Below are 72,089 nucleotides of genomic sequence, written 5' to 3' on the forward strand. Positions count from 1 at the left end.
TATGCCCATGTATATGTGTTTAACATTTCTTGCAATTTCTGTAACGTATTTGCAACTAGAGCACAGTCATCAGCGTATTGAAGTTCTGTGATGAATTTTGTACGTGTTTTTTTATGTTAAACCGCCGCCGTATCTGTATCTAATGCCCAAACCTCTCTCCTGCAGTTTGCTGTCCACTATAATGGGGAGCGCTTCCATGAATAATGAATATATTGAATAGGAGAGGCGCTAAGACCCTGCCTAACAAGTCATAGCACAGTCAAGCAGCATTAAAAGCGATCAACGCAGTACCTATAAATTCGAAGTTGGTCAAAGAATGCCTATGGAGAAGCTGAACAAATTAGTCAAAGAAAATAAAGTCCAACTACTCTAGGTGCAGGTCCACCAGGGGATAGAAGGCAATAAAAAAGTAAATGATCTAGCTAGAAAAGGAGCGAACACTTCACTAACTGGACCCAGGGCCCGAATTCTGTAACTTTGACATAAAAACGATACGCTTTCAAAGCGGTGAGCGCAAGTATTCGATCAGCGAAACGCAAGGCAGTCGATTTTGGTATTCTCGTTGCCATGCGAATCGTGTTCTAGATACGCGTTGAGCACATATTGGCAACATCACAATTTCTAATGTAACTAATAGTCAAAAGTTGATAACTGACGGATGTAACAATGAAAAATGTCAATGTTACGTGAATTTCATAACCTATTGTTGAGTTATGTCAAGCTATTTTTCTATGGATATGTCATTATTCTTATTATACGAGGGAAGTGTTGAAGACTCTTCCCAGCATTTTCGATGTTTTGAACAATATTTATAGCTGCCAAGTAGTAAATTATCAATTACTTATTGAGGAATTTATAGAAGAAGTAGTAATTTTCACTAAAGAGCAAGATAACGCACAAAATCACAATTTTTTCGATTTTCACTGACAGCTCGACAAGCAAAACGATCCTTTAAGGCAACCGTTTTCAAAGCGCTCAGCGCAATCAGTAAAGACGCTAAGCGCGTCAAACGAGAATACCGAAATCGTTAATTAAGTGCGCGCTCAGCGAAAATTAACGTCATATACGCTGAGCGTCTAAAACTGGATTTATAAACTCGGAGGTTGGCGTTCAGTTGAGGTTCAGTTGCAGTTGGATGTTCGCGGTAGTTGAGGTTCAATATTTTTGCATTTATAAACTGTCAGTTTCGGTTGTAGGTTACTTTCGATTTAAAAATACTTTTGGTATTTGTCAAAGTTCAAACATAGTAATCCACGATTACGCAAAATATAAACATCACATTAACAGAAATAATGAAACACCAATAAGGGTCATTTTCCAATGCATCGGCGTACTGTGCTTCACGTGATCGACAGGTGCTTATTCATTGGCTGTCGCCGAACGTCGCTAGCGGTCGCCAACTGCCCGCAACTGCCGACATAAACATTGACCATCTTTGAACTCCGCTGAACGTAAAACGAACTGCCAACTTTTCGAACAACTGACTTTATAAATGCGCGCGTTTATTTCATAGCGTTGAACATTTTGAACGGCAACTGAACCTCAACACCCGAGTTTATAAATCCAGCTTAAAAGCGCTTAGCGTTTTCAAAGTTACAGGATACGGGCCCAGAACCGTTCTGCTTCACTAGTGGAAATCATCTTAAAATGGAAGTCAAGGACCTAGAAGACTCCATCCGTAATCTGGAATGGGAATCCTCCTCGGAATCCTCAAACGGTCTAAGACATTCGAAAAGAATTCTCAGAACTTACAACAGAGAAAAATCAAAGATTTTCCTTAATTTAAGTAAGAACAATCCTCGGATTTTCATGGGGTTTGCCTCCTCATTGCCTCCTCAACGAACACCTCAGTAGAGTGAAGCTCAGAAACAACGACGACTACATATTCTATAGGGAAAATGGGGAAACACTTCATCGCTAAGTGCGCCAAGACGACAACCGTTCGTGCCATACACTTTGGTACTGATGTCGGAGATAGAAAGATGGTCTCTGTGGAGCTGTCTCGGATACTGGCTTTTGGTTTGGTTAGGTTAGGTTGTAAGAATGAAACTGGATGATGAGTTATAACTGAAGAAGATATCGTTATAAATCAAGAAAGGGGAACACACAACAAAAATAATCTATAAGGTCGCGGTGGTTAACGTCCGTCCGTAAACAGAATTCCAGTACCCATACATGAACTAGAGGAAATAAGAAAACCAGATGCAACATCAGATTAAAATCGACAACATAAAAAGTAATAGACATAGATCGATTTAAATTATAATCGATACTATCCGCACTTGGATCTTAAGTCGGTTAAAGAGCTATTTGCATAGTTGCCGGTTATCATAGAATCGCCAATAAGGTTCTTTAAGTCAGTTAGAAGAAAAAAATATGAACATTTTTTTTGTTGAATTTACTGGTATTCTTTTAAAAACTAGAAGTTGATAGATACTGTATTTGATATAAATTAACTTTTAGTTACGTAATGGAGGGCGCGATTTTTAAATTCATTGTTTCCAACGATGGACATATTCGGCGCCGGGCTGACTAACTGGAATTTAAATTTCTCGCTGGGGATTCAGGTGGTAGCTCTGCGGTAAAAAAATGTCAACGAGACATTGTATTACGAGACTTTGACGAGATTAAAGTTGCCGGATTTACCGTGCGGGATCTGCGGGATCGACATATTACTACTGGGTAACCGAATCGATCTCAATCAAGATCAAACCGTTTCGTTCCGGGCCGATGCGTCGACGCTCGGAACCCAGGGGATTCCCCTTACGGCTTGGCCATTAAAAATAAGTGAAACAAACAGGTTAGTTATTAGAATTCTTTCTGGCGTATGTGAAGTGAAGAAAAGCGTTTAACTAGTACTTGTGGACAATTTCGTCAAATAAACCGCCGGACATAATTATCGGGACAAGCAAAATTTGAGGGTAAATTTAAAGTTGAATATCTCTTGAACTAAAAAAGATTTTTGGATGCGGTTTGGACCAGGTTTTAGATGCACCTATTGTGATTAAGAGGCTATGTGGTTTTCGAAAATATATTTAGTAAATTCTCGTATACAGGGTGTTTTATAAGAGTGTGAAAATTTGGTTAAAAATCTTTTTTACCGTAAATTTACAATTTTTAAAAAATTGAAATTTTTACCAAGTACCACTAATCTGTATTGAAATTAGAAAAAAACAATTAGAACGGTTTTTTAATTTTTTTTAAGGAAAATACGACGTTTTTTTGAAAAATATGCAATTTTAGTCATACGTATGGTCCTAAATGGTACAAAAAGCTTTGTACATTCTGCATATGCCAAAAAATTATTCATATAGAGTGTATCTAAAAGCAGATAACTAACACAAGTTAAAAAAAAACTTCAACATCAGAATAATATTTTATTTATAAAATAAGTAGATAAATTATAATAAAATTTAAGCTTATTTAATATTAAATATATTTTTGAACACTCTGTATACATCGGTCCAAATTTCCGTACATCTACTTTAAGATACACGCTATATTAATATATTATGGGCCTATGCAAAATGTACAATGCCTTTTGTACCATTTAGGACCAAATGTATGACTATTGTTTACAGTCCCGCAATTTTGCGGATCCGCGGGATTGATTGCTTTAATCCCGCGGGTTTGCGGGATTGAGATTTTGTGCGGGATTGCATTCCCTAATTGGTGTTGTGATACCTTAAAGCTTAACATTTTTATTAGCTACCGTGCAGCCGAACATTGTTCTTTTTAGAACCTCTTTTAGTGCTTTAAGTGTACAAAATAGCTTAATAGCCGTAAAAAACTCATCGCTAATTTATTAGAATATTTTGAACGGGAAGGCAGTGGTAATGGCCCTTTATATCCCTTATGTGCTGTTAAGGGGGTGAGTTTTGTTGATATAAATAATAACTGTTTATATATTTATAATTAATTTATTTTTGTTTCCTAAAATATTTTGATTAAAAGAAAATATATAAAAGTGGGCAACGCTGTGCCGGTCAAGCTTAATCACGTGACTAAAAGCTTATTTGATAAGAACTATATTATGTTTATATTCATGAATTAGAGACCGAATCTACATCACTAAATACCATTTTTGAGAGGTTTTTTTTGACACATTTGAATTTAATTAGAATTTTGCAGATTTCTTGAGATTATTTTATATTATTTTTGTTTATTTTATAACCGCTTTGATGCAAAATGTACAAAGTTGGAAAAGCATTGTGTCACGACTTTAATTAGAGAAAGATTATTACGAATCTCTTAGAAAAAAGCTTTATTAGATATAGTTATTGTGCAGCGTACCTACGATCTTTTCAGGCAATGTATTTTAGTTATGACAAAATCATATATTGATAAACTATTGGCAACGTTGGGAGAATATAGTAGCGGTAAAAGAAATTCAAAAATAAAGACGTCTTACTGAATAGAAGCCATAGAAATCAAGACTGCGTTCTAGATATGCATATATGGATGTGTTGATTTATTTGATATGTGGATGTGTTCTATTTATACAACAAAAAAGATCTAGGTATTTCACTAGGTAATAATAAAATATCTTAATTAAACCATTTGTTATAATACTTGAGTTTACCGTAAAGATATGTAGTAATATGATACCACAGAGTACAACATAAAGAAATGTATAATATATAAATAAAAAAAAGTAATAGACATAGATCAAAATGTAATTGTCGGTATGATATTATGACAATAGTCACCTAAGCCGTGATCAAGGGCCGTGATATTGAAAAATAATATTAAAAAGTAACGATAATTGAAAAATTTGCAAATAGTTAGTGGCAAGTTCATTTCACTCTTAAAAATTAACCAGGAGATTTTGTTGACCTGTACCAAAAAATTATACTGATCGAAAAATAATGTTTTATGAAAATTTGCTAACGAAATTATTGTACAGGGTGTTTAAAGTTAGGGTAAAAAATAACTCATCGATACTACTATAGTCTGTCCAACGAGAAGATCCTTGACGGTGATAGATGTGTCTGTCATTTTAATTTCAAAGTAGTTTATTTTATTTTACAAAGAAATAAGTTGGTATAACTGGAACGCATAGCAGGAAATTAATATATGTATTTAAAATTTGACTGACAAGTAACTTCAAAATATTGTGAAAAAAACTGTATAAAACTGAAAAAATATAATCGAGTTATTTTATTTAATAAAAAACGGTATGTGTTAATACAAAACGCAGGGTATTTGACAAAAGTTGTCACAAAATTATAACCTATAATTTGGCAAGACTTTGACAAACGTCAAAAATCTAAAGGCGAGTTCATGCGCATCGGCGTCCGTTTGTCGTTCATCGTTCCGTCAAACCAATAAAATTGAAATACGATCTGTCATTTTTGAAATAAACCAATAAAACTGATTAAAAACAACAAGTGACGACGTATGACGAATTTATATTTAAACCCATCCATAGTTAACTTAAAAATTATTAGAAACTTTTTTTAGTAAAATAAATAGATTGGTATGGGACGTCATCTGCTTTTCTTCTGTCATCGTCTGTCGAAATCTTACCTGAGAAAAAAAACAGAGTACATATACACACACCGGAAAAATCTAGGGATATCATTTTATTAAAGTTAAAAATAAATGTTTTGAATAAACAACCACATATTTGTAGGCCGATTCTTTCTACTTCGATTGAAACGAAGTAGTCACACTAGTTATTTTTAAATTTGGGATATTTGCAGAAGTGTTTGTGCATTTTTTGTCAAATGTATAAAAAGCACCTAGCATCAATTGTTCAAATTTAACCTGTACTGGCTATGTTTTTATGACAAACAAAAAACTTGATCATCAATCAACTGACCAAAATTCATTCAAATGACTCTGTTTAGTATTAAACGACATTATGGAGCGTAGACATCTTAACAGAGACGAAATGCTAAGAGCCATGGGTATGCTCGAAGCTGGAATGCGCCAAATCGACGTAGCTAGAGCATTAAATACAACGCAAAGTGTAATATCGCGATTAAGTGCACGCTACCGTGAAAGTGGTGATGTTGCTGAAAGGCACACAGGGCGACATCGCATTACTACCCCTCAGCAAGATCATTTTTTACAATTAAATGCTTGACGCCGACCGACTCTTACAGCACCAGAGCTTAGTTTAATCTCCAGGTAACACATAATGTAACCGTTAGTCCTGATACTGTTCGCAATAGATTAAGAGAGGTCAACTTAAGAAGCAGACGCCCCTGGGGAGCTCAACCCTTAACGAGAGGAAATCGAGAGGTACGATGATGAGTCACGCTTTGGAATTCATCGGGATTCGAGAAGGCTTAGGGTATGGAGAGAACCGGGAAATCTTATTCGGTTGGATCATGTTCAGGAAGTGCACCCTTATCAAGGTGGAACAGTTATGGTCTGGGGAGGAGTCCAGTTAGGCCGAAAAACCGATCTCGTTTTTCTTGAAAGGCTTCTAACAGGAATCACATATCGTGATTTAATTCTTGAGCTTGTCGTGTTACCATATGCCAATAATTTTGGGAGAAACTTCATTCTCATGCATGACAATGCACGGCCTCATACAGCCAGAGTGGTTAGTGAGTTTATCAATGCTCATCAATTAAACATCTTACCCTGGCCGGCACAATTTCCTGACCTCAACCCCATCGAGCACGTACGGGACGCGGTCCAAAGAAGAATTTTGAGAATGGGTATGCCTCGTGAAACTCGTAGAGATCTGGTTTGGGCCGTGAATGCAGCGTGGCAGGCTGTACCTCAAGAAGAGATCGACAACCTGATCAGGAGCATGGAGAGACGACGTAGGGCTGTAATGAACAGTAGAGGAGGCCATTTTTTAAGTAAAAATGGTTTTATCTTTTTTTTTAATTCACAGTTTAGAATTTAAAAAAATGTGTGTATTTTTTTCAAATCAATAAAAATCAAGGTAAATTTGAAAAATTCGGTAAATTTCGCATTTTTATTTTCAATACGTCCTGTAAACTATTTGTTTATTTTAATTTTATTATATCAGAAATGCAAATAATAAAATTACTGACGATGGCTGCATAAAATTGTAATATTCCTAGACTTTTCCGGTGTGTGTATAATACTACTATAAGCTAAATAATAAAGTTTATAAGTTTCCTCAATAGCCCGCAAATTTTGTGAAATACCAACCAAAATACACACTTTTATGCAAATGCCTAATAATGTTAACGCTTAAATTTAGTTAAGAAGAGAAAACATTTTGAACCTAACCAACAATTTATATTTATAGTGGTTTCCAGTAATTTTGTTAAATTATACGAATATTCTAGTTGATTATTGGTTTGAAATAAATATGACGATGTCCTTCAATGAAAATGTGAGTTGCTTAACTCTAATAATTCTAATTCTGGGCTAGCAAATGAACTAAATGCTTTACATAGACCGTTATTCAGAAGCTACAAACCTATCGATGAAAATGTGCATGAAAATTTACTTCCTAACACACAACCAGAGGATATTGGGATCCAGGTACAGCATGAAGTTTATTATAATGCTTTTCTTAGCTTTAAATCAAATGTTCTTTGGTGTTTGCGCGACCTTTACCACTTTTTTTCTCGCTAGCTCGTGCGTTAAGGCATGGTCAAGGCCGTAGTGTGTAACGGCCTTGAAGTTTTACTACCAGCGCGCGTAAAAAAGTTTCACTTCAAAAAACTGAATTTATATAAATTAAAGTAGATATATTTATATACAGTTTGATAAAAAAAAATCTTAAAAATAGGACTAAAAATAAAGAAAATATGATACTTTAAATTTGACGAAAAAATTCTCCGTTGCGTTTTTTTTGCATCTCAGGCTATATGAAATAACGACTCTTCCTGAAATATTTCAGTCACATTTCTCATACCCGGATATTTTTCAGATAAACTAATTAATAATCCAGCGATCTAAGCTGGTCATTAGCGAATATATTCGCTAATAAACTGAAATATTAAATATTAATGAAAAGAAATCAATCAACCGCGCTATCCTAAGCATGCGTTCCTATATAACATCGCCTAGGTTCATCTTCACACGGGTAAAATGACGCGATGGTTTTTTTTTACTTTACGTCACCGCACGTAAACCCATATTAAGGAATTTGGATCGATTAATGATTAATAATTTTCGTGACTTTTACATATTGCACCTAACTGTACATGCGGAGAGGAGTTTTTTTACGGAAGACGATGTAAATGTTTGATAAAAATTGGTTTTTAATTCTATGCTATAGAGATTGAAAAGTTTAATAAATGTAATGTAACGGATGTTCTTGCGTAATTTTTATACTTTAGTGCAGTACAAAAAAAAACGGTAGTACACTTGCCGGCACCATAACATTTTTATGTACAGGGTGTCCCATTTTAGTTGAAGTCAAACTGTATCTCCGTTGTTAGTAAAGATAGAAGGATGCGGTTAGCACAAACCTGTCCCACAGGCCAAACTTTTTGCCAAACGGAAGATGGTGCAAACAAAATTTTCATAGCCCTTTTCGTTTTTGAGCTACAGGGTCTTTTCGAAAATTATGCAATTTGGGACACCCCCCAGTGGCGGATACAGAGGGGAGGCCATGGAGCCCGGGCCCCCTCTTAAATCTGTAAATTGTGTTAAATATTTGGCTTTTGGGTTAAAAACGGCGCCCTAAAAAGCATATTCTACATTACTTTTTATTTTGGCCCCCCCCCTAAAATAAATTCCTGTATCCGCCCCTGACACCCCCTGTATCTTTACTATTGTTAAACGTATCGAGAAGATGAAAACTGTTTATTGTAGAACTTTGTACGTATAATACAGTGGCGTAGTCTGTTTTTCTAGGAAAAATATATTTTTGAAAATATGAACTAACGTTATGTTTTTCAATCATTTTCTTATTAGTAGGCCGTGATAAATAACAAAAAAATCAAAATGGTATTTACTAAAATAGTCATTTTTTTAACAAATCAGTTCATAATGTCCTTCGCCGTCTTCTGATTTCCAGTCTCCATTGGTCTCTGTCTGTCCAGAGGTTTTCGCCTATTCCTCTTGTTCTGATGTCCCCGTCTATTCCTTCTCTCCAACTCCGTCTATATCTCCCTCTCTTTCTTTTGCCTTGTGATGTCCAATTGAGTATTTTCTTTGGGATTCTGCTCTCTTCCATTCTTTGTGCGTGCCCATACCACCTGAGCTGGTTAATTTTGATGTCTTCTATTATTCTGTGTTTAACGCCCATTATGTTCCGAATTTTTTCATTTCTTGCTCTATCCAGTTTCCCGGCCGCGCATCTCCAAAAGTCCATTTCTGTAGGTTCGAGTAAAGTTTTTTCTTTCAAAGACCATACTTCACTACCATAGCTAATTATGCTTTTAACTATGCTGTAATAAATTTTGTGTTTGTTTTGTTTTGATGCTGCCTTAGCCCTTAAAATAAATGTTGAGTTGTCTAATTGCTTGTCTTCCGTTGTTGTTTCTGCACTTAATTTCCTCATCAAGGCTACCATCGTTGGTAATGGCATACCAAGATATTTATATTTTGAGCAGTGTTTTATCTCTTGCCGTTGCTGTTCTACGATTAAGTTCTGTTGTTCGCCGTCGATACACATATTCCGTCTTCTTAAGTTTACCTCCAGCCCCCTTGTTATACTCTTCAATTAGTTTGCGGGTCATATATTCCAGGTCCTCGTAGTCTTGAGCCAGTATTATTTGATCATCAGCGAAACAAAGAGTGCAAAGTGTAAAATGTGAGTCGTTTAATGGTATCCCATCTGTGCGCACTTTCTTTACGTTTTCAGTGCTTGTTCTTATAAAGTTCTTAAACAGCCTTAATTAATGTTATGCTGATATTTGTTTTCTCGAGAGCTCCCCACTTAGACTGGGGTACACTATCATTTGCTATCTTGAGGTCTACGTAAAGGAGATGTATTTCTTGATTAAATCAATTTGGACATCACAAGGCAATTTTCTTGTAATATTTTTCCGAATTATCTTTGTCAGTGTGAATAAATGGTCGACCGTGGATCTACCAGCCCTAAATCCAGCCTGTTTTTCAGCCTCCATATCCAGGTATTCTTCCTCAATTCTCCTTTTGACCCATTTTCCATAGACTCTTGAAACAGTGGTCAGCATGGCCATTCCTTGACAGTTATCGCAATCGTCTATACTTCCTTTCTTGTGTATTGTTTTGTTATATATGATATTTTCTATTCTTTCGGTATATTTTTACCATTAGAGCACTTTTGGAAAAGGCTAGCGAGCTACTTATACAGGGTTGTTCACCACATACGACACGGAGTATTGTAGCTAAACGATGAGATTTTTACAAATTGTAAGTTTTGGGTTCGATGAAGGACTATTAGAGGTACAATTTAAAAATAATTTTACAAGATACAGAGTGTCCCAAATAAGTAAAAAATATCAAAGTTGTATTTTTTTAAATGGAACACCCTGTATATTATTACATTTTTAGTTTCTACGATTAAAATAAAGGTAAATTTGATTAAGATTTATTATACTTAAACCTTACCGTTTTTGAAATATTTTCAATTTTGCGAAATTGCAGTATAAATTTTAAGGCTTCATTTCGCCGAGGATATCAAAGTTTTTAATACTAAATATTTACTGAAGTTTATTTATTGATCAGCTATTGTGTTGCAATAATAAAAATTATACTACCTTATACAGAGTGTCTAAAACTTTATTTTAAATAATTACTAGCTTTAAACGGCAATAACTTATTTAATTTAAATAGAACACCCTGTATATTTTATGAGAATCAGATGCACAATTTAATTGTCTATCAAATTGTATTATACCACTTCTTACCTACTCCTTCAAGTTTTCGTAGAATATGCATTTTCTTATAATTTAGACCTCATTTATCAATATACCCATGGAAAATTGACATTTTAGATTGTTTTTAAAACAACAAATGTACAAAATGTACAGGCTAGTAATATTATCGTTTTTAGTAAAACGATAATATTACTAGCCTATTTGTATGCAAAAAGAAAACTATTTAAATCTTTATAAAAGAGTGTACCATTAATTAAATATACCACCAGTATTTCTGCCCATATACTAATTAACTACATACTTAATTGTGTTCGTTAATAAATTATTCTAAATAAATGTGGATTTGAATCAGAAATCAATATAATAATAAGTTATGAAAATGAACGTCTCTGTTGTTATAAATAAGCATTTGTCAAAAAATTAAATATCATTTTTAAGGTGTTACTTTTTACCACACTGTCTAATACACATACATAATTCAGTTTTTTAGTTTTTGGAGCAATTATTATTAATCAACGCAAACAGTCAATTAATGTAGTTTGAATACTGGAATCATATTAATTGGTCCTCTTTAACAAATATTTAAACAGTTTTTTTTTATTTTTTAATGAAATAAACGAACTATATCGACAATATTAGTATTTGTACTCTTTAAAAATTTGGTACATCTTTAAAAATAATCTAAAATGTCAGTATTCCATGGGTATATTGATAAATGAGTTCTAAATTACAAGAAAATGCATTTTCTACGGAAACTTGAAGAGATAGGTAAAAAATGGTATAATACAATGATAGACAATTAAATTGTGCATCTGATTCTCACAAAATATACAGGGTGTTCCATTTAAATTAAACAAGTTATTGTCATTTAAAGCTAGTAATTATTTAAAATAAATTTTTAGAGACCCTGTATAAGGTAGTAAAGTTTTTATTATTGCAACACAATAACTGATCAATAAATAAACTTCAGTAAATAAATTTAGTATTAAAATCTTTGATACTCTCGGAGAAATGAAGCCTTAAAATTTATAATGCAATTTCACAAAATTGAAAATATTTCAAAAACGGTAAGGTTTAAGTGTAATAAACCTTAATCAAATTTACCTTTATTTTAATCGTAGAAACTAAAAATGTAATAATATATCGGGTGTTCCATTTAAAAAAATAAAACTTTGATATTTTTTATTTATTTGGGACACTCTGTATCTTGTAAAATATTTTTAAATTGTAGCTCTAATAATCCTTCAACGAACCAAAATTTACAATTTGTAAAAATCTAGTCGTTTAGCTACAATACTCCGTGTCTTATGTGGTGAACAACCCTGTATAATTATTTTTATTTTCAGAGATACCAACTAATCCCATCTAAGGAAAAATTAAATTTCAAATACTTTCCGTCCTACGAACGATGGTAAAAGTACAATTACTCCGGCCATCATCTTCTTCTTTTTACTTTTTTTTCTTCTTCTTCGATATGATATCCCGGAAAATATTATATAGTATTTATGTTCTTCCCTCTACCAACCGAATACTTCTAGATGGAATTTAAGAAAGTGAATAGAGTCAAAGTGATGTATTTCTTCCTATTTAGCCCGCACCTGTACAGGGCGACGTGGAGAAATGGACTACTTCTTCTGCAAAGTGCCAAAGTGGATATTTTATCCGTCGAAATATGCGTACAGCGAGACCTGAGACATACAGAACAGTTAGAAATGTATTGTAGCTCGGAAACTGTTGTTATCGACACCGTTTTGCCATATTGGTAAAGTGAAAACACGTGTCGATTGTAGTAATAATATACTAGGTGTCCAGAAAGGGTGTTTATAGCCTTTAAATATATCGTTGTTTAGATACAGAGCGACCCACAATGATTGAATTAGTTGGCAATACGTTTTTAGAGGAGTTTAAGGTTGGTGATTGCTATACAGAGCTGCAAGTTCAAAGAAAACTTAAGACTTTTTATTTATTTAAATCGTTTTCCATTAGAAAAAAACAAAACTTTGATGTGTAACTTTTTTTGGGGACACCCTGTATAATTCTATATATTTTTATAAAATGCTTTCAGTTAACCTACACATGCTGCCAAAATTTCACTTCGATATAAACTACCGTTCTCCTTGGAGCTTCCGCGGCGTATGAGAGACGCCACCCTGTACAAATTTTTTAAATTTATTGCCAATCCAATCAGAAAAATCACAGAAGAGCTACACTGCTGCAACCATTTTGGATCACTTTGTATATAGAATGTCTTTATCTTTTTAAATCGGCAATTAAAATTTTCTTAATTATTTCTTTGTTATGTAAATTCCAAAGTAGGTACTTATTCTGTAATCGATACTGATACCTGTCACAACATAAATTTACCTAATTCCTGTTTTTTATTGGGTGCAGTTAACGATCCAATCGATACAATTTTAATATAAAACGTTACAAGTCGATATCAGTTCGATTAGAATCGATGCAATAAAACCCGAAATGGGAAACTTAATAACGTGTAAATATTCAGCTTCCTATTTGGTTTCATCACCGTATCGCAATTATTCTAAATTGGAACAGGCGTTAAAATTTAACGCTACCAGTCGTAAATTTTTAAGGCCATATTTTTTTCAAAATTTTTATTGACTTACAAAACTAATATAACTTACTTATCTCTAAAACCTAATATAATCTACTTCTACAGGGTGTCGCATATAAGAATGCACGCTACAGGGATCTTTTAAACCGGAAGGAATACGATTTAAGGCTAACTAGGCAGTAACCGCCATTAAAAAATAAAGAAGAGTATGGGTCAAGTAAATAAAGTCTAGGGCTTGACCTCGCCAAAATTATTATCGATTGTCATTACCCAGACGTCTTTGACGCCGTTTTTTTTTTCAATGGTATGGTAGTTTATAAAGAAGACCGATCAGGTTATTTATTACAAGATTAAAAAAAAAATTAAAATTTCTGAAAAAAATTTTATTCAAAAATGTCTGGAGTCTAAAACAATGTAAAAGTTCAATTTCATTAAAAAAATATCTACTCGTGTCAGTCGATTTGTTTCTATAATTTTTTTTCTTAAACATCTGTGGTTTTCTAGCACTTAAATACTACCATTATAGGTACTGCATCATCCACAAATTGTACCTATATAAGGTAACTCATTAACTCTTGAACTTTGTAACGATAATGTAACTAGAAATTCTATTGTGTAGGAAACATTAGACATAAAGGCTAGTACATTATCTAAATCAAATATAATTATAGTTAAATATAAGTGAAATTCTTATGTTTTATAAAGATTAAATATCGGAAGATTGATAGATATAAAGTGTTTCAAATTTTAAGTCATCAGATAGATTGGTTCTAATATTTTTATGTTTTAGTTAGAGGCCTATGCCAGATGGCAGTAAAGGAAAACAAAACAAAAGTATTTAAGTGTGGAGGATGTTTGAAGATCATAATTATTGAAACACTTTAACCAACTCTGTAACTCGTTACCCAAGGCAAAAAAGTTAAACGCAAACAACTTTATTGATAAATGTATTGTTTCTACTTTGAAAAATACTAATGGGCCTTAAAATTAAAGAAGTTTTAAAAAAATTCTTGAATTTTTTTTTAGTAGAATGAGAGTAATTTATTCGCAGTCGAAAAAAAATTGTTTCCGCGTGTTGTTTACGGTCAAATATTTCAAGTTAATGTATTCAAAAAGCAGGAATTGCTATTTTAGGAACGAAACATTTTCTTATTCAACAACATGGCGGCTTTCACTTTGTTGTTTTGGAGATTAAGATGGAGTAGTTCGAGTAGTCCCATACTGGACTAATAAAGTCGGAGTTCAGCCTTAACAGATAGTATACTTGTCGCCAGATTGCCTAATACAGTCATCCTAGAGTCTAGCTTCTGCCTCCCTCTATATTCTAAATAAACGAGGGAGTGGATAAAGTATCGGTAATATGTCGATGTATATTTAAATTTAGTTTTATATGTGCCTTTTTTACGTCCCATTTTAATTAATTTTTTTTGATAAAAACAAAAACAGCACTGAACTGTCTGACTGAACAGAACAATGAAGTGAAAATTTAAGATTTAAGGTTATGGTTCAATACAGTTGCAAAAAGGTAGTGGCTCGACGGCTCGACGTCCTACCAACGTAAGAATAAGGAAATCTAAACAACGTTGGAATTAGTAAAACAGACGACGTTTGCATAACGTTGGAATAGGTCCTGAAAGTGACATCGGAAAACTCTTTATTGCCCAACATTGTAACTACGTTGTCCGAATCAACTAAAGATCACTAAGCAAAAAAGGTTACAAGACAACGTTTATTCGACGTCGCAGAAGCGTTTACTTTGTTGTAGTACTAGTTCAACGTCGGCACAACGTTACAACAACGTTTACATTTATTTTAATACCCAAGGTACGGAGCTAACTATTTTTTGTAACTAATCCAACGTTGTTTTTAGTAAACTTGTGGTCGCAAGTCGTGAAAATGCTACTTGGGTAGGTACTTATAATAAAAAAAAATAATTTTAGTTTCCTGTACAGAAATTTATTTGTTATTATAATCTCTATAAGTTTTTATTGTTTTAGGTTATAATGACTACAAATTTTATAATAAAACAATAATACCTAGTTTTGTAAAAATACCTTTATTCAACTTTATACTAACAAAATTCGCACATAATCGAAAGATGAATACATTTAAAATCTACACCTTATCACAAACTGATTAAACCTATACACTAGATTCAAATCAAATCTTGTTCCTATAAAATTAGACATTCTTAAGTATGAATCTGTATTTGAAGGTTAAATAGGTCTTAAATACTCAAATGTTTGAATTGTATTTACAGCAATTTTTTATCAAAGAGGAACTCGCCAAGAGCACCGTGAGAGTCCATGAGTTTCTCCAAGGTTGACAATTTACCGGCAAGGTCTCTTTGTCCTTCGTATTGTTCAGTGAGGAAATCTCCAGTGAGGTAATCAACCAGCTAGAATTATTAGAAAAAATGTGTTAAAAGTAAGTAAACAAAAATAAAAGAAAAAGAAATAAATAAGAAAAAAAGATAAACGAAAAGTAAAAAAAAAAAATCTAAAAATAAGAAACTTACATGATAATCGTTGAAGGTTGGTTCACCTTCACAAGTTTTGATAAGTTCTCTGATCTTCTTGGTAACAGAGGCTTCAAGTTGTAGAGCGTCTCTGATAGCAGATGCTCCATCACTCCAAATGATAGTTGAAGGTGCAAGCTATAATAAGAATACAGTATGGTCAAATTAAAATACCGTTATATTAGGCGTAGAAACAGTATTTCTGTCAAAGCTATATCTGTCTGTAAATTCTTGAGAACCAAACAAAATTTAGTAGAAAAAATCAAAATAAATAAAAAGTTTGTCAAAAACTAACCTAAACTAGTATTTTCCAACTCTGAGGTATATCATTATGAATTACTGAGACAGAGAAACCAATAAAAATATTGGTTCTATATTTTGGTTACCTTCGTAAAACAAAATAGTACAGTTAGCTTACAACCTTTGAATTTATTGATAAATAGTATTTTAATTCATTGCCTAAAATACTCACGTTTCTTTTGATCATGTCACTGACTCCAGAGGTCAATTGACCTCTCATCAAAAGGTAATGGATCAGTTTGATGGCGTGTTCTCTTTCCTCACTAGCAGCTTCAAAGAACAGTTTGGCAAACCCGGGTCTGTTGACTACGTCTTTCGAAAAATGGGCTCCCATAGCCATGTACTGCATGGCGGCTTTAAGTTCTTCAGTCACGTGCGACCTGATTCTTTTCACGCAAATGCTGGACATGTCGATCCAGTCATCTGGGATTTTGGGTGTTTTGTGTTCACCTAGAAGGAGAAATATACATCTTTTTTATTTATTGAAATTAGAAGTACCTGTACATATACGATGGAACGAAATATGCTGGGAATAACAAGGAAAGACCTAAAAGAACAGAGTGGATACGACAAAAGACCCAGGTAATAGATGGCATCCAGCGTTGTCAAACAGCGTTGTCAACTTCTTAAATTTGTACCAATCATTTAGAAATCACAGGTCCTAACAGGAGTAAGTTGAAACTTGTTTTGGTTTGGTACATGAAATGTTAACGTTAACATCGAATATCTAGATTCAATATCTATGGTTTATTGGACTTGGTAGAAATAACTAATGTAGATACATTAAATTAATGGTCTCATTACAAGTGAATAGAATTTATGTAAAACTACATATTTAGGACAACGTTGTGTTTACAGATATAGAAAAATCATCTTCTATCAAAAACCCTTTGTTTTTTTGCGTGTTTTAGAAATTAAATAGGTATGTATTTAAACTAAATGAAATATCATCAGAGATTGAAAAATGGAACAAGCTATTTATTTCAAATAAATAGTTATTTAATTTAATCACCTTGGCATAGTTATTTCCAATTGTCTATAAGTAGCTAGTTATGATCTGTACAGGGTGGGTCAAATTCGACGCTTTTAAATGGAAACACCCTTTTCTATAGGAGATAGACGAAAACTAATATCGGTGTCTGGAGCTCAATTTTTGTCAAAAACATGATAGTGAAAACCGCATATCGATATCTGTTACCGTTTCGGAGTTACGGGGTGTTTTTCAAAAATATGCACTTTTAACAAATCGCTGTAACTTTTTTGTTATGGAAAGTTTTGTATTTTTATGAAAACATTTCCAAAGCACCTTTTTACGTAGAATTTAATGGTTTAAGTTTAATTTTTTTAAAATTAATAATTTAAGAATTATCAACAGAAAATTTGATTTTTTATTTGGGACACCTTGTATATTTCTAATTTATTGAAAATAATTTAAAATTACCTTTCAAAAAATATAACACACTTGATATTTTGCTCGATTCCTCTTCGAGATATAGAATATATAAAAATTCGCCCGCTTTAAATGAGTAGGCTTTGAACGGCACCGGCTGTAATGCAAAAAAATCTAGCTGTGAGCATCAATTAAAACGAAAATAATATTTGCTATGAGAGATGCAGAATTTTATAACTATTTAAAATATAATTAATCAACATCAAAACATTTAAACTATATCTAATAACAAGAAAAATAAATAGCAAACCAAGACATGAGATTTTGCTATAGGTGTTCGACATATCGACCGTCTTCTGTTATGGACAGACGGGGCAGTTTTTGAACATTTCTCGCGGAATTCATTAACTCAATGGGGGTGAAAGATACCCTCTCATAACTGCTAAGTATTTCTAATTCTTGTCTAGATTATACGGAAGAATAAGGAACCTTTATTGGATGCATAAAAATTTGCTGATAACTTCAGCGATCATAGGCGGTGCGTCGTCTTGCTGGAAAAATATGTTTTCGAGTTCCATTAAGGGCATATCATCAATAAAGGGCCCAAAGCCTACTAGTTAAAAGTGGCGAACTTTTAAAAATTCTGTATTTCGAAGGGGATTATAACGAAATATCAAGTGTGCTATATTTTTGGAAAGGTAATTTTAAATTCTTTTCAGTTAATTAAAAATATAGAGGGTGTCCCAAATAAAAAATCAATTTTTCTGTTGATAACTCTTAAATTATTAATTTTAAAAAAATTATACTTAAACCATTAAATTCTAGGTAAAAAGGTGCGCTGGAAATGTTTTTATAGAAATACAAAATTTTCGATAGCAAAAAAGTTACAGCGATTTGTTAAAAATGCACATTTTTTAAAAACACCCCGTAACTCCGAAACGGTAACAGATATTGATGTGCGGTTTTCACCATCATATTTTTGATGAAAATTGAGCTCCAGACACCGATATTAGTTTTCGTCTATCTCCTATTTCTATAGGAGATAGACGAAAACTAATATGTTTGTATATACCTAATAGAAGATTCCATTGAAAAAAAAAAAAAGAAAAGGATGTTTCCATTTAAAAGCGTCGAATTTGATCCACCCTGTACCTAAATCACGTATGTCCAAGAAGATAACAATTGAGTTATTGAAAAACGTTCATATAGAAATACTTAGCTATAGTATGCCGAACGAGCCAAGGAAGAGTTCGACGGACATGCACAAAAAGGCAGAAAATACCATTGAAAGTAAATGAAAATGACAGACACAACTGTCACTATCAGGGATCCTCCAGTTAATTGGAAATTGACAAGATTATGCCAAGTCATCTCTATTTTAATAGAACATAAAATTAGATGAAATCAGCAAGGAGATTCCATTTGAAAAAATGATATTTTAATACCTATTAAGTATTTTTTTAAATATTTTGACCATATAGGGAATTAATTTACTGAAATCAATTACAAAAATTATTCGAATTTTTAAGAACACTGACATTGGTCTGTAATTATCAATAATTGAATTAAGAAAAGCACTACTATTTATATCTTTATCCTTACTACGCCTGAAATAAACAAATCAAAGTTTGGGTCAAAAATAAGTACCTACCTACTTATACTAAGTAATGTATTTTTATAAATAGGACAAAATTCACCTCTATCTGTACTTGTGAACAGGTAAAAATTGGCAAAGATATCAGTAATATCAGGAAAAAATCACATGCAACAACATACTAGGTATCCATAAACAAAAACAAAATATTTAGTGCATTGTTGTCAGTAAATCTAAAAATATACCTAATGTATAGCATAGCTTAAAATTCGTTGTATTAATTAGAGAGAGTTCAAGCAAATCATTTAAACAAAAACCCTAATTTAAAATTAATTGTTTACGGAGGTAGACAATTACATTATTCGGTAAAAATTGCCAGAAATATGTCTCTAGCCTAATAGAATTAACTAAGCCAAAAACCTCTCCAAGGTCACATTTTCTTTGTTAGTGTATTAAATTAAGGTCATGAAATAAATTCTACAACATAACAACAAAACTACATGGATGAAATCATAAAAATACACAAACACAACGTACATAACCTAAATACCATGGATCGATTATAAACATGAATATTAATATATGAATTAGGGATTATCTTAATCAATATTATATCATTATATGGTATTAATTGTGTACTTACATGTTAACCGGGCTGAGGCAAAAGCCAAGCAAACCACGACAAAAATTCCGAAAACCTTCATTGTTTCTTCGATTGACAACAAACCTGACAACAAAGAAACGAATACTTGATACACCAAAGTCTACTGGGGTCAATATTTCGGTAGCCTTCCTTTACACGCACTGGTGCAGAAGGTTGACTAAACAATATCGAATATTAACGAAAAAGTTTTTGTTTATTAGAGAAATCTATCTGCACACGACACTATTTCGTTTAATTAAATTACTCATAACCTCTCTTTGAATTCTCTTTAACTTCGATTGAAATTGCACACCACAGACAGCTGTTTCGTAGCTGTGCGCAGTGCAACGTTGTCGCTGGTAGACTATTGTCGGTAAATTATTTTTATTTCTTAAAAAAATGTAAAAAACGTTTATTTTAATTTTTATTCTACAAATTCGGACTTACGGTATGTGACAATTATACAGTAAAATTAAAATAATTTTAATCTCTTTTGTTTTAGAGTTTTTTAAATACAATAAATTATTGTATGTCAGCTCTTGAATTTATTTAACTGATAATTTGAAGTATTGCTTAAAAAATTATGTAAATATAAGTACTTTTATATATTATTCAAATAATAGATAATTGTATAATTAAAAAAAAAACACAAAATTTTACTTTATATCTTATTTAAAAGAGTCTCTACATAATGATCTGTGAATGTTAACATTGATTCTCCAAAAATACATCTTTTAATAGCATTAGGGCAACATAAATTTTAAGGTAAATAAAAAAAATTAAATAAAATAGTTAAACAAAAATTAAATTTATTATTATCATTTTCTCTGACGAGTATTTCAGGAATGATGAAAGTAATAACATTTGTTACTTACTAAAGTTTTAATTTACACAGTAATCTCACAAAAACTCGCACAATATTTCAAAATAACACTTCACCACACAGTAAATAATATTTTTGCGCCCGGCAATTCGAAGAAATCTGGCAACGCTGCCAATGACGTGCGCTCTTTGTACACAAAATCTGGTCGTGTGCGACGTAAAATATTCGTTTTTGTTGATGTCCGTGTGCTATCGCGAAGGTTTTATACCAAATAAAAGCCAAATTTGAGTCTATTGTATTTTAAACCGTCGAATACTTTAGGTCTATTTGTGATTACGCTGGCGAGATACCAGGTAATGATTAATAATTCGTCCTATTTACATTTAATCGAGTGGCTGAGAACATCGTTGTCAAACCACAAAAAAATTGAGTCCGAAATTTTCCTTTTTATTATCTTATTCGTTAATTGTTATTCATTAAGATCATTTCTATTTAATAAATCGTTTGGTCTACATCATTTCAATAGAGATCTAGAGGTTTGTGATTTTGACAACGAAATTTGAGGTTAGGTGTGTTTTTTATTTATTTTTACTATTTTTTTATACTTAGGGATCATGAAGGCCATTATTATCTTCTTTGTTGCTGTTATTGCATTAGGATCCTGCGCAGAGGAGTGTTACAAAGATACTTTGATCGCTTGTAATCCAACTTTGGCAAAACAACGTAAGTATTTATTTATTTATATTATTATTTATAATGCAATGCATAGTTGGGTGATATGTGTGCAAAATAGTTCAAGTTTGGCAATTTTGTGGCAAATTTACAATTACAAATGAAGGGTTCGAGGGAAAAATATTGTAAGCCCCAATTTCGTACAATATATTTGAACGGTACATAAGCTGTTAAATCTGATAACCAAACCAGCCAACCAGGATTCTCCTGTAAAATTTGTAAAATTGGGCTTATCATGTTTTTTTCATGGATCCTTCAAATAAAGTCATTTATTTTGACTAACATTTAGTGCTTTTTGATTGATTAATAATTCTAAAATTCGTAATAATAAATAACTTATCTATTATATTGCTACATGATATGTTTGATTTTGGTATATTGAAGCTCATGTCACTCAACAAAACAATCAATTAACTAATTTGTTCCTTGAAAATACTTTCCACAATTTTGGAGGTAAATATTAGTCTATACAAAGTCAATAATAGTTTGATTAGACTTATTATCTTGTTGAAAATAAGTACTTGTTTACCATAGGTTTATACAATGTATTTTAATTGTTAACACTGCTTGATATCTTTATGACCTATTTAAGATAACTATTCTACTGAATGGTAGTCATGCTGTATTTAATATTTATAATTTTAAATTAAACTATAATAAAGTACCTAGGTATACCGGGTGCGTCTCAAAAGTGGCTCACCCCTATAACTTTTTTATTTTTTCAGATAAAAATACGAGATTTAGTATGTTAGTTAGTATATGACATAAATTTGGATTGATTGACGTATTCAATTGTTTTTGTCACTTACTGTTTCACCGGAAATGACTACAACTTTTGAGTTTTAAATGGCACTCTCGGTATTTTTTTTTACTTTATTCGATAGAAAATGACATTCTGAATAGAATGACATATCATATGTCAACTTTTGACATTCTCGCTTAAAACAAAATTGAATTTTAAATTTCAATCTAGAGTGCCATGGTTATGTTAAAAACACTAATTCTTGGTGGTGAGCCACTTTTGAGACGCATCCGGTATATTACATTACCCTATTAATCAGGGGCGTATATAGGAATTTATTTTAGGGGGGGACCAAATCGAAAAAGTAATATACAGGGTGTTTCAAAACAAATGCGAAAAACTTCAGGGGGTGATTCCTTGTTCAAAATAAAGGGTAGTTTGCTTCATAAACGTTGGGTCAAAAGTCAACCATTAGGGAAATATCGCGGTACAAAGATGGCGGAAAAATATTGTTTTTATTTTTTATCCTGAAAACGAAAAGAGATAGACTAATGAAATTTTATGGAATCATTATTGTTATGAAAACACACTTTCTAGTAATTTTTGCACTTTTTTAAAATGAGTGGAAGGGGTTGAAATAAACTACCCCTATCATTCTTGTTAACGAAATTTAAAGAAAAATGTTATCAAACACATGCAAAAAAAATTAATTTAGATAGTTTAGTTTGTTTAGAAACTTTTTTATCTCTTGTGTTTTTTGATAAAACTCACCGATTTGAAATTAAAAAATAAAATGTAAAGCATTACATGTCAGAACAAAAAACATTTTTAGACAAAGAATCTAGTGATAATAACGATAATATTAATAATAATCTAGTAGTAATCAGTAGAGTAATGTCAAATAAAATAATATTAGGAACATCCTCAAAAGTAACAGCGACCGACTAGATTTTTCCTAAAAAAATTACAGCAGCCCACTAAATTCTTTATCTAAAAATGTTTTTTTTCCTGACATGTAATGCTTTACATTTTATTTTTTAATTTCAAATCGGTGAGTTTTATCAAAAAAAAACAAGAGATAAAAAAGTTTCTAAAAAAACTGAACTATTCAAATTATTTTTTTTTGCAAGTGTTTGATAAGATTTTTCTTGAAATTTCATTAACAAGAATGATAGGGGTAGTTTATTTCAACCCCTTCCACTCATTTTAAAAAAGTGAAAAAATTACCAGAAAGTGTGTTTTCATAACAGTAATGCTTCCAGAAAATTTCATTGGTCTATCGCTTTTCGTTTTCAAGATAAAAAATAAAAACATTATTTTTCCGCTATCTTTCTACCGCGATATCTCCCTAATGGTTGACTTTTGACCCAACGTTTATAAAGCAAAGTACCCTTTATTTTAAACAAGGAATCGCCCCCTGAAGTTTTTCGCATTTGTTTTGAAACACCCTGTATAATCTCGTATATAATTTGCTTTTTAGGCGCAATTTTTAACCCAAAAGTCTAATATTTAACACAATTTACAGTTTTTACAGTTTAACCCCCTCTGTATCCGCCGCTGCCATTAATATAGGAAAGGTTTTTTCAATTGTCATTTTGTATGTCATTTTAAAATATACCTAGTTGGATTTTTTTCTGTCTTAAAAATCAAAACGCGTTTCTATGGTAATAATTTTGTTTTCGTTCTTTGTTAGATTGTTATTGATATATTTTAATTAACGTCATATTTTTTGCTGTTGTAAAATGTTAAAGAATTACAAAATTTATTTAATTCAATGCTATGAAAGGGGTGATTTCGAAAAATTTGATACTTTAGCAACAGCAAAAATATGACGTTGGTCAAAATTACTAATATGCATCTATCAAAGAATGAAATCCAGATATATATTACCAGATTTACCAACTTTTTTTGATTTTTAGGACTTTGAAAAAATTCAACCATACATTATATTTAACTATATTTTAAATTGTTATCACAAGTCTTATTTTGTTCTTTACAGAAAATGTTGTTGCCCACTGTAACGCCAAATACGGAGGTATCAACGAACTTCAAGCAGACCTCCAACGTTTTACCAACCACATCTTCTTCAGATCCTTTGATTTCCTACTGATGGCTACCCACTACGGAAACTACATCAAAAACCGTCCAGGTTTCGAGAAACTTTTCAGAGGTCTGTCTGATTCCCTCTGGAACGACGGCATTGGAAACATCAAGTACATCACCTCGCGTGGTGGTGAAATGAACTTCGAAAACGTTGCCAAGGACTTGAAGGACGAGGAATTGCAATCTGCTAATTTGGAGCTCTATGAACTGCAAGCCATCGCCAAGGCTCTGGATATTGAAAAGAAATTGGCTTTGGAAGCTTTTGAATTGCACAAATCTGCGTCTGGAAAGAAACACGACAACCACGATCCAGAAATCGCTCATCATTTGGAGGAAGAGTTCATGGAGAAACACAGGGATACCATCAGGGAGTTGGCTGGACATAGCCACGACTTGAGCGTGTTGTTGAACGATCAAGACTCGTCACTAGCTTTGTATTTGTTTGATCAACAATTGCAGAAATAAGTTTTTGTACTTTCTATAAAAGTTTGGAAGATTTTGAATAGAGTTAGAAGTTAGAAGTAATTTTACGTAAGAATATTGTTTTCCTATAATGTAATATACAATAAATACAGAGAAAAAATGTGTTTTTTATTTGTGAAACCTCGACATAAAATGATGTTTAAATTATGACCATTTTTAGAATAAAATTTCTACAGATTAACACTCTAAGTTAAAAGTTGTTCTGCACTTGGTTTCCTTTTCAAAACTGATTATACTAAAATGTTGTAATTTTCTCCGGCATTTTTACAGCGTAATTATTGAATTCTCTTCAAAATACTATTAAGGTTGCCTACCTCTCAAACAAAGATTTTCTGAGATATTTGTATTTACACGATTCGATCTGGGTAGATCTTCATTAATTTGATAAAATCCAGGGTGGCTGCGATATATCTGACGTTACTTCAGCATAGCTGTCTAATTATTCCAACTTTAACAACATAGTTATCATTTTGTGTCAGTTAAAACAAAAAAAAGTTCTCAGAAATTTGCCGAAAATGTAAATTTATCCTACACCAGAGAGAATTAATTGATATGATTCTATTAGTTAATGAATGCAGTGTGCATTCACCAGTTAATAGAATGCTTAAATTTAAATGCTCCTGATTTTATCTAGTCTGGGTTTTTATGAGGATATGTTAAAGACAGTGTTTAAAAAACTCGACCAACTATTGTGGACAACATGAAAGAAAATTATTGTAGCTGCTTTTCGAGGTAGAACTCCACATAAATGCCTTTTAAAACGAAAAGATCCTGTTAAAAAGACGATCATAGGTATTTCTTTAATGATATACGAATTTTGTTAATGACAAATGTGATTAATCAAGATAAAATAAAACTATTTTTAGTAAATAAATAAACCAAGCTTATTGTTTAATAATAAAAGTTCAAAAAGCAGTGGCGGATCTAGGGTAAAATACGTCGTGGGTAAAGACAAAATTTGGCGCCCCCACAATTCAAAAAATGTGTAGACACTCCCCCATCCAAAAAATATATCAAACGTTATATTACATTACTTAAAACATAAATAAAAACGAAACAAAAACAAAAGAACATATTTATTACTTATGCCGTCTTAAAAACCCTGCGAAGATCACGAAAATACCTGCTTACTACAAAATATTGCACGAAACTGCGCTTAAAATTTCACTTTTCTAGCCTTTACCGAAACCATTTCATCTATCACTTTATTAAAGTTACTTTTTTCGGCTATTTCATACTCTATACTTAATATTCCCAAGTCAGTCAGTCTCTCCTGTGTTATAGTTGAACGCCTAAAATCTCTAATTAATTTAAGTTTACTAAACGACCGGTCACATGACACTGCCCAAGCAGCATTTGGACGTCGGGACAACGTTGTGTCACGCGACCAAACGTCGGGGCGCAACGTCAGCACAACCTCGTGCCAACCCTAGTCTGCACTAGTTTGGAGAATAATTTTTGGGTCGAAACGACGTTGGATACCGACGTTGGCTAGAAGCCTAATTTAGTACAAACTGCAACGTTGTTAAAAATCCTAATTCACAGAAATACAAAACTAATATGGCGTCTAAGTCGCGTTTTATCCTAAATTGGGATAATTATAGTAAAAATATTATTTTTATGATTTAGTTAGAGACATATGTCAGATGGCAGAGAAGGAAAACAAAACAAAAGTATTTAAGTGTGGAGGATGTTTGAAGATCATAATTATTGAAACACTTTAACCGACTCTGTAACTCGTTACCCAAGGCAAAAAAGTTAAACGCAAACAACTTTATTGATAAATGTATTGTTTCTACTTTGAAAAATACTAATGGGCCTTCAAATTAAAGAAGTTTTAAAAACTTTCTTGGATTTCTTTTTTTTAGTAAAATGGGAATAATTTATTCGCAGTCGAAAAAATTGTTTCCGCGTGTTTTTTAGGGTCAAATATTTTAAGTTAATGTATTCAAAAAGCAGGAATTGCTATTTTAGGAACGAAACATTTTCTTATTTAACAACATGGCGGCTTTCACTTTGTTGTTTTGGAGATTAAGATGGAGTAGTTCGAGTAGTCGCATACTGGACTAATAAAGTCGCAGTTCGGCCTTAACAGGTAGTATACTAGTCGCAAGATTGCCTAATTTAGTCATCCTAGAGTCAGTTTTTGTGCCGCCCTCTATAATCTAAATAAACGAGGGAGTGGATAAACTATCGGTAATATATGTCGATGTATATTTAAATATAATTTTATATGTACCTTTCTTATGTCCCATTTTAATTAAGTTTTTTTTATAAAAACAAAAACAGCACTGAACTGTCTGACTGAACAGAACAATGAAGTGAAAATTTAAGATTTAAGGTTATGGTTCAATACAGTTGCAAAAAGGTAGCTACTCTAGTTGGAATAGGTCCTGAAACTGACGTCGGAAAACTCTATATTGTCCAACGTTGTAACTACGTTGTCCGAATCACCTAAAGATTACTTAAGCAAAAAAGGTTACAAGACAACGTTTATTCGACGTCGCAGAAGCTTCTACTTTGCTGTAGTACTAGTCCAACGTCGGCACAACGTTATAAAAACGTTTAAATTTATTTTAATACCCAAGGTAGGGAGCTAACTATTTTTTGTAACTAATCCAACGTTGTGTTTAGTAAACATGTGGTCGCAAGTCGTGAAAATGCTACTTGGGTGAAGTGACTGGCATGGTCAGAAATATTCGCAGCGCGGTCTGCAAGTTCGGATAATTCGGAATTAAGCAATATTTTTCTAGCATATTAAGAATATCTAAACAGCTAGCTGCTTCCAAATTTGGCAGCAACAAGCTTGCGTGATTCTTGAAATTTTCCAGTTCAATATACAGCTCTGTTGCATCCAAGTCGTTAGCATATTTAATTGCTAAATCTGCAGCATGTTTTTTTTTATTTCTTCTAGTGGTAATGATGCCAGTGACTTTCCAGAAAGGAAATAAAAATCTTCGACAACACCTTCCATAGCATTAAACCTCCAGGAAAATTGCTCATTTATTCTATCCAATGATTCAAAAATTTGAATTTTGAGTTGTTGTTCTTGGGTTAATGTACCAATTTCATCATCAGCGTTTTCATCGAAAAATCTTTTTACTTTTGTTGTCCGTTTTTCTGGGAGAACAGGCTCAATATTGCTTGCCTCTGCAAGGATCTTTGCTTCTTTAAAGCAATCGTCGACTTTATCTCTAAACTCAACTAAAAAACTAAAATTTAGATGCCTCCGCGATCGAAAGCGTTGGCCACTGCAAAGCAGTGTTTACATTTTTGATGTTCCTTAAAAATGCCTGCCGCACGCTCTAGGTAGCGTCTTCTATCTAAATTTTACCATTTTATTGTATGATGTTTGCATGGTGATGAGAGTTTTTACTACTGGTTTCGAACATACTTATATTTTGCCGCCCCTGTACCGAAATTTTACTTGTAGGTATGATGTTTGCAGAAACTACTAACATACCTTATGTATGCATGCGGTTCGTGGTTAGAGTTTTTGCCTATTGATTTCGGACACATTTTGGCGCCCCTGCCGCGATGCCGCCTGGCGTCGTGGGCAGGTGCCCACCTTGCCCACCCCTAGATCCGCCACTGCAAAAAGCAATATATTTTAAAGACCACAGTCATTTCTAGGAAGTCATTTTAAACCTAAAAGAAAATATATCACATTAGTAAAATGTCATTAGCGATTTCTTGTTGTCGGGCAAAAAGAATGACGCATAGACACAATAACGTGCTGCCGGTATGCATTTATCATGTTTTTGTTAAACAATTCTTGTTTATTTATAGCCCTATTAATAAAACAATACGTTTTATATGCAATTAATTCCGAATTGATAATAGGAAAAAGCTATATGGATTATGCAGAAACTGAACTTTAATTTTTATTTTTGTTTCGTGGCTGTAAAAATAAAAGGTGCTATAGGTATTATTTTATATTTTATGCAATTCAACCACCTATTGAATAATAAATAAACTAATTTACTGAAGTATGGTTGATAAAAATGTGATTAAATATCTGATTAAATAATAATAGGTTCCTAATTTAAACAGTTTAACATAAATAATTTTTGTATGAATAAAAAGATAACAATAAAATTGGACAGTTACAGGTTTCTACTTAATATAACTCAAAATATCTTTGTATATATATATACTATATATATATATATATAGTATAGATAGTAGCCTGTTATACCGGGTCGGCATTTCTGGCTTTGGGTGCCGATTTTCGTGTACGAAGATTATACTGTCTCTAATAATAACGTTTAATACAATGAAATTCTAGGTACTGAATAAAGGAGGTCGGTCAAGTTTGCCCCCCGTATTAGGGGAAATTCAAAAAGAGATATACCACTATTTTGCACACATTTTGCACAATTTTGCACACCATAAATTATATTTTGTACACTTACCTAAGAGAAACTAGAGCCGTTTTTTAAACGGGGGGCAAACTTGACCGTTCCCCCCATTTGTTACGAACAATAATTTTTAATCAAGGAGCCTTGGAAAAATAGATTTGATTGTCTAATGTTTTTCGTGTCTTATCCTGGCCGTTTAAAAGATGCCCAAATCGTATTTTTGATCATGTCTCAATTATTTCAAATGGAACAAGTATGGCTCGTTAGCATATTTGGAAAAAGCATTTTTTACGAATAATTTGATACCACACACTTGGTATTTCGAGTCAAGTTGTGGTTATGAACCGCATATTGCCATTTCAAATAAACCATAAATATGCGAAAATGTCAAAAGTGTGTCGTTTTCTATTGAATATATTAGAAAAATACCGAGGATGTCATTTAAAATTAAAAGTTGTAGTCATTTCCGGTGAGACAGGAAGTGACCAAAAACAATTGAATACGTCAATTAATCCTAATTTATGTCATATAACATACCAAATCTCGTTTTTTTATCTGACAAAATAAAAAAATTATAATAAGACGAGTCACTTTTGAGACGCACCCGGTATAACTGAATACTAAAACTTATGAGCAAGGTATTAACCCGTGACGAAACTTGGCATCTATTGAAGATGCCAGTATTGATAAGTTTTATGTCTTTGCCATTATGTGGAAATTCCCATACTTGAATTGTGCTAAAAATTATATTGTTTATTATACAAACGGCGTCTCTACCCAGGAGATTCCTTGTGTAGAATTCGGGCTTCCGACCAGTGTATTTCGTGGTGCTTGGCCGACAGAGATGGCCTACAATGCCTGATTTTATTGTTGCACCAGCACCTTTCTAAGTATATGTTCACTTTTTTTATTTCTCCAATATATTACTCACCGCATTCACAAGATACCATAGATGCCCTTTTACTTTTGTTTTTAATCTTCTCGAGTTTTTTTTAGATACTTCTTAGAATAGTTCCAGCCTTAAAAATAGTTTGAATGTCAAATTTTTGGCTATTCGCCTGATCTATTTTGATTACCTATCTTTCAAATACCAAATACGAAATCATCATGAAAAAAAAGCATCTTTCTTAAGTTTTAAAAAATTTACTATTTTAACATATTATAGATACAAAAATTAAAAGGATTCGACAAAAAAACACAACACATTATTCTAGTAGACTTTATTTAACATCTAGGTATTTTTTATCATAAGTGACATTAAAAAAAATATATGTTCTCTTCAAAATACAATTGACAAAAACTGTTTACAGCAATTCTTTGTCGAACAGGTACTCGCCAAGAACTCCATGTCTATCCATCATTTTCTCCAAGGTGGACAGTTTACCAGCGAGGTCTCTTTGTCCCTTGTATTGCTCAGTTAGGAACTCTGCCGTCAAGTAATCCACCAACTAAAAAAATGTCCTCAATGAATATATATGTAATTTAGACAAATACAGTTATTGAAATAATAATAAGAGGAAAAAATCTTACGTGATAGTCATTGAATTGTTCGTCTTTTTCGCAAACTTCAATGATATTTCTGATCTTCTTCGTTACGGAAGCTTCCAGTTTCAAAGCATCGCTCAAAGCTGCTACACCATTGTCCCAGGTTGTCGTGGCAGGAACGAGCTATAATAGTAATTAATATACAGGATGTGTCAGGCTGAGCGTGCATTAGAAGATTCGAGAGAACTACAGTATCTAGATCGGAGATTTTTTGCACATCATTTGGAAATACCAGAAGTTGACAGCGACTTGCTTGTTTTAAATGAAAGTGAGAAAATTCTCTGAAAAAATTTTATGTGAATTTTGATACCAAATTTGGCTCTCAGCGGTCGGGTAAAGCGGGTGTGTGACCTAAGTAAATATATACAGGATGGGCCACTGAAAACTTACAATGGCTATAATGTTTAAACCGAAAAAGATATCAAAAAAATACCGTTTCTATAATATCGAGGGGGAAAACATATGACGTATTTTTTGAACCACCCCGACCTACCCCTTGGGCGGCACCCCTACTCACTTGAAAATCTTAAATAGCAACACCCCACTTGTGGCGCCTTTTTGGAAAGCCCATGAAAAATGCTAAACGATGATCATAAAGTTTTTAGGGTGAAATTGAAAAACTACCCCTTACACGAAAAATTAGGTGGACATTAATGAAAAAAAGTGATTCTTTCAGCATAAGTTACAAATTAGGACCCAATTAAGCTAAATGAGGCAAATAAGGTATTTTTCAAACCACCCCGACCCACCTCTAGGTGCCACCCCATCACTTCTAATTTTTCTATGTATTTTTTATTTTTTTGATATCTTTTTTGGTTTAAAAATTATAGCCAAGTTTTCAGTGGCCCACCCTGTATTATATTTCAGAAATCTACCGAAGGCTTAGCCCGATCCTGTCGTGTTAAGCCACACCCAAAATTCCAAACACACGTGCTTTGATTAAGGCTTGATTAAGGTTTGCAGAGCTTCAGCATTTGTCATAATCAAGAGCGATTTGTTACAAAACCATATAAATTATATTATCACTGTAATCACAAAACATTCCATATTGTACCGGAATTTTAAATTATGTCTCTATTTTGTTGATGTTTGGCCATCAAAATCTTAAAAAAAATAAGTTGTCTAAAAATGTGCTGCAATACAGATATAGTATAATCCTTTATCTTTAATTTCCTTCCTCATTTATGTAAAAATATAAAGAACAAGCGCTTTTCAACAAATTTTCACCTATAATTTTGTCACAAATTTTTCATTGTGAGACCCTGAGTCGTTCGTCGTTTTTCGATATATTAGTTGAGGTTAGGATAGAATTTTTGCTAGAACAAGGCTAGAACTATGAGTATAAGAAAAAACTAAGTCAAACTCAACCAGTTTTGTTGGTTTCAGTCATTTTTAAGCCCATCCAATATCGACAAACGACCGAATTCACCTCAAATTTCACTAAATCAAAGAACTGAATAATACACGATGCAAAAACAAACAACTGTCGGGATGGATTGTGGGAAATTTTTTTGCGCGGGCGTTTTAAATTCTCTGTATTACTGGGAGTGGCCAAGCTCATAAATATCCAGGTTATCCAGAAGATACCAACAGGATATTTTGTTGCCTTGACGTAATATATATATATATATCTATCTGTATGGTTTATTGCATTTTATGTAATATAAAAAGTAGTACATTATTTATTTTTCCTAAATATCTAGACGATATTGTTAGGATATTTTATTATCCTGAGCATGTTTGGATATCTCAGCTGGATGTACATTAGATATACGACAGAGATATCCATAGTATATTCTATTCTGAGACATCTACAGGATTTCGGGATGTCTGGAGGATATTCTATGAGATGATCTTATAATGGGACATTCCGACATTCTATGAATATCCTGCGGATATTGTGTGTTATATGGGTACCTTGTCAATTTTACATAAAACGTTAAATGCCGAACGCTCATTTTGCAACTTTTTCAGTGAAATGGACTCTTAAAAATTAAATTGTTCCAACGTGATATAATATTGGCCGTAGCTGTCATGGTATTGGGCATCATTTTACAGAGAATTTAAGTATGTAATAAAAATGGAGCTACCCATTTAATATAAGAAAGTTGCTAGCAACTTCCGGTATTTCCGGAAATGCTGCCATATTGAAAATATTTTTAAACGATAGATTTCGTTTTGAAACAATGATGTGAAAAGAAACCTCCGATCTAGATATCGTAGTTCTCTTTCGAATTCGAAGTAAGACAGTGGTATTTGTTTGTCATTTTCTTTTACAGGTATTTGTATTTTCTGTCCTTTTTCGGATGTGGTCTGTCAAAATATTTCCGGACTAGTTAGATAGACTTTATGTGTTTCAACTTACGTTTCTCTTAATGAGATCACTGACGTTCTCAGTCAATTCTCCCCTCATCAGCAGGTACTTGATGAACTCGATGGCGTGTCCTCGTTCTTCACTGGCTGCTTCGAAGAACAATTTTGCGAAGCCGGGCCTGTTGATTTGGTCCCTGGAGAAATGGGCACCCATGGCCATGTATTGCATGGCAGCTTTCAGTTCTTCGGTCACTTGATCGCGGACACTGTCCACGCAAGTTTTGGACATGTCGATCCATTCTTTGGGAACATCCGGAACCTTGTGGTCACCTAAAAAAAAAAAAATATTTTCCTATGAAAAGAAACAAGGATAGTTTCAAAAAAAACAGCACCACACAAGATAATTCGTAAAAAGAATTCTGGGTTATTCTGGGTTCATTACTTTCTAAATTTTTAATTACCAAGTATACCGGGTGCGTCTCAAAAGTGGCTCACCCCTATAACTTTTTTATTTTTTCGGATAAAAAAACGACATTTGGTGTGTTAGTATATGGTATAAATTAGGATCGATTGATGTATTCAATTGTTTTTGGTCACTTTCTGTTTCACCGGAAATGGCTACAACTTTTGATTTTTAAATAGCACCTTCGGTATTTTTTTACTTAATGCGATAAAAAATGATAATCTGAATACAGCGACGTATCATATGTCAACTTTTGGCATTTTCTCATATGGTTTATTTGAAATTATTGTATTGTAACATGCGGTTCAGAACGACAATTTTACTCGAAATATACCAAGTGTGTGGTACCAAATTATTCGTAAAGAAATGCTTTTTCCAAATATGCTAATGAGTTACCCTCGTTCCATTTGAAAAAAATTGAGATATGATTAAAAATACAATTTGGGCATCTTTTAACCGGCCAGAACAAGACACGAAAAACACTAGACGATCAAATCTATTTTCCAAGGCTCCTTGATTAAAAATTAGTGTTTTAATACAGCCATGGTAGTCTAGATTGAAATTTAAAAATTCTAAATACGTATTTAATACCCTTGTTTATATATTCTTAAAGTTGTTCAACCGACAAAATGTGCTGCCAACTGGAGGACAAATCGTGAACCTTTCGGGGCGGAGTCAAAAATATCGATTATTTTCGTTATTTTCCTCAGAGTAATGTAATAATATAGCCCCGGGCTTCTGCGAACTTTAATAGTGATCAGCTGATGAAGAAATTTAAACGAAACTTTTATTTTATTGTAAATTGTGGATTATTTTTGCCTGTTATTTTAAAAATTCTAAACCGTATTAACAAAGAAATTATTATTTCGATATGTTGGTACATTATTTATAATTTATGTTAATGCTAATTGCTGTTAATTAATATTTAAAAAAAAAGTTACATACCTAATTTAATTTGATTTAATGCAGGTTTATAAAAGAATTATTTCATTCTTAGATTATTTTATTCTAAATTGAGTGCTTTACGAATTTTACAATATTTTATTTTGAAAACATAAAACTTTTTACATTTTTGATGCCAACTAATTGGCATGGTATTATTGGTATGGGAATTAGCCAAGAAAGAAAAGAATTGGCTATAACTTGTAATTATTCGAAAAAAAACATGTTATACCTATATCGCTGAAAAGCTTAAAGAATGGCGCTCTTTATGAAGTTATGGCCAACTAGGGTTTCCATTTATAAAAAAACATAATGTTTGTGTCATATGTCAAAAATGACAGGCTTTAGAAAAAAAACAGAAAACACAAAGTCATTAGGTATGTGATTATCTACAACTTTTATCTGAAAACTTTTTGTCTAAAATACCGTATGATCGAATAAAATAATTAACCAAACAAAAAGAAAAAATAACCAAATTATCCCTTCACCTAATACTTAACTACAAAATGATAAACTATAAAAACACTACTAAACTAATTCTGGTATTCTACACTAAACATTATAATTAAACTTAATAAAATTAATCTAATTTTACACTACAACCACTACAACTACAAAGAAATAAGAATATTTTTTAAAACTAGAAGAAACAGAACTTCGATACGTCCGACCAGTATAATAGATCAAGCTGACAAAGAATATAAAAAAATGTGTATTCAGAAAGAAAAAATATCTCGAAAATTATCTGAACAAACAATTTTTTTTCTTATCAGTGAAAAGCATCGGCCTCGTCGGCCTTGCGGAATTTGGGGTATTTACAATGGTCGAATTGAATAATTACCAGCTTTTATAGCATATCTAATAGACAAAAAGTATCTGGTCGATTAGTGACCAATTGGCACAGTCCGAAAATTATCGATTTTTATTTTCTCTGTTTTTATTGGTCGCTTCAAAATTCAGAGTAACAAAAAATATTTTTCTGTAGTAAAAGACTGTGAAATACGCCCCGCCATCTGGTGCTTTACATCCATAAACGTCTTAGGTTGAGCTACTTTAAAAATTCATATACAAGGTTAATACGTATGCAGTCTATTCAGAGCGACATTTTCTATGGAATAAAGTAAAAACATACTGAGGAAAAAGTTGTAGTCATTTTTGGTGAAACAGGAAGTGACCGAAAACCGAATGCCTGAATTTATGTCACACACCAAATCTCGTTTCTTTATCTGAAAAAATAAAAGTTAGAGGGGTGAGCCATTTTTAAGACGCACCCGGTATTCAATTAAATAGTTTTTATTTTATTATTTTTAAATTGCCATTATCAATTAATTTATTAATATATTGTCGACATATTACTAGAAATATTTATACATTAAGATATTCTACAACAAAAATGTTCAACACTTATCTAGATATCATTATCTATATTCTAGAAGATTTTTTTTTCATTTATCTATTGACATAACTTAAGAATACATTGATTAGCATGGCTTTAGTTATTTAAATACGCACTTCAATTATAAACAAATAAGAGTAAATAAGTTGATAATTACATTTTCTGTCATATCATCAGTGACCTCGCTTAGAATTTCTCGATCTGCTTTTCTATGTTATTAATAAATATTACATTGATTCTACTTTTCATTTAAGTTTTTATAGATAAATAATAATTATTTTTTCTGGTACTTTACATGAGGTCAGTTATTTAAAATAAATTTATATGGATAGCATTCAATTAAATTTTTGATGCAATGCCAAGAATTAGAATTAAAAATAAAGCGGGTCAAAGAAACAATGACAGACAAATATTATTATTGTGATCCTGATATACAGGGTGGTCCGAACTATATTCCGGAAACTTTGGCTGCATATTCTGTAGATAAAAATAAGTAAAAAAGTTCCTATAAATGTATGTCCTAAAATGCTTAGTTTCGGAGAAACAGGGTGTAGAAGTTTCATTTTAATTTCGATTTTTTCCAAATAATTTATGAAGCAACATCAATATTTGGATGAAAATTGGAGTCTGGTAGTTTTTTGACAAAGTTTTTTACTTACTACCTGTCGAGGATGCCGCCGAAGTTTCCGGAATACAGTTCTGACCACCCTGTAGATTTTGAAGATGATTATAATATTTTAATACAGAGATATAGAAAGATATAACCTAAAACGCTTTTCTCGGGATCATAAAAACTATAGAAAACTCTTATTATGGTATAGTTTCAACACTATTTTTTCTTTATGTAAACAAGTAATGATAGAAAAAATATATTAAAATTAAAGAAACTGTCAACTTTCCATAAAATTCATGCCTACTGGTGCTTCTATACTATTTTTTTTGCTAATGTTGCTATGTGTATTTATTTGTTAAGTTTAGTATAACAAAAATAGTATTGTTACTAATTTTTTCATTATGATTCATTATTAGTCTCCCTTATACCGTATGATTGAAAAAAAAATGGCGTCCAGTTGGCTTGGAAATGACGATCGATGACATTTCCCATATAATTTTACATATAAAATGACAGCGATCTTCACTTCATAGCCATCGCTGACGCAATTTTTATTTGATCATACGGTATTTACTATGCAAATATAAAGAACGTGCGATATAATATTATTTACAACCAAACTATATCGAAACGATTATGGTTTAAGAAAACAGTCGTGTGCAAAAGTAAAGTGTACAATAGTTATTCAAAAAATTCTAAAAGGAAAAAATCTAATTTTAGTTAAATTGAATTACAAACTATTAATTTATTTACGTACACAAAAATTCATAATTCCATTGAATTATCTCGAGTAAGATCCAAAAAAAAGCTTCGCCATAGTGCCCTTTGAAACGACAGTCTACGATTGTTTCTGACAGCAAATCTCTATATGTTATTTATTAAAAGTTACCTTAAATCTTATTAATTTTAATAAAATCTAGGGCTAATTTTTGAGTAAATTACACAAATTGGCATAGATTAACATTTCGAAGGGTACTCTGACATCTTTTTTTTTCGATTATATTGGCAAATACACACCAATAAAAAACAAAGCTATACATACACTGTAATTCTCCGGAAGTTGACACAAAAAATGATGCGACGACCAAAACAAAGATCTTCATGATTGCAGATGACATGTTTGATGACGTATTATTGGAAAAATAGTAGTTTTTTTCAAAACAAGAATGATTTATTGAGCACGTTGATAAGTCTGCCTTTACACACACTGGCGCAGAAGGTCGACTATTACTGAACTAACTTGGGATTCGATGCAGTACTTATTTGTTGTTTTTTCGGGGTACTACTGATAATTTTGCGCACCTATTTCATGGTGCGGAGCGCAAAGCGGCAGACTAGATGTGGCGATGTTTGTTTAAGTTTGTTATTGGTTATTTTTAATAATATGTTCTACAAGTTGACAAAATTTTGTTGTGTGCAATATTCGGTGTTGCCACACTTGCTCAATTTGTATTCTATTTAATTTATGTTTATTTGGCTCAACTTTCGTTTACCTGAAATCTGTTATATAAAAAGTGACTTTATATATGCGTTCTAGAAGGCGATAGGAGCACAAATATAGAAAAAATTTCCTGCGGAAATGCGTCATTTTCATTTTTCGGACTTTAGTATAGCCGAAATCTTCTTCTTCTTCTTCTTTTAGAAGGCGTATCGCCTGTTTAGTTCGGGTTTCCTCCTCGTCTAAGCAACTCTTGCGAGGTTGACTGCCAACTGTCTTGCCAACGTTTAGGTGGTCGTCCAGTAGGTCTTCTGCCATGGGGTACGTTGTTGCGAATTATTATGACCATTCTGTCGGGGCCCATTCTATTGACATGCTGGTTCCATTCTCTTCTTCTCTGCCTCATTCATCTGACAACGTCGTTTGTTTGGCACTTTTCTCTTATGTCTACATTTCTCTGTCTTTCTCTCAATGTGTATCCAGTTATCATTCTTAAGGTCTTCATTTCAGTAGTTCGTAGGATTCTCTTTGTTACTGATGTTTCAGCCCTGGTTTCCGCACCATATGTCATCACTGGTCGTATGCAGGTTTTGTATATTCTTGACTTACATTCTGTACTCAAATGTTTGTTTTTCCATATGGGATATTTAAGATGTCCTGATATTGCGGCAGCTTTATTGGCTTGTTTCCTTACTTCTTCTTCCAGGAATCCTGAGCTTGTAATTTTGCATCCGAGGTATTCGAATGACATTATCTGATCAATAGTTTTGTTTTTTATTACCAATTTGCACCGTAGAGGCTCCGTTGTAATGGTCATGCATTTGGTCTTATTTGTGGAAATCTGCATGTTAAGTTTTTCTGCCTGTCTGTAAAAAGCTTGTAGCATTCTTTGGAGGTCGTCCTCTGACTCTGCAATAAGTACTGCGTCTTCGGCATAGCATAATATGTTTACTTTATGCATTCCCATTCGATATCCTAATCCAGTATTCTTGACGGTTTTTATTACTTGATCCATGATTGTGTTGAATAACAGAGATCTGAGACTGTCGCCTTGGCGAATACCAGTTGTAGTTCGAAGATGCTGCGTTAAGGTAAAGTTTGTTCTTATTTGGGTTGTTGTGTTTGTGTTTAAGTCCTTGATAAGTTCTGTGAGTTCTTTCGAGACATTACTGCTTTCCAAGATGGTGATGATGTCTTTTAGTTGTACTCTATCAAAGGCCTTTGTTAAATCTATAAAACATAGATAGGCTGGAGAGTTATATTCTAAGGATTTGTCAACTAGTTGCCTGAGTATGAATAGTGCATCGGTAGTTGATCGGTTTCTTCGGAATCCTTGTTGTTCCTCGCTTATTGGCACTATTGAGGAGATTTTGTCCGCAATGATCTTAGTCAGAAGTTTTAGCGAGGTGCTCAGTAATGTTATTCCTCTATAGTTTGCTGGGTCTGTTTTATCTCCCTTTTTAAAAATGGGTATTGTTATACTTTGTTTCCATTCTTCTGGTATTTTCTTATGTTGTAATATAATGTTAAACAGTTTTGTGTATTCCTCTATGATAGCCGTGCCTGGTTTTTTTTCTATTACTGAAATCTGTTACATCAAAACTAGTCTTCGGGGTGTGTTTTAGACATTTTTCTAAACATAAAAACACAAAAAAGTGTCTGCGGAAATTTTTTATTTTTATTTTACGTAAAAAATGCTTTGAGTTTAGAATAGCCGAAATCAGTTACATGAAAAATGAACTTATATTTGTTTTATACGAGCCTTTACGAGCAAAGAAATACAAAAAAATTCCTGCGGAAATGTGTCAATGTCATTTTGTGCAGAATAGATAATATAGGTTCTTGTAAACTATTAGTACCTCGGAATGTTGCACTTATTCTTGTTTTTTTATTAAAGCTTTACGTAAATAGGGCTGATTCAAAACAAAAAATCATTGGATCATGCAGTTTTCTTTTATATTTTAATAGTTAACTGTGATTTTGCAAAAATATTATTAGATTGGTTAAGATTTGAGTTGCTTTGGTTAGCTTTTCTTTTTGGAGGGTGTTAAGCTGTGGTTTTTATATTTTAATAATTAACTGTGATTTTGTAAAAATATTATTAGATTTATTATTAGATTGGTTAGCATTTTAGACACTTTAAAAATTTTTTTTGGTTCAAAAGTGCTTCAAAAGTAATCTACATAATAATCCTGTCATCAGAAGCAAAAAACAAAAAGAATAAAGACTTTGTTTTAAAATTAATTTAAAATTTATACATTAAAAAAAATTTGAGCATTTAAATATATTTTCAGGGAGAATTGTTCAATACTTAATAATAAGTAGGTAGTTATATGACATTCAATTTTAATCAAAGTAACCTTTGGAAAAAAACAGGCTTGTGTTTAGTCATTTGACATACAAAATAATATCAAGGTTTCAAAAATGTATATCTACCTATTTTTAGTCAATTTCATCAATTTATATAAATAAAAATGGAGTAAAGTATTGAGTTTATTTGGTAATTTTTAGGGTTCCGGAGCTCAATACGAAAAAACGGAACCCTTATTAGAATGATATTCAGGTCTACAGTCTCTTGACGCTGTGAAAAAATCAAACTTCCAAGATAATTATGTAACAGATTATTTCCTTTATATTATTATTTATATTGTTAACAGATTATTTTCTATGTCCTTTACGGTTCAAGTCGATGTTTTCGGTTGTTAGTTTCGATAGAGGGTCTTTTTAACAGGAAGTAATAAAACAAACAACTTTCAAACGTGAATATTTTTAAATTCCCAAACTTATAGAAGGACAAAGCAAATAAACTGTAGAACTTAGAAGTAAATAGAAAAATTGTAAAGATAGACCTTAGATAAAGACGTTGGGACGTTGTAAAACCAATAACCACCCTTGATAACATGTTTAACTATCGCCGGATGTTTGTAAAGGATCTGGGAACTTTAGAAAAGCACGTACCTAGATGTAAGTGGCGCTAAACGAGGATTGAATACGTAAAATGGTCATAGTACTGCCATCTAACAACGGGAAGTCGAACCAACTTGGTTTGAAGGGCGGTGTCAAGCTGACCAATCAAACAAAGAACAGTACCTTTAGGGATGATGCATCACCGTTCAACCCTGTAATGTTGGAACCTCGGGGCTGTTTTTAGGCAGAAAAGTTAGTTCGGTTCGAGTTTCGAAAAGGCACGGTTCTCCCTCGGGTTCGCGAAGCTCGGTAACGTTCACGATGTGACCCCCTGTAGTTTTTAAGTCTGGTGTCTGCTAATAGTTATGTTTTTAAGTCCTTTTGTCAAATATTCTTAATTTCTGTTTTATTCTTCTTTAAAATTATTTTAATGTGTTGTAGCAAGATTTAGTAATGAAAGGTTTAATTGATTATATAATTATCATATTTTTCAATAAAAGTAGACGCCAGACAATTTTCTTGTATTTTTTCCATCTTTTTTTTTTATTCTGAGTAATAATAAGTAACTTAATTTTTTACATATATTTTCTTTTTGTTCTTCATTTTTTTCTTTAATATTAAATTTAAATGTTTTCTGAAAACTCGGCAGTTTTATTTCTATAGTAAAAATATTCAAGAGTGTTTTAAGAGTATATTAAGATCCTTATGAACGGGCAGAATATCTCCAGAGCAGTCCAGAAAAGTCTCGAGAAATGAGCTACAGATTTACAGACAGAGGTTGGGCCTCAATTAAGGTAAGTTATAGTAGATTTGTGTAACTAACATCATCAAGACAAGGCATTAAACATACGCCCCAAAGAGTCGGTGTACTTTTTATCCAAGTTTGCCTTCCGCTCAACTTAATTGTTTTTTTATAATTATAAAATAGTCACGCTATCCATAACAAAAAATGATGAATCTGAAAAGATTTGTCACAATTAATCTATTCCCTTTTGTTTCAGTCGAAAAAGTCGATGCTAAGAGAGGAAGAATAGGTACATTTTAGTATTTACCATAATATCCCATATAGACACTCCAAAGACATCATTTGGACACCTGTCAATAAGTAGTAATAGTTAATTTAAAATTTAACTTTAATACAAGAATTTTTATCCAAATTTTTACCATACATTCCTCTAACAGATGGTATATGTAGACAAAGTATTGTATGCTAATTTATTAATGCTTGCGTGTAGAAAAAATAAATATTCATATATTACTGTAAACATTTTTCATTACAGTAACAATAAAAAGTACTAAGTACTTACAGTAACACTAAAGTACTCTAATGACAACTGAAATATATTTTTGATGTTTTTCTATGAATTTTTGGATAGTTGCTTCAATTAAGTAGAATACTCATTTTGATATAATTTAGATAATATATTTTCCATTTCCTATTTCCTATTCGCATCTTTTGCCCCGTCATAATATACAGGGTGGTCGGAACTCGGGACTGTATTCTGGAAACTTCGGCAGCATATTCTGCAGATAAAAATAAGTAAAAAAGTTCGTATAAATGCATATTCAAAAATGCTTAGTTTCGGAGATATAGGAAGTTAGTAGAAGTTTCATTGTATTTCGATTTTTTCCAAATAATTTATGAAGTATCGTCAATATTTGGATAAATATTGGTGTCTGGGAATTTTTTTGACATGAGAAATTTGATTTTGATGCCAATATGACTCCACATACATATTTTAACTGGTTTGAAGAGTAATAACTTTTTGTCCTGTATAAAAATTCTGAGTGAAAAAATCTACATTTCCGTGATTTTTTACGTAAAAAATGTCTCTTGGTAAAAATCGCTACGAGCAATCGTTCTCAAGATATTTAGAATGGAAATAGGGTGAATACATGTCATTATTGACAAAAAATAAACGAAATGTAGAGTAGATAGTTATTTGACTGAAATGATAAATTTGGGAACTTTTTATTTTTTTAATCATAAATTTTTCCTCGAAATCCTTCGAAAAATTTATGATAAAACAGTTTATTTAGGTTAGGTTGCAGTATTGTATTGATAATTTCAATATCAAATATCTCGAGAACCATTAATACTAGCAGTTTTTACCAAGAGACCTTTTTTACGTAAACGTCTTAATGAATATTTTTTTATTCAGTAGTTTTATACAAGTACCGACGAAAAGTTATTACTCCTCAAACCAGTTAAAAAAATATGTAGATGGCGCCCTCTACAAGTTGAGGAGTCATGTTACTTCAGAAATTATTTGAAAAAAAAAATGAAATTTCTACACCCTGTATCTCCGAAGCTAAGCATTTCGGACATACATTAATACTAACTTTTTTACTTGCAGAATATGCCGCCGAAGTTTCCGGAATATAGTTCAGACCACCCTGTAAGGTGTATGGACCAACTCTCATACAAGGCCCATCAATGCCATTCATAGGCCCAGAAACCTTGTGAGTGTTTTTATTTTGCTGTTGTAACACCAAAGGTTCCAACCCCAATAGTACGTTGATATTAGCATATTTAGAAAAAAAAAATTATAAAGTTTTGATATGTTGAGGTTATACGTACTAAAAGGAGAATTTTTAAAATCAAAAGAGTTCCTAACTGTAAAGTGTGAGCTTCACCGCCAAAAACCACCCCCAATACGCACTGCCGTGGTTTTTCTCGTGTTTCTCGAAAACCATTAGTCGCACAGAAAATTGTATTCTTATCAAAACTATTCCTTATAAAATTTGCTACAAAAAAGGTTCTATTCATTATTTATATTTATCCAATGCATTTCGAGCAATAACCGTTTGAAAAATGGAGTACAAAAAAAATTCAGGTCGGCTTTCAAATTATAGACTCCTAAGCTACTTTAACGTGCTAAATATACACGCTACAGATATAATACTGTATAATATAAACAAAAACATTGCCTATCCCATACTAAACTAACATTCCTACTTTCATCTACATATTGTCATCGTCTATAGTTTCTAGAATGTGCTCAGTATTCGAACAATTTTGCCCACGACGGGTTCCGCACATAGTTGTACATTTCATGCAGGCTTTAATGCAACTGCATCTTTTTATACAATCTTGTTTGCTGAAGTTCAAATTATTCGTACTGCCATCAAAATATCTGAGAAAAATTAACAAGTTCTAGTCGTTGGCAAGATGTCAATCTTGTTGTTTTATTATCAGCACTTTCCCCCGACGAAAAAGACATTCTTTTTCTGAAAGAAGCCATAGGTAATGTAAAACAACGAATGTATAGTTCGAGAGACTTGCAATCATTCAGTATTATATATAATTTAAAAAAATCAATTTTATTTATTCACGTTATCACATCAGGATTTTTTGGAAAAGGAAAACAACACGTACAAATATTTAATAAAGAAAAAGACCTTGATAGTATCGTCGATATTTTTAACAACGCAAAGTCAACACCTGAAGAAATTGAAAAAGCTGGAGAGACGTTTATACTGAAATTATACAAACTTCAATCATCTGAAGGGGGCCTTGGTGAGCAAAGATACGCTTGTTTGAATAAGTTAGTTGGTCAAAAAACTATAAAACAGCATGGTATTTTATCAAAATTGCTCCCATCTGTTGCAGCTAGGTAACATTCCCGGAGAATATATCTTCAAGTACAAATATGGTAAGAACAACCTATAAAACTCGACCAGTAGTGGGGCTGGAAGAAAATCAACAATACCCTGTCACCAAGAGCGTAGATAAGGGGGGGGTACTGGGGGACAGTACCCCCCCCTGACGCTTGACGAGATACGAGAATTGAAATAGTCATTGACTATGAAAGGATTTTTTTAAATTAAAATCCGACATATAAGAACACTTTGTATGCTTTTAATTATGTTGATTTATCGTTTATAATATGTTCGACCTAATTAAAAGCATACAAAGTGTTCTTATTGGCCAGGACAGATTAGTGGGGTTAACTCTAATCAATATCCATAAAGATATTGAAATAAATGTTGATGCTGTAATTGATAGGTTTTCCAAACAGCGTACTAGAAAACTTGATTTTGTTTTGTAGTTTTATTTATAGTTTATAGTTTTTATAGTTTTTTTTTCATAGTTTAGAGTTTTTTATTTATAGTTTATAGAAAATTAACTAATAAACGTCGTTGTTTCATTTTTGTTTAATTTATTTACAAATCTATATTTTAATTTTTGTGTTATGTTTTTATATCTTTTTGAAGACAAAAAAATCGCCGTCGTTTTAATTCGACAAAAAAATTCCGACGGTGATTTTTTTTGCGACTTAATCATAGTACCACCCCCATAGCATACACCTATCTACGCCCCTGCCTGTCACCTTTATATACAACAGAATAGTCCGCCCCTGCTTCAATTATGTCATTAATGACGTGCAACTGCAAACAAGATTGTGTAAAAAGATGCAGTTGCATTAAAGCCAGCATGAAATGTACAACTATGTGCGGAACCTGTCGAGGGCAATGTTGTTCGAATGAGCACATTCTAGAAACTATGAATGTTAGTTTAGTGGAATAGGCAATGTTTTTGTTTATATTATCCAGTATTATATCAGTTGCGTGTATATTTACCATGTTAAAATACCTTGGGAGACTATAATTTGACAGGCGACCTCTATTTTTTGTACTCCATTTTTCAAACGGTTATTGCTCGAAATAACGAATAGAACCTTTTTTGTAGCAAATTTTATAAGGAATATTTTCAGTAAGTATAAAAATTTTTGTGGGACCAACGGGTTCTGAGAAAAAAGCAAAAAACCATCAAAGGGCATATTGGGGGTGTTTTTTTGGGGTGAAGCTCACACTTTAAAGTTAAGAACTCTTTTGATTTTGAAAAGTCTCCTTTTGGTGCGTCTAATCTCTACTTATCAAAACTTTATAAATTTTTTCTTCTATTCGGCTATTTTAGGTCTAAAGGACGGTCCACACTTGCTATATAACATTGCTATATAGCAAAGTTATATAACATGTTACATATTTTTTAGTTATATTTAGCAAATTTCGATGCTATATAACTTGCTAGATGTTATCCATTTGTAGTCGGTAAAGATCAAAAGATGTTGTGCAACATTGCTATTGTAACATGAAACAACGCGTCCACACTTGCTAAATTTCTAGTTTAGCCGCTCATATTTTCAGGGACGTGCGCGACAGAATCTTAGTGTGGTGAGCTGATATTGGTTTGTTTATTTACTGGTCCATAATACCGTATGATCGAAAAAAAAACTGCGTCCCGTTGGCCTCCCGTCCAGTCCAGTTGGTTTGGACATGACGACCGATGACATTCCCCATATAATTTTCCATATAAAATGACAGCGATTTTCATTTCATAGTATGTATTTGGAAACAGAAAAAGTTGAGAAAAAATGCGTAATCTAATAGGCCAGTTCCAGCGGGAACAAAAGAAATGCAAATCAGGAACTGCATGGTTTAGATGAAGTGGATAATTCAAAATGGTTTGCTTTTGCTTTTACAGTACCTCTGTCCGTTCTGTGGCTACGGGGTATCCGTGAGAGGGGAAACGATATTCTCTCGATGTTTTTCGTAAAAAATAGACGACGCGTCCCATCAATAAAAATTCGACAAATTTGCAAGTAGCCAATAAAGTGAGTGGGCGGAGCGATTTGCGGTGACGCACTCGTCAAATCGACGTATAGAATATATTGCTGTTTATTTAAATGTTTTTTGTCCGCATTCCTTTCATAGACACAGATCCAGCCAGGGTTCGGAAGTAGTTAATTAAGACGTAATTTACCTGATTAACTACGTGTAGTTTTTCTTCAAAAACTGCGTCTTTTCCCGTTCATTAACTACATGAAAACTACGTAAATAAACTATGTATTGATATTATGGATAATTTTCCTTTGTATGAGGTGTAATAGAGATAATATGATGTAAATATTATATTTAAAGCCATATTTCTTCTGTTTTCTTAAATACATTATGTGTTGAAAACCTCACCTCAAACCTTTGACATTTGAAAGTTACATACATAGGTTACATAAACTACACCCTCTACATAAACTACATGTAATGTAGTTTATGTAGTTTTTAAAAGTATCATGTAGTTTTCCGAACCCTGGATCCAGCAGACGAGACGTACTGTAAATTATTAATGTTTTTAAAAGACAGAAACACACCACGAGAAACAGCCGAGGCAAGTATTGAAAAGATAAGCTAATTGAGTTCAACTGTATCTAGATCTTGCTGGTAGGCTATGGCGGACTGAAGACCGCTTTTTTTCTCGACTTTCTTTCCCTTAGTTCAAAAATAATTACGCACGCCGCTGCTGCGAGCTGAACCTCTTTCTCGCCAAAACGATTCATGACTACGAAAACTATAATGCGGACGGCTCCCGGTTTTTTAACATGTTACATGTAGCTTGTTAAATAGCAATGTTATATAACATGTTACTAAATGTGGACCCTCCTTAATGTAAATATACTACAACAGTAATCTTGTAAGTTAAGAAAGAATGAAAGCATAATATACTCTGTATTTGAGCCAAGTAAACTAAATGGATGGCTGGTTGTAAATCCGGCAACAGGGCAAGGCTTGCGAAAAAAAACGTAAATATTATTATTTGCGTGTGCAAATCCGCGCGGCATACCGAAAACATTGGATGGTACTTCTCGCGTGCGATAATCATCCAAAATAAAAGAAGTACCGCCTTGCTTCGAGGGTCATTCGTGATTACGCTGGCGAGATACCAGGTAAGACAGAACAAATCTAAGTTATTGTTAATTAATGCAAAGTAATTTCAATTTTTTTCCTTGCTTTTGATTCAATTCCATGCTGAATTTTAGTTGTGAATTAATATGTTAATGCGTTGTTGTTTATGATTCATTCAGTTATTTTAATTTTATTTTATAATTTTTGTAATTAGGACGGATACACTAATAGTATTCATGGTTCTAGGTAATTATTTGATGCTTAGTCTTAGAATTTTGCTTCTTTATTGTAGAACTTTCTGACAACTATTGTATAGACTGTTAAGCCATCGTTCACCATTACGTCATCCAGGGGCGTAGATAGGTGTATGCTATGGGGGTGGTACTATGATTAAGTCGCAAAAAAAATCACTGTCGGAATTTTTTTGTCGAATTAAAACGACGGCGATTTTTTTGTCTTCAAAAAGATATAAAAACATAACACAAAAATTAAAATATAGATTTGTAAATAACATAAACAAAAATGAAACAACGACGTTTATTTGTTAATTTTCTATAAACTATAAATAAAAAACTCTAAACTATCAAAAAAAAAACTATAATAAAAACTATAAACTATAAATAAAACTACAAAACAAAATCAAGTTTTCTAGTACGCTGCTTGGAAAACCTATCAATAACAGCATCAACATTTATTTCAATATCTTTATGGATATTGATTAGAGTTAACCCCACTAATCTGTCCTGGCCAATAAGAACACTTTGTGTGCTTTTAATTAGGTCGAACATATTATAAACGATAAATCAACATAATTAAAAGCATACAAATTCTTCTTATATGTCGGATATTAATTAAAAAAAATCCTTTCATAGGCAATGACTATTTCAATTCTCGTATCTCGTCAAGCGTCAGGGGGGGGGGGTACTGTCCCCCAGTATCCCCCCCTTATCTACGCCCTTGACGTCATCATTATTAGTGTCAAAGATGAGTTTTGGGGGGTGTCTGAGATCAATTCATATTGTTTAGAAAATTTTAAGTGCGTTCCTATATTATTGGTTGAGTGAATTCCGTTTCGGCATTTATTCATTTTTTCTTGAACACTTCATCAATTACGATCCCTTTAACTCCAGTCCTTTGGACTGTTGAAATTCATATTTCTTAAGCATCAGCAACTTGCTATATTATGTAAAAACCCTAACAATTTGTATTTTACATAGGAATATTACACCTTTGCAAGAGTTTTCTACCAGCGTCTCTTTCTCGAGAAAATTAATTTATAAGCTTAGCATTGAGCTCTTGTTCACTTTGGTTTACAAAACATCCCCCTTTAGAACTTCATCTGTCATGTTAAGAAATGAAAGTAAATAATAAAGCGCCTCTCGTGTTTCTTCGCACTCTAAAAATTTCAATTAATGCCTGTAGTAATTTTTAATATATTTTTTAAATTTAAATTTTTTGACTGTAAAGTATATACATTTAAAATGGAATATGTCAATTACAGGATTACAGGCTTACAGGCTTGTGTTTTCTAACATTTTTTAAATAAAACGAATTGTTAAATTTCAATATATGTATATTTGTCATATGTGTAGGTATGAAAAAGTAAAATATAAAATGGACAAACGCTTACTTACATTGCAATAAAACTTCCACTTTTAGTTTTGCAATCCAAACGCAATACTTCTATTTCACAAATAAAAATATCCGACAACACTAAAATCACTGAAACTTCCGCGGCTGACAACGAAAACTGAAAAATATAACGGCACTTTTTGTTTTGGACCTGCATATCAACATTACGCCGTACCATTATGAAAATATCTAATTATAACTTGTAAATTTTAATATTTGAACATGATTTTAACTATTTCTGACAATAACTAACTTTTTGTTATTAAGATAACATTTTAGACGGCAACTGACATATATGTCATAATATTTGAATTTTAAATATGTATGTAATATAATTTAAATTAATATAATGCAACAAAGTCTAATAATATAGTTTGAAAACAATGAAGATTGAATTAAAATTAAAAAAGTTAAGCGCGACCCCTTGTGTCAAAATTAGATGATTAAATTTTCGCAATTTTTTCACCATTTGATGACCGGTGGCGCCTCTAGTGTTTGTTCGGGCGGTTGGTCTTTTACTCCCGCTTATGGTCCTTAAAGAAAAAGTTCTAAAGGGGGATGTTTTGTGATTAAATTTTCGCAATTTTTACACCATTTGATGACCGGTTGCGCCTCTAGTGTTTGTTCGGGCGGTTGGTCTTTTACTCCCGCTTATGGCCATTAAAGAAAAAGTTCTAAAAGGGGATGTTTTGTGTTTTGGTTAAATCTTTGGGGCATTTTTGCAATAAAAAAATAAAATATTGTTTTACAGCAGCAATCAAATTTCAATTTTGACATTGCTCGATGGCCGTCAATAAAATTATAACTCCAAATCAAATGATAATGACAAAAACTAAAAATAATATGCAGTAATTTACGAAATGCTGTAATGACGTCACCATTCCGCTAAAGTCACATTCCACTAAATAAAATTCGGGTATAAAATGTGAACACTAGTGTAGCAAGTTAGGCAATAAAGCTTAAAAAAAAAATTTCTTATTTTTAATGACTGTCATTAGTGGTATTTGTCAAACTCCTATATTTTTTCCTGAAGAATTTTTAAAAATATTGCTTCTTAATAATAAATAGTTTGACATCTCCTGTTTAATGTACCGTATGGTACCGAAAAAAAACGGCGTCCAGTTGGCTGGGAAATGACGATCGATGACATTTCCCATATAAATTTACGTATAAAATGACAGCGATCTTCATTTCATAGCCAACGCTGACGCCGTTTTTTCTCGATCATACGGTATTATGTTACTAAGGCTATAATTTTTACAATATTTTTATTATTTCTACTACATTTTTGTATAAAAGAATTCTTACAAATTATTTCGTCTCTTTACTAGGGATCATGAAGACTGTCATTCTATTATTAACTTTCGCTGCTTTGGCACTTTGTGCCGATGACTTCTGTTACAAAGACACCCAAAGAGCTTGCAGCCCTACATCTAGCAAATTAGGTAAGTCACTAAACAATGCAATTTTTATTTTCTTTCATAATAGAATTAAAAAAATATGATGCATGCGCAAGTCAAACTTTTTTGATCTGTGTAAAATTAAAGAAAAATATATGAAGAAGGCTAGAGTTCCGTCTATACATAGTGTTTTACCTGTCAGTCTTACATGTTCAGTCAAAGCGTTTTTTGTAATTTAAAACTTGTTTGAATTAGGTAAAATCCTAATGTGTAGAAAAGACAATTTGACATTCACAAAATTATAGGATGACAACTTACGGTAATCGCAAAACAGTTTTCGATGCACGTGCCAACATACGATGCATCGTATGTTGGCATTTGCCTGGTTTTGCAGTTGCATCTTCTATGATAAACTGTCTTGGCTAATTTTTAATTAATTTTACTTGATTTTTTAGTTACTGGAGTTCCAAACTGCAACGCCAAATATGGTGCCATTGACAAGCTACAATCCAGCCTTCAAAAATACACTAACGAACTATTATACCGTTCATTCGATTTCCTCCTCATGTCTACTTTCTACGGGAACTACATTAAAAACAGACCAGGCTTCGAGAAGCTGTACAGAACCTACTCAGATTCATTATGGAACGACGGTATAGAACTTATAAAGTACATAGAAACTCGCGGAGGTACCATGGACTTCAGTAACATCCCTAACAACATTTTAAACCTCGAAAACGATGGAAGTGAATCAAAACCAAGTCCAAAACCAAACTGGGAACTCAACGAATATACCTCCTTGGCCAAAGCTCTGGATTTGGAAAAAGAACTGGCTGAAGACATCTTTAAAATTCATCTGGACGCTGATAGTCTGAAACCTGGTCAGCATGATGCTGAGGTAGTGCATCATATTGAGGAGGAGTTCGTTAGTAAACACAGAGATGCTATTAGGAAGCTTTCTGGGTACACTTATGATTTGGGAAAGTTGTTGGATACCCCAGATGCTTCTCTGGCTGTGTATATGTTTGATGAGTTTTTGCAAAATGACAAGTATTAAGTATATTTTAGTTTGTCTGCATGTATATTCCATGTTATCTAATTTTTTTCTGCAATACCTTTGTAACATAAAAAAGTAAATATTTAAACAGCAATACACTTTTTTTGTTTAATTTCTATATCCAAAAATTGTTTAATACAGAAATAAAAACGAAAAAAAATCTACATTCTGTATTTCATATAGATAATTAACCTACTTTAAATTGTTTGTTTATGATGTCTAGCTTATTGGGATAGTAGGTATAAAGTATAGATATTAATAAAATTATCTCCAAGCAAAATATTTGTTAGCTATTCTAGATAATTACGTCGTGCATGCCCTTTGACTAAGTCCAACATATTACTATTACTTTTGATAGATCTCATGACTGGCATTCTATATTACAATACGAATGAAGATAATTCTTTGTTACAATAAAAAGAACATATTAAAACAAATATACAGGGTGAGTCTTAAATAAGTGCAAATATTTTTAGGGATAGTATATATTTTGATACTAGAAACACAATGAGTTTTTCTTAGAAATTTTCGCAGTACAATAACTCGGTTATTTTGGACTTTCATTTTCTTTTTCATTTGAAAAACGATAAAGAGAAAATATTTTTCTTTTATCGAGATCTACCAGCCATGAAAATATTTGCACTTATTTAAGACTCACCCTGTATAGTTCCGCTTTAGCCTATATTCTATATAACTCAATTGGCTTGTCTATAATCTAAATTATGAATAATTCACCCATTTATAGAGATAACATTATTCCTTTAGTTATTACAAATCTATATCTCTCTAATTAGCTATAGTCTGTCCAACGATAAGATCCTTGAGAGCGATAGACAAAGAATATACCTAGCTAGAAAAAGAATGGACTCTGCCATACTGAAAAATGGTCCTACAGAAGTGGCGCCATCTATTGAGTAGGGCTTGTTTTAAATGGATCGTAGCGCGGGCTTTTTAAATGAGCGTATTTATTGAATTTTACTCTAAAATATATAATTAAATTTGATTATTAAATCTCATTTTTTACACAAATTCAACAATACTAATAACAAGTATTGTTGTGATGTGTAAAAAATAGGATTTAACAGTATAATTTATACAATTATTAAACAAAATTAAAGCCAAACATGTGTAAATATTATTTATTATCTAAAGTTTTTATTTATAAATCAAATATTTAAACATCGTTTATTATAATAAAACAAGACCAACATAATACGCCCAAAGTTTTGTAAATGGAGTAAATATAAATATGTACTTAAATGACAAAAATAAAAGACTTTTATATATTATATTTTTAGGGCCACAAACAAAATGAATTGTCTAATTAAAACACATATAACAAATTATAGTTTGAAAAACGTTTTGATAATCATTTGATAATATTATGATTGGCGCTATGACAACGACAATATTTTTTGAAAATCTGACAATAGTATGACAATGGCCGTTGGAAGCTATGGAAACTACAAAAAAATTCTGATTTAACGCCATCTGGCAATAACTAGTAGCAACTTCTTAACCTAAAAATTAATTGCACTACCACCTAGCGCCTGAGGCTGGAACTATTTTATTTGAAATCTCCGTGGAAACGGTGGAACCGCTTTTGCTATTTCACTTTCCCGCCCCTGGTGATAGATATGTCTGTAATTTTAATATTAATGTAGTTTATTTTATTTTACAAAGAAATAAGTTGGTACTATTGGAATGCATAATTAGGATATTTAAAATTTGAGTGACAAGTTATTACTTCAAAATATTGTGAAAAACTGTAAAAATCGAGTTATTTTATTAAAAAAAATTACGGTATGTGTTAATACAAAACAAGCAAGGGTGTATTTTAAACAAAACACCACATACCAACAAAAATATAAAAACGATTTCTTACTTTCAAGCTCAAGCAGCTTACTGCATTTATTATTACATTAATTTATCAATATAACTTATATACAAATATTTTTTTTTAATATTGCAAAGGAATAAATAAAACACGACATAAATAAAACAAAATATTTTTTTAATAATAACACTTACTGAATTAAATACCTTAAAAGTTGGTTAATTAACTTTAATCTTAATTTTTTAAACAAGTATATCTTTTGACATTATCTCTCTGCAGTACTAAAATATATTGTTTACCAATCGTGTGATGTTATTTTACAGACACTCCAGTTTTTGATACAATATACGAGATGGTATACTATTTGGGCCGAGAGTTGTATTAAACTCTCTGGCCATAGTCTCTCGCAAACTGTCTCTAGCGGTCTCTGGCACCGAATATTAACTGTAAACTATGATCTTGTAATTTTAAAAAACACGAAACACAAGTAACAACACAGTCCAAAATGCAAATTGCAAAATATTTATCATTTCTATTTGACATGATTTATTTATATATAACCTATAATTTGCCAAGAGTTTGATAACTCTCAAAAATCTTAAGTCGAGTTCATACGCATCGGCGTCCGTTTATCGTTCATCGTTCTGTCAAACCAATAATATTGAAATATGATCTGTCATTTTTGAAATAAACCAATAAAACTGATTAAAAACAACAAGAGACGACGCATGACGGATTTATTTATAAACCCATCCATAGTTAACTTAAAAAATGTTAGAAACTTTTTTTAGTGAAATAAATGGATTGGTATGGAAGTCATCTGCTTTTTAGTTTAGTTTCAATAGTTTTAAAAATAAAAAAAGGTAATAATGAATGGGTTGCTTGTGCATAATACCACCCATCTCACCAAAAAGAAGATCCCCCAAATCCACCTGAACGTATCGGTACCCATCTCAAGTGGTGGTACTCATCACCATCTTCGTTGTTACCGCGCGTAGAAATGGTCTCGATGGTCAGGTGGGAGCCTCTTCTGATGGTGGGGACCCGTCCGACCGAAACTAGGTCTCTGGGTCTGCTGGAAGGTGGGTGGTTCAGTCGAGCTGCAATCGCACGGCCGCAGCAGCGCGTTGCAGTACTGCAATACCACTGGACTTCCGGCTGAGCAAGGTCGAAGCTTTGACGGACCCCGAACGAGCGACATCTATCGCGAGTTTGGTGATGGTGTGTTTGACGGTGACATGCACGCATGACATTTGGACCTGAATAAACTTGATTTTCGGTGTATTTTTTATGTTAGTCGTTCCAGTGACTAGAATCAGAAACAAGGCCTATATAATTTAAAGAACTTTTGGGCGGTAAAATTTTTGAGGTTATAGCCTGTCAAAAAAATATTAAAATCCTATTAATAAGAGATAATATAGACTAGTAACATTTATAAACTTACATGTGCGGTATGTTTCTCGGTTTGACTATATTTTTGTGATTATTTAAGCTCATATACTCGGTGGAGCTCAATTTAATCAAAACATGATTCTGGATTTCATTTGACACTTGCCAGTTTACTCTGATTTCCAGATAATCTATATATAAGCTGCAAACCTGTAAGTAAATTAGTTCTTATTAGTTAGTGGAGTGGGATATATGTTTGACAGTGACAGGAATGACATATGGACCTGAATAAACTTGATTTTCAGTGGTTTTTTTTTACTGTTACTGTTTTTAATTAATAAGAGCTGATGATATTAGTCGTTCCAGTGACTAGAATGTTAAATAACAATTACCTCATTTAAAAAGGTAGCTTAATTTTTTTTGCCGGTAAATTTATTGAGGTTATAGATAAGATATAATATACAGGGGGGCGCACCTCATTCGCCTCGGTTGATTATACGAAAACGGAAAGATGCAGGAACAAAAAATTTTATGGGTATATGTAGAGAGGCAATGTTCATAATTTAAAATTATTTTGAAATGTACAGGGTGTGTCAGAACCAAAGTTACGTTTTTTCTTATGGAACACCCAGTATTTTATTTCATTTTTGGATTCTTGGACATAAAATAAGGTATTTATTATAAGAGTTTAGTATGTTTAAAAGCTTTGGTTTTTGAAATATTTAAAGATATTTAAATATGCATGCTATAATAAAAAAGTTTGTCAACACCTCGTACATTACTTTTCAAAATTAATTCTTGTGCTGACTTTCAAGCGAGAGAAATAAACTTTACAAAAAAACTTGATTGCTTCCTTAAATCTATACAGGGGTATCAAAAATTGCTGGTCTATTATAAATATTTATTTTACATAAAAAAACTTCGATATTTCAAATGCAACACTCTGTATTTTTTTAAATAAGTCGAATCAGATTTAAATGCTCTTTCAAACTATTTTACGGTTTCCTATAGCCATCTAGTTCAGATTTTGAATAAAAAGCAATTTCTCAATAAAATAGCAATCAAGAGGACTGGTGTCGCCATTCCAAGTTGCTAGTGACAGTTAGTAGCTATTTCCAAAATCGACATTAGTTTTATGAACTTTATTTAAATTCATAACAATTTATTTGTATTTAATTTACCTACAATAGTTTAATAAGTAAGTATTTATTATTATATATTATAATAATAATTATATTATTATTAAATAAAAAACAACCTGCTCGTTGAAATAGTCGGTAAAGCTACAGTACGTCTGTCCGTTCTGTAGCTACGGGGTATCCGTGAGAGGGGAACGATATTCTCTCGATGTTTTTCGTAAAAAATTAGACGACGCGTCCCATCAATAAAAATTCGAAAAATTTGCAAGTAGCCAATAAAATGAGTGGGCGGAGCGATTTGCGGTGACGTACTCGTCAAGTCGACGTATAAAATATATTGCTGTTTATTTAAATGTTTTTTGATGAATGGAGCTTTACTGGGATCGAGTTGCTTAAAGCTATTCCGTTCGGAGTGACTACTAGTTTTTGCGGCTACGTCACAGAAGTAGTCTTCCGTTACCGGAGACCCGGTAATCTCGAACTGAGCCTTCGCGTTCACTTTTTGGTATTCCAGTTTGTCCTTGTACACAAGTTCGAAGTTGCCTGTATCGGCCCTGTTGTTTCTTGCATTGTCAACGACCACTGAAAATAAAATATTATACAGGGTAAAATTAAAGATATACTGGGATCAAAATCGCGTAGTCTATGTACCTTTGATGACGTCTTCTAGTACGTCCGGGCACATTCTAGACGTCACGGGTGTGGATGCGTGCAGGGCTGGGTTAGAGTTGATTTCTAGCAGCCAGGGTTGGAATGATTCTGTCAGCATAAAGTCTGCCCCGTAGAGTTCAAAACAATTTTTTCTTTTGTCAATTTTGTCTCTGTGAGCTATCATGGCCGCAGTGATGCATTCTTTCATTCCGGGGTATATTACATTTTCGTAGATGTCGGGGTAGCCGATATTTGACAGATAATTCTAATAAAAGAAAAAAAACTTTGGTTCAGAGGTTCAGGTTTGGCAAAACTGTTATTTGTAAATAACAGTTGAAACTGTTATTTGTAAATAACAGCTGAAACTCTTAATTATAAATAACAGTTTGGAATTAAATAACAGGTTTTTGTTATTTATAATTTTTTATCATTTCGACATAAAAGAAACTTTAACGAGAAACTGTTATTTTTGGATGTAACAACTGTGGAGAACTGTTATTTTTAAACAACTGCTGTAAAATAACGGCTCGTTAAACAACAACACGTCTCTAATAAAAAGTTTCCTTTATTATTTTTAACACAGAATGAAATAAATGGAACAAACATTAAGGGTGACCATTAAGAGTCTATTAGGCTGTACTGTTCGGGTCCTAAGGCTTTGATTAAGGCTTGATTAAGATTTACAGAGCTTCAACGTTTGCCATAAAATAGCGAACAGTTTATTACAAAACCAATAATGATCCAGCAGACGTACTGTACAGAAGCCGACGAAAATAGATAAATAAAGGTATGAAATCGACACCGGCGAAGACACGAGACTTCAAATAGGCAAACATTAAAACTACCGAACAAACACGATCTTTGGCATATAAATATTTAACGGCATTTTAAAAGTTTATTAACGCTTAACAGTTTTTCAGTTTGCATTCTGATTTGCACTGCATAATTTTTAATTTTCTATTAATAGGACAAAATTTGAACTGGTATGCCTAAAAAATGTTGATACCTGAAAATATTGTCCTATTATTTGGTGTAATTGAGTTGGCGTTGGAATTTTAGGTGTTACAACAGCAAAATAAAACACTAATTCACCACAATACACCAAAATACTTTACTTTTTACGCTGAACGCGCATTTTCTAAAATTTAGTGTTTTATTTTGATTACCTGTTTTACCAATTAATTGTCAGTGGCAAGCAATTACTGTAAAAATAAATTTGATTGTTTGACAGTCAATCAGCTTATTTAAGCTTATAACCGGAAAAAATGAAAAATCTCGAAATATCCTTATGGATTGAAAGTTAGCTGTCTAGCCGCTACCGGTTACTGACTTTCCACTCGCGAAAAAGGTAGAAAACTGGAATTAATCAAAGCGGTCTGTTCTGATTTTATTTGTATATGGATGCACCAACAGTAATTCAAGGATTATGAATTTTTTATGAAGTTAAAAAAGTTCGACTCGCGACTCACTCACCGTCATCAAAATAAAAAATTCTTATGGATTCAAAGTTAGCTTGTTTTTTACATTCTATGTTTTTCATGGGATTGCATTTACAGCTGCTTTTTTATCTGCTTTATATATGATCAAGCTCGCAAAACCGGTGTTTGGCCGTCCTGTATATAAATATTGGGACCGTCCCGGATGTCGTAAGAATTTGTCACAGGTTCTCTTCTTCTATAGTCCTCTTTTTTTTCTTTCGTCGGTTACGATGGTCATTATTTAAGTCGTTAAGCGAAAACAGAGAATTGCGAGACAGAAAAACCGGCACGACTGATTTGATTTCGGAGGCTTAATTGCGACCGAACAAGTAAAAAGACGATAATCATTACAACGATTAAAATTGCAGATTTTTTTCACGATATATATCTCTCTCACAGGAGGAGAATCATCTTCTTCTTAAGTTTTCGATTCTTTCATATTATTTGCTGGAACAATAATGAAATATTTGGACATTTACATTGGACCAGAATTCGTACAAATCTTTTTGCAATCTCATAGAAAACTTAAGCGTTTTTTTAATTCAAATTATTTTGAAGACTAGTCGTTTGATATTAACTCTTTATAGGGCAGTCTTTTTTATTTTCTAGTTTGATCAAATTAACTTCAAAAATATATAAGCCAGTACAAAAGGAACATATATTCTTAATAATATTTTTTACAAAGTTAACAAACAAGGGAGTGGGGTGGTAATGGTCGATTTTTCAATCTGAGACTGTTAAAGCAAATAAATAAAATGTAATGATCTAATGTATATAATGTATAAACTGTATGTATCATCCGATGTAAAAAAAGAATAAGTTCATTTTGATTATCTCTATTAGTTCTCTATTCAAAAATATGCCCTTATCAACTAAATCAAATTTTGTTTTTCGAGAAACTCACATCCTATGATCGAAAATATACAGGATAATATATCGGTGATATAAGAAAAATTATATTGACATTAAAAAATAGGTACTTAAATTGAATTTTGGCTGTCTTGACGGTTATTATTTTGATTTAAGACATTTTTCCACTTAATTCGCATCATCATTATTTAAATCAAAAATATACACTTACGTCATAAGAACGACTTAAATTACATTGGTTACTAACTAATTATTATAGTCTAGAAAATGAATAACTTTGAATTTTGACCGTTATTTTTTACCAACATGGCAAATATAAAATCCCTCTATCCAAAAAGTTACTGATATTCTTTAAAATGAGTGCCGGAACGAATCAGATAGGTAACTCTTTTTACTTTCGTGAAATAGAAAAGGAAAATAACAAAACAAGTGACAGTTCTTCCTCTTCTTGCAAAAATCAATGCGAAACTTATGCGAAATGTCATAATTGACAAAAGTAAAATGTCATCAGCCTTTGACATTTCTAAATATCAGACCCAGGCCGTCTCTAATAGAACAGCCTCGGAGCGAGATTTATGACGTCACGCTAGTTAGATACCACGGATTAATAAATATGTTGTAGAATACATGGAAAACATAACCTATTTATAGTAATAAATACTTTGGCAAATAAACTATGAACCATACAAATGCAGCAAATATTTTACAATATACCTACAAATAATGAATAGGTACATAAGATAATGGGTAAAATGTAAAATATATTTTAGATTTTGGGATTTGAAAATCGATCTAATTTAATAAAAAAACATGCAATATCTACTAATAGTGATGTATTATTATTTGCATTCACAAAATTTATATGTATATTTTGCAAGCATTAATGTTTAAAATATTATATTTGCAAATAATACAATATCATAGAAAAAAGGCCTTAGCGATGGCTCTGAAATAAAGATCGCTGTCATTTTATATGTAAAATTATTCTAAAATTTTTGATTTTTTTGGGACTTAGGTTCGGGAAAAACGCTGATTAAATTTTCATTTGGTTTTTCATTATTTTTTTTGGTTTAAAAAAAACGTTATAGCCTAAAATATATAAAATAAATAAAAAAAATAAACGTTTATAGCCTTCATCAGTGATGTGTTATATGAAAAAAATAGTGTGGAATATAATCCAAAAATTACATATACGAGGAATAATAATCATGTCTTCCATATTCTACAACATAATTAATCCGTAGTATCTAACTAGCGTGACGTCATATATCTCGCTCAGAGGCTGTTCTATTAGAGACGGCATTGCATCAGCATGGCCGCAAGTTGCTAACCTAATAAAATTTACACTAGAAAAGCCCGCGGGAACTGTCAAATTCAAAGTTATTCGTTTCACAGACTATATAAATCCATACAAAAATAATTCAGTATTAAAAATAGAAAATTATACCGGGTGCGTCTCAAAAGTGGCTCACCCCTATAACTTTTTTATTTTTTTAGGTAAAAAAACGAGATTTGGTATGTTGGTATATGACATAAATTAGGATTGATTGACGTATTTAATTGTTTTTGGTCACTTCCTGTTTCACCGGAAATGACTACAACTTTTGATTTTTAAATGACACCCTCGGTATTTTTTTACTTTGTTCGATAGTAAATAACACTTTGAATAAAATGACATATCATGTGTCAACTTTTGACATTTTCGCATATGGTTTATTTGAAATTATAACTTGCGGTTCGTAACGAAAATTTGACTCGAAATACCAAGTTTGTAGTATCAAATTATTCGTAAAAAAATGCTTTTTCCAAATATGCTAATGAGCCACCCTCGTTCCTTTTGAAAAACTTGAGATATTATTAAAAATACGATTTGAGCATTTTCTAACCGGCCAGGACAAGAGACTAAAAACATTAGACGATCAAATCTATTTTTCCAAGGCTCCTTGGTTAAGAATTAGTGTTTTTAACATAGTCAGGACACTCTAGATTTTTAAAATACGATTTTTTATTAAGCGAGAATGTCAAAAGTTGTCATATGATATGTCATTCTATTCAGAATGTCGTTTTCTATCGAATAAAGTAAAAAAATACCGAGGGTGCTATTTAAAAATCAAAAGTTGTAGTCATTTCCGGTGAAATAGGAAGTGACCAAAAACAATTGAATACGTCAATCAGTCCTAATTTATGTCATATATTAACATACCAAATCTCGTTTTTTTATCTGAAAAAATAAAAAAGTTATAGGAGTGAGTCACTTTTGAGACGCACCCGGTATATGTATGTAGAAAGTACCAAACTAGTCACTATAGACAATGGAACACTACATAAATACTAAACATTCCCTATAGTAAAAATGGTATAAGGTATTCTGTATTCTTAAAATAAATTGATGCTACTGTTTGAATGGACCATTAAAATATATCAGCGTTTGTACTAAGAGGTACGACCGCTTCGGGCAAAAGAGAAAATTTATCTAGAAGAACCATCTAGGTAAACTTTAGCCAAAGTTTACACACTAATCAATTCTCATTAGTTTGTACAGAGTGAGTCTCTAAGAAATACTCAACATCAGGTTTATTGCTTGAAATGTTACTCTAATAATTACTCGTAAAAATATGGGACTAATGATTATAAATAATATACTCCTCACACTCATGCAAAAAACGCAATGGAGAAATTTTCGGTTAAATTTAAAGTGTTATGTTTTTGTTACTTTTAGCTCTATTTTTATGAATTTTTATAGTAATATATGTATATATATATATATGTATATATATATATATATATATATATATATATATATATATATATATATATATATATATATATATATATATATATATATATATATATATATATATATATATATATATGCTACAAATTCGAGATACGAGCATTGGTATCTCGGAAACCGTAATAGATACGAAGATAGTTAAATTAGGGCAAAGTTGCGCCTTTGATATGAACGCACTGAAGATATGTTGACATTTGCCTTTGTTGTTTTGCTACAATAATTATCATTTTATGAGTTATTTATACAAAAACAACTAAAAAATATCAACCAGTGGATAAAAATCCATAATTTTTTAAAGAAAAAAATGTGAATTAAAATCAGAAAACTTACATTATGCATTTTTGCAACCCCTTTGTTTGCTAGCTTCAGTAGGACCAACAATTGTAATAATTTTACGTAAATGCTATTAAAACCACGTAAGCACCGCATTTAAAAGTTCATATCTCATATGAACACTATTAACATTTACGTAAATGGCAACGATTTGAATATTTTTCCTATTCAACTAATTACCACTTCATTTAGAAGAATTATCTTAGGAAAATAATTACTTAAAACTGCTAACTTTAAGTACTAACCGAAGTATAAGTATAATTTTTCAATATCTCTCTTTCTCGTATCTGTAGTTGCTTTAGAAGTTGAGACAAATGTCAGTGTGATGCAATCTTCTTTATTACAGTCATTTACTGGCTATTAAGCTATAGTACTAATTAGATAAGTATGTTTATTTATTAAATTAATGTTAGATATATGCAAAATAAAATATTTTGCTGATACAACTTACGATTTGTTGTATATCTAAATTATGATATTAAAATCAGTATAACGGTTTCATAAATTAGAATTTGTTGATGTTTAACCAATATTAAACTCAGTTTTTTTTCATATTGCAACTGTCAGGAGTCACCCATTACGCTGGGGTTATGTTCCTTGAAAACGCTGAAATGCACCAAAATCAACTGAAATACACCAAGCCTATAATAATACAGCATTACAATATTTAAAAATTTCGAACAATATACCGGGTGCGTCTCAAAAGTGGATCACCTCTATAACTTTTTTATTTTTATCATTTAAAAAAACGAGATTTAGTATGTTAGTATACCGTGCTGGCAACTGTTACTTTTGGGTCGGCATTTACATGTGTGGAAGTGAATCGCATAGGGATCTTATTAAGTCGGAGTGAGAGAAATGCGACCGAACAACGCGACGCGCGACGGTGTGCTGTTGCGGCGTTGCCGATACGCCTTTCCCTATCAAGTAAAGTAAAATCACGATCGCAAACCGCTTATTTTTAAAAGACTTTTTTTTCAAGAGATAACTAGATAAAATCATTAGACATGTTTCTGAGCATCTGAAATGGAATTATAAGGATATCTTTAAGGTGTCATTTTTTATAACGTCATTTTATAACATCAAAACGTCAGAAATCGCGATAATTTAAAATCTCAACTTTTTAACACATAACAGGCCATAACTCAAGAACCACTTTAGATATTGAAACTTTTTTATTTTTTAAGATCGGATATTTTACAATATGTTTACATAAGAAAAATTCGATAAAGTTTTTCCATTCAAAAATTGTAAACAATCCATCCATTTACTTTTAGAGCATAGCAATTTTCAGCAATCGTGTAATTTTTTTTATTGATAAACATTTTCACACACTGTCTACAAAGAAAACACAGCAATTAACAAAGTTCTTGAAAAAACTACAATCTATTATTTCTAATAGATTTCGTGATATCGATTTTTGAATTCAGAGTTTTAATAGCGCGACCACTATCGAACACCCACTCAATTCCACTTATTTTTACCAAAAATGCAAGTGTTTCTAGCTTGCACTTAAAAAAATTCAAGCTATAGGGAAAATTACAACGACTCGTTAATAAATAAACAAATTAAGTATCACGAGACGTAATTAAATTGTGAAGCTGAACGCATGACGTACACCTCTCCCTAGAACTTTAAGTACTGATAGAGGTATTGATTGGGTCACTTGTGTCTAGCCCTAGCAGGCAACTATTACGCCCGACCACTCACGTTAGACTTTTTGACAAACACAAATGAATTAACACCCTTCAAATAACCACGCTAACCAACCTGATTGGTCAAGCTTAAAAGTTGACTGCTAGGGCTAGACACTTCTATTGGGTCGACCGGTCAACTGCGACAAATCTGCTATATCCCCTTCCCGTCTCTTAGCGATGTGCACAGTTTCTCGGTTTATTTCATACGTTTGGCAACGTGTTTACTGTCCTCTCTTTGTTCGGTATACTATAAACGCCCATTGTATTCTTCTTACATACGGAAATCTCGACCCAAGACTAACCTTTGCCAGCCCTTAGTATACTAACATAATAAATCTCGTTTAATTATCTGAAAAAATAGAAACTTATAGGGGTGAACCACTTTTGAGACGCACCCTGTATACTGAACAAATTTAGATTTTTACGGAGTTTTTTCAGTAAACCTTGGGCACCTGCCGACGATTTCCACAATGTCGAAAAAAAAAACGCCGCGTGTCGTGTTTAAGCTTTATCGCGGTGGTTTTCTTTCTCCAGCGTAAATCAATATTTAGTTTTGTTAATTAACCTCGGGCCTTCGTTACGCCGATGCGCGTATATCTGTTGAATAAACATTATTAGCATTTCTTTGCTGTGGGGCTTATACCTGTATTGGCGACTTAAAAATATGAAGTGGGTAGTAGGTTTATCCAATTTCTCCTTTCGTTTAAACACTAGGTATAAGTTTAATAACGTTAAAATGAAAAATAAAAATTTTATCAAAGTTAATCATTGCGAACTTAAAGATCTATCGTGTTCCCCTTTCTTGCATAACTAACATCCAGATATCTTTACAAAACTAGTCTAATACAAATTTTAGACGAAAAATATCGTGATTATATTTGTTTTTACACAGATGGCTCGAAATCTGACCAAGGTGTTGGATGTGCTTTTTACATATATCCCTCTCCCTCTCCCTCTCCCTCTCCCTCTCCCTCTCCCTCTCCCCTCTCCCTCTCCTCTCCCTCTCCTCTCCTCTCCCTCTCCCTCTCCTCTCCCTCTCCCTCTCCCTCTCCTCTCCTCTCCCTCTCCCTCTCCTCTCCTCTCTCTCCCTCTCCCTCTCCCTCTCCTCTCCTCTCCCTCTCCCTCTCCTCTCCCTCTCCCTCTCCCTCTCCCTCTCCCTCTCCCTCTCCCTCTCCCTCTCCCTCTCCCTCTCCTCTCCCTCTCCTCTCCCTCTCCCTTCTCCTCCTCCCTCTCCCTCTCCCTCTCCCTCTCCTCTCCCTCTCCCTCTCCCTCTCCCTCTCCTCTCCCTCTCCCTCTCCCTCTCCCTCTCCTCTCCTCTCCTCTCCCTCTCCTCTCCTCTCCCTCTCCCTCTCCCTCTAACAAAGGATTTGATGACTCGGAGGATTAAAAGCTCATATCATTAGAGGTGAGTTGAATTCTCTACTTGAAAAACGTTGAATTTCCTGTCTACGCATTTTTTTTTTGCAAAAAATTTAATTACAGCAGGTAGGTTTATTTCATTATTTGAAACCGAATAAAATATCCGATTATTCTGATAACTACAAATAATTATTTTCAAGTGTTTATTATTGAGTTAAGTTTGATCTAATTAGTAGATAATCATTTCAATTTTGTCTGAATAATTTGGTTGGCCAATGTAAAACAAATATCTTACATTTTTTGATACAGGTAATGACGGTAGTAAAATTTTCAAGCATTTTATTTTAAATTAAAAATTGCTTGGATATCTGGTGGATTAAATTAGATATTTGCAGTTTATTACTTTTCGCTAAATGCACACTGTAGATTATTTATTTTAAAGGTACTGTACAGGGTGTCCCACTTTCGTGTGTTTTACAGGTTTTTTCGTTTATGAGTAAGGATACAAAGATGTACAGGGTCCAGCAATAGTGCGTCGGGCATCTATAGCTCCTAGAATAAAAAACTTGGGAATTTTGTTTAAGTACAAACCTAAAGTATGTACGAGTAGTACGAATTTCAGAAAAATATTTTAGCTTCTATAGGGGGCTCAAAAAAGTGTGAGTGAATCGGGATGATTTTTTTTAAATGGAACACCCTCTATATTATTGCATTTTTGGCTTCCTTTTAGAGCACTTTACATAATCACAAGATATGAGTAAAAATATTTCGGTAGTTTCAGAGATATTGATGAATAAATAATATATATATATACCGGGTGCGTCTCAAAAGTGGCTCATCCCTATAAATTTTTTATCTTTTCAGATAAAAAAAACGTATTGATTGACGTATTCAATTGTTTTTGGTCACTTTCTGTTTCACCGGAAATGATCACAACTTTTGATTTTTAAATGGCACCCTCGGTATTTTTTATTTTATTCGATAGAAAATGACATTCTGAATAGAATGACATATCGTATGTCAACTTTTGACATTCTCGCTTAATAAAAATTCTATTTTAAAATTCAATTTAGAGTGCCATGGCTATGTTAAAAACACTAATTCTTCATCAAGGAGCCTTGGAAAAATAGATTTGATCGTCTAATGTTTTTAGTGTCTTATCCTGGCCAGTTAGAAAATGCTCAAATCGTATTTTTAATCATATTTCAATTTTTTCAAATGGAACGAGGGTGGCTCATTAGCATATTTGGAAAGAGCATTTTTTTACGAATAATTTGATACCACACACTTGGTATTTCGAGTCAAATTTTCGTTATGAACCGCAAGTTACAATTTCAAATAAACCATATGCGAAAATATCAAAAGTTAACATATGATATGTCATTCTATTCAGAGTGACATTTTCTATCGAATAAAGTAAAAAAATACCGGGGTGTGATTTAAAAATCAAAAATTGTAGTCATTTCCGGTGAAACCGGAAGTGAGTACGTCAATCAATCCTAATTTATGTTATATACTCGTTTCAAATCTCGTTTTTTTAACGAAAAAAATAAAAAAGTTATGGGGGTGAGCCACTTTTGAGACTCATCCGGTATATATATTTTTTGTTTCAGCCTTTCTTAAAAAAAATATTAAAAATACAAGAACTGTCCTGAAATCAAAACTATATTAGGTATTTGCTTTAGATAGTCTATATTTACTGTGCTATAAATACCCTAATCTTAAATCATACGGGGTGTTTAAATTCTACGCCAAACTTTCTAAAATATAAAATATATTTTATATTTTCTTAAATGGAGCACCCTGTATATCATTTTTTATTAGATCGAGTGTAGTTTCCATGATGAGTAGTGGAGTACTAACCTAACCTAACAGTATCTTTGTATTATCTCTACTCATAAACGAGAAACCCTGTAAAACACACAAAAATGGGACACCCTGTAAATCATTTATAATTTTACATACGTACTTATTCACAGCCACACTCATATACTAAATATAAAAATCTTAATTCAAATCATTTATAAAAATTATTGCCGTATAAATCAAACGTAATTCCATCTGTTGCTAGTATGAATCGTATTTTTATTTAACACCCTATATTTTTAACGCCTGTTCTTTCATTTTACTTTGAATTTCTTGTAAATAAGATATTCAAAATTAATTATGGATTCTCTTTAAATTTGATATATTACACTATTATTATATTATTTTCAACCATAACTATATAGTGATTAATGTAAAATAACAAGTATAAACAGCCATGAACTGGAAATTAATAGTATTTTTTTAATTTCTAGTAGCAATCAAATACACCTTAAAAAACTTTCAAGTTTTTACTCCTTAGAATACTTATAAGCGCTTCTACGTCTTAATACTAGTAGCAAGAGCTGTTCATCATCTGGTAAATATATAAGTAAGAAATTATCTTTAATCGTTTGATGTAAATAAATCAAAGTAATAAATAATGTATCATTTAATAGCAATTATATTCGTAAAAATAGAAATAAATTATTCATAGGACATTAAAAAATCTAAAAAAATACTGAAATATAAGAACATTTTAAAATTGAAAACCTGGATCAATTAAATGGACTGGGAATGGGAATTTGCTATAGCAAGACGACCGAATGATTTGGACTGATTGAGCCCAACCAATTGTTCTCTATATCTTTGTTTATAAGTAATTTCTATATATTTCAATATCTTTCTAGATCTGAATATGCTGTTCATACATTTTCCCCACAGAATCTGCATTTACCGTTGTTTCTTAGCTGCAATCTATTGAGGTGTTCATTGAGGAGACAGTGTCCTGTTAAAAACCCCGTTATACAATCCGAAGAATGATCTTACTTAAATCAAAGAAAATTTCTTATTTTTGAAACTTCTTTAAGCGCGATGGGAGTAAAAATTGACGGCCGTGACATACGAGACGCGACAGAAAAAGTGGTAACGATCTTTGAGCGTCGTAACTCGGGTCCTACGTGAGCTGAAACACGTATTTTGACGACGTTTCGTGCACTACAAAACTCCATCATCAGCAAATCTTAACTTATCAACCTCTAAAATAGCCTATTATGTTGTTTTTGAGTCACATCTTCGTTATGCCCTTCTATTCTGGGGTACTTGCTGCGCAACAAAATTTGATCGTATTTTCAGACTTCAAAAGAGAGCAGTTCGATATTTATTGGGACTGAACAGTAGAACTCACTGCCACAATTTCTTTAAATATTTCAAAATACTGACTCTGCCTTCTTTATTCATTTTTGAATCCGTTTGCTTAATCCGCAAGCACATATCTGCTATTCTCGAAAGGCCATCCCATAACTAACCACTTAGGAATGGTGGATTTGATTTTTGATTTTTTATACGGGACACCCTGTATATTTTTAATTAACTGAAAAGAATTTAAAATTACCTTTCCAAAAATATAGCACACTTGATATTTTGTTATAATCCCTTTCGAAATACAGAATTTTTAAAAGTTCGCCACTTTTAACTAGTAGGCTTTGGATCCCTCATTGATGATATGCCCTTAATGGAACTCGAAACCATATTTTTCCAGCAAGACGACGCACCGCCTCTGAACGCTCAAGTTATCAGCAAATTTCTACAGCCAATTTCAAGAATAATTGAATAGCTGACCAAGAACTCAGCCGTTGGCCGTCGAGGCCGCCTGACTTAGTGCCCATGGATCTAATCCTATGGATATATTTGCGGAAGAATAAAGGTTCCTTATTCTTTTGTATAATCTAGACAAGAATTAGAAATACTTAGAAGTTATGAGAGGGTATCTTTCACCCCTACTGAGTTAATGAATTCCGCGAGAAATGTTCAAAAACTGCCCCGTCTGTCCATAACAGAAGACGGTCGATATGTCAACAAACACCTGTAGCAAAATCTCATGTCCTGGTTTGCTATTTATTTTTATTGTTATTAGATATAGTTTAAATGTGTTGATGTTGGTTAAATATATTTTAAATTGTTATAAAATTCTGCATCTCTCATAGCAAATATTATTTTCGTTTTAATTGATGCTCACAGCTAGAATTTTTTTGCATTACAGCCGGTGCCGTTTAAAGCGGGCGAATTTTTATATACTCTATACCTCGAAGAGGAATCGAGCAAAATGTCAAGTGTGTTATATTTTTGGAAAGGTAATTTTAAATTATTTTCAGTTAATTAAAAATATAGAGGGTGTCCCAAATAAAAAATCAATTTTCTGCTGATAACTCTTAAATTATTCATTTTAAAAAAATTATACTTAAACCATTAAATTCTACGTAAAAAGGTGCTTTGAAAATGTTTTCATAGAAATACAAAATTTTCCATAGCAAAAAAGTTACAGCGATCTGTTAAAAATGCACATTTTTGAAAAACACCCCGTAACTCCGAAACGGTAACAGATATTGATGTGCGGTTTTCACCATCATGTTTTTGATGAAAATTGAGCTCCAGACACCGATATTAGTTTTCGTCTATCTCCTATAGAAAAGGGTGTTTCCATTTAAAAGCGTCGAATTTGACCCACCCTGTACTTTTTGTAATTATAATAACTTAATATTTTTTGAATTGTATGATTTGTATTATGTATTTTTTGTTGTTTGTATATATTTTTTTTGTGCTGTTGTTTGTTTTGTGATTGCTTTGTCGATGAAGCTGTCTGATTTTGGCTTCTTGCACAATAAAGCGTTGTTTGTTGTTGTTGTTGTTGAATGAAATCAAAAAATCGTTCAATTTAAATGAAATTTGGTACGCCGATAGATTGGACCAAGGCCAACTTACCGAGTAGACCGTGTACGATATGACAGTTAGTTTCGATATCGTCCTATCGCTACCCAATTTAGTGAGTAGGCTATGTGAGCGACGGTGCACACGGTCCCACCCTGCAAAGTTGGATACGACGTTTCGTTTACATCTTCATCACGGTGGGACTAAGGATTTGATACTGAAGAAAATTGTGGGTCGATTTCAGCATTATTGGGGACGGGCTACAGGATGATGCCTTCGACGTTTCGAACCGATGCGATGCCTCTAAATGGACGAAATTATCAGGATTTTTCTTAATTATTATAAACTCGTCACGTGTATAGAAGTACCCGAATGGAGTTCTTAGACGGACAGACAGACAGACGGAAATAAGAAAAAGTTTCATTTCAAATTGCGCTCATGTAGAATGTAGAATGTTTGTAGTGAATGTAGAGTTAATCACCGCGACCTTACAGATCTATTGTGTCTTCCCCTTTCATAACTCGTTATAACTCATCATACGTTATAACTCATCATACAGTCTCAGGGCTTTAACAAAAGCCAGTATCTGAGACCAAATTGCGCTCATAGTGCACACACTTTTTTTTCTAACAAACTTACTCTAAAACTTTAACTAAAAATAACTCCATCTATATAACATTTATCCAAAGATTTATCAGATAAAAGTGCAAAAGTTTTGACAAAGTATCTTCGTGACTGACATATGCCTTCCGGTATCTACATATTATACACCTGCGTATTTGTTTCCCACAAAACCACCAATTCGTGTTCTTCAAAAGCATCGCAAAATTAGCATTTCCTACTTATCACAGTTTATAGTAATTTCCAAATCGAATTACTACGGCGGCTGTCGATATAATTTAACAATTTCTAATTTATTATTAGCAAAACGGTTAATAGAGTTGAAGCTCGAACGGACGAAAAACATGTGGCCAGCTCTTTGCTAGCTCTTTTTCACTTAAATAATATATCATAAGGAACTGTATTAGTGCGTTTTTCCTGCAATAAAAAGAGAATAAAATATGACGAAGAATGTAAATACGCACAAGTAATTATTTTTCTCTTAGGTTGGATTGATTGATTGCATTTTGATCTTAAGATTTATGTAGCATGTTCAAATGCAGACTTCCTGCGCTGTGATAAATGGCGTGTGTGTTCCGACTTATTTAAAACAGTTAATAACAACAATAGGTTTGTAATTATTGTTTTGCTCAGAGACCATTTAGAAATATACTTTTTAGTCTGTATAGGATGTCCCATTCTCGTGTGTTTTATGGGATTTCTCGTTTATGAGCGACGGGTTTCACATTTACTGTGCTACTTTTTTATGAAACTAAAGATGATACACACAGATTTCTACCAGTCTCTCCTCTTAGTTATAGAAATAAATGGCGATTTTTGAAATGTTGCATTTTTGGCCCCCTTCGTAACTTGGTTGATTAATGAAAATTAAATAATTGTTTCCTTGCGACCTCAGGCCTACTGTCCATTGAGGCATAGCTTTCTGGTAAACATAACATCCTGTACTATTTTTTTTGACGCAAAAGATGATTTAAACGCTTTTCACGCTCAAACGCTTCATAATGGTTTACTGTGGCCTATTGTAGTCAAAATGTAGCTTGTAAGTTGTGGGTGGGCGAAGTTAATCATCGCGACCTTACACATCTATTGTGTCCCCCTTTCTTAAGTTATAAATCATCAGGGCCATCATCAGATCTCTGTCAAAACCCGCTATTTTTGACAAAGATCTGATGATGGCTCAATAACCGAAACTGGTCACAAATAAAGATTTTTGAGATTCAATCAATCCAATTTTCAATCAATTCAATTCTAAAATAATTAAAACTAAATCGTTTTTAGATTTAATCTATAAAACTCTTTGATTTTTCTCGGTTGTGAGTTGTGGCACTTGGGGCGCTTATGAGCCAAAGGTATCGTCGAGACTCGTCTGGGAATTCCTAGGTGAACTGGGAGCTCTGGCACGAAGGAACAGAATTAAATTATTCTGTGTGCCGAGCCAGAGCGGCATGCAAGGCAACGAAAATGCCGATGAGCTAGCTAGGAAAGGATCATCGGCATCCTATCTTGGTCCAGAGCCAGTACTGGGAATACCCAAATATATGGCCCGTAGTGCCCGTAGTCACTAAAACTCTGGATCAGGGAAAATCAGAATCTCCACTGGAGACACAGACAGAGAAACAGGCACAGCAAGGCCTTTATCCAAGGACGTAGCTCTAAAACAACAAAAGAACTACTAATGCTTATCAGGAATAAAGTGCGGATTACAACAGGCCTCTTGACAGGACACATGGCTGTCAAGTGTTACCTGGACAAGCTCAACCTGTATCAAGGAAGTCTTTGCTG

At 32.5% G+C, this 72,089-nt stretch overlaps 6 protein-coding genes across 9 annotated transcripts; 2 read left to right on the forward strand and 4 right to left on the reverse strand.

The window, feature by feature from the left end:
* Window positions 1–8,932: 8,932 nt before the first annotated feature.
* Window positions 8,933–9,565, reverse strand: LOC115880061. The gene has a single exon (XM_030897187.1). It carries the CDS (start codon window positions 9,563–9,565, stop codon window positions 8,933–8,935), a length of 633 nt encoding a protein of 210 aa, XP_030753047.1.
* A 5,801-nt stretch (window positions 9,566–15,366) lies between these two features.
* LOC115880123 (ferritin subunit-like) lies at window positions 15,367–20,787 on the reverse strand. Its single transcript, XM_030897257.1, has 5 exons — window positions 20,650–20,787; window positions 19,775–19,858; window positions 16,320–16,597; window positions 15,848–15,985; window positions 15,367–15,727 (listed from the first exon to the last, which is right to left on the reverse strand). The coding sequence occupies exons 2-5, from the start codon at window positions 19,833–19,835 to the stop codon at window positions 15,584–15,586; spliced, it is 621 nt and encodes a 206-aa protein (XP_030753117.1). The 5' UTR covers window positions 19,836–19,858; window positions 20,650–20,787; the 3' UTR covers window positions 15,367–15,583.
* Window positions 20,096–24,757, forward strand: LOC115880103 (ferritin heavy polypeptide-like 17). 3 transcript variants are annotated; one of them, XM_030897246.1, is made up of 3 exons: window positions 20,096–20,147; window positions 21,207–21,320; window positions 24,071–24,757. In XM_030897246.1, the coding sequence occupies exons 2-3, from the start codon at window positions 21,212–21,214 to the stop codon at window positions 24,637–24,639; spliced, it is 678 nt and encodes a 225-aa protein (XP_030753106.1). In that variant the 5' UTR covers window positions 20,096–20,147; window positions 21,207–21,211; the 3' UTR covers window positions 24,640–24,757. The 3 variants fall into 3 exon arrangements, with proteins under 3 accessions (XP_030753106.1, XP_030753091.1, XP_030753099.1); XM_030897231.1 differs by lacking the exon at window positions 20,096–20,147 and adding an exon at window positions 20,807–20,950; XM_030897239.1 differs by lacking the exon at window positions 20,096–20,147 and adding an exon at window positions 20,988–21,133.
* A 5,464-nt stretch (window positions 24,758–30,221) lies between these two features.
* LOC115880134 (ferritin subunit-like) lies at window positions 30,222–37,619 on the reverse strand. Its single transcript, XM_030897262.1, has 4 exons — window positions 37,333–37,619; window positions 32,929–33,206; window positions 30,549–30,686; window positions 30,222–30,466 (listed from the first exon to the last, which is right to left on the reverse strand). Exons 1-4 carry the CDS (start codon window positions 37,406–37,408, stop codon window positions 30,323–30,325), a joined length of 636 nt encoding a protein of 211 aa, XP_030753122.1. The 5' UTR covers window positions 37,409–37,619; the 3' UTR covers window positions 30,222–30,322.
* Window positions 37,620–47,227: 9,608 nt separating this feature from the next.
* Window positions 47,228–51,506, forward strand: LOC115880142 (ferritin heavy chain-like). Of its 2 annotated transcripts, none has more exons than XM_030897280.1 (3): window positions 47,228–47,360; window positions 50,283–50,396; window positions 50,807–51,506. In XM_030897280.1, exons 2-3 carry the CDS (start codon window positions 50,288–50,290, stop codon window positions 51,406–51,408), a joined length of 711 nt encoding a protein of 236 aa, XP_030753140.1. In that variant the 5' UTR covers window positions 47,228–47,360; window positions 50,283–50,287; the 3' UTR covers window positions 51,409–51,506. The 2 variants fall into 2 exon arrangements, with proteins under 2 accessions (XP_030753140.1, XP_030753132.1); XM_030897272.1 differs by lacking the exon at window positions 47,228–47,360 and adding an exon at window positions 47,541–47,565.
* A 2,642-nt stretch (window positions 51,507–54,148) lies between these two features.
* On the reverse strand, window positions 54,149–61,905 carry LOC115880069. Its single transcript, XM_030897198.1, has 4 exons — window positions 61,897–61,905; window positions 56,425–56,689; window positions 56,115–56,355; window positions 54,149–54,446 (listed from the first exon to the last, which is right to left on the reverse strand). Exons 1-4 carry the CDS (start codon window positions 61,903–61,905, stop codon window positions 54,149–54,151), a joined length of 813 nt encoding a protein of 270 aa, XP_030753058.1.
* Window positions 61,906–72,089: the final 10,184 nt, after the last annotated feature.

Source organism: Sitophilus oryzae, unplaced genomic scaffold (assembly GCF_002938485.1).
Source record: "Sitophilus oryzae breed Bouriz unplaced genomic scaffold, Soryzae_2.0 scaffold_1068_pilon_pilon, whole genome shotgun sequence".
NCBI classification, from domain to species: domain Eukaryota; kingdom Metazoa; phylum Arthropoda; class Insecta; order Coleoptera; family Curculionidae; genus Sitophilus; species Sitophilus oryzae.

What these genes read in the sequence shown, in the direction of transcription:
- LOC115880061 (XM_030897187.1), bottom strand. Translation starts at nt 9,565, where the DNA reads ATGTGTATCGACGGCGAACAACAGAACTTAATCGTAGAACAGCAACGG.
- LOC115880123 (XM_030897257.1), bottom strand. Translation starts at nt 19,835, where the DNA reads ATGAAGGTTTTCGGAATTTTTGTCGTGGTTTGCTTGGCTTTTGCCTCA. An exon ending in GTGACATGATCAAAAGAAAC is followed by an intron (nt 15,986 to 16,319) that starts GTGAGTATTTTA and finishes TTCTTATTATAG; the next exon opens with CTTGCACCTTCAACTATCAT. An exon ending in CAACCTTCAACGATTATCAT is followed by an intron (nt 15,728 to 15,847) that starts GTAAGTTTCTTA and finishes TAATAATTCTAG; the next exon opens with CTGGTTGATTACCTCACTGG.
- LOC115880103 (XM_030897246.1), top strand. Translation starts at nt 21,212, where the DNA reads ATGAAGGCCATTATTATCTTCTTTGTTGCTGTTATTGCATTAGGATCC. An exon ending in TCCAACTTTGGCAAAACAAC is followed by an intron (nt 21,321 to 24,070) that starts GTAAGTATTTAT and finishes TGTTCTTTACAG; the next exon opens with AAAATGTTGTTGCCCACTGT.
- LOC115880134 (XM_030897262.1), bottom strand. Translation starts at nt 37,408, where the DNA reads ATGTCATCTGCAATCATGAAGATCTTTGTTTTGGTCGTCGCATCATTT. An exon ending in AACTTCCGGAGAATTACAGT is followed by an intron (nt 33,207 to 37,332) that starts GTATGTATAGCT and finishes TTTTTTTTTTAG; the next exon opens with GTGACCACAAGGTTCCGGAT. An exon ending in AACAATTCAATGACTATCAC is followed by an intron (nt 30,467 to 30,548) that starts GTAAGATTTTTT and finishes ACATTTTTTTAG; the next exon opens with TTGGTGGATTACTTGACGGC.
- LOC115880142 (XM_030897272.1), top strand. An exon ending in CCCTACATCTAGCAAATTAG is followed by an intron (nt 50,397 to 50,806) that starts GTAAGTCACTAA and finishes TTGATTTTTTAG; the next exon opens with TTACTGGAGTTCCAAACTGC.
- LOC115880069 (XM_030897198.1), bottom strand. An exon ending in ACTAGAAGACGTCATCAAAG is followed by an intron (nt 56,356 to 56,424) that starts GTACATAGACTA and finishes TTTTATTTTCAG; the next exon opens with TGGTCGTTGACAATGCAAGA. An exon ending in AAAAAACATTTAAATAAACA is followed by an intron (nt 54,447 to 56,114) that starts GCAATATATTTT and finishes AACTCGCGATAG; the next exon opens with ATGTCGCTCGTTCGGGGTCC.